The 71,542-nt window shown below is 44.7% G+C and overlaps 1 protein-coding gene across 1 annotated transcript; it reads left to right on the forward strand.

Moving 5' to 3' along the window:
• Nucleotides 1-27,632: 27,632 nt before the first annotated feature.
• Nucleotides 27,633-60,029, forward strand: AMOT (angiomotin; the record flags this gene model as incomplete). The annotated part of the gene is made up of 11 exons (XM_082004285.1): nucleotides 27,633-28,504; nucleotides 34,939-35,392; nucleotides 37,235-37,379; nucleotides 38,773-38,865; nucleotides 41,555-41,700; nucleotides 52,364-52,513; nucleotides 54,313-54,503; nucleotides 56,772-56,894; nucleotides 57,578-57,810; nucleotides 58,671-58,895; nucleotides 59,929-60,029. The coding sequence occupies 11 exons, from the start codon at nucleotides 27,633-27,635 to the stop codon at nucleotides 60,027-60,029; spliced, it is 2,733 nt and encodes a 910-aa protein (XP_081860411.1).
• Between the last annotated feature and the right edge of the window lie 11,513 nt (nucleotides 60,030-71,542).

The following is a 71,542-nucleotide window of genomic DNA, read 5'->3' on the forward strand; positions in this document are numbered from 1 at the left end:
CGCCGCTGCCCTCACGCAGACACCTTCTTTCCCCGGGCGAGGTGGGCGGGTGTGGGGCAGTTGCGTGGCTCACCCACAAACCCCGGGACCACGTCCAGTACTGGGGGGTCGCCAGGCTCCCCCGGTGGTCTCGGGGAGGTCTCCTCACGGGCAGGCGTTGAGGACAAGGCTGTGAGGACTTGCCACGGGGACTGTTCGGTGTGTGTCGTGGGGACAGAGGAGTCAGCGCGAAGGGAAGAGCAAGCCGTCCTGTCCCTTCCTGTGTCCATTTTCAAGCCTAAGGAATGCAACGGGATGTTTTGCTACCTGCAGTTCTGCAGAGGAGGTCCAGGGCCTCTGGCCTTGCCACAGCTGCGAGAGATGGTGCCCGCTATGCCCTCCTTTTCCCTCCGGAGCCCCTGTCCCCACCAGCCCCCAACATGCACAGGAGCTGATCCCCTTCTGCCCAAACTCTGAATTAAGCAGAAGTCGCTCCAAATCCTGATGCTTTGATCTGCGAGAGAACAAAATGCCAGTTTATGGGTGATGACCCCCACAGAGTTAAAAGCTTTGGGTTTGCATCCTTGCCTGCTAGAGAGTGGGGATCCCACCAGCCCCTTTGAGGCTCTGGGTTTTGCCATCCCTGCTACTACGTCATGGTTTGCCCTCAGGTTGAAAGATTATGCCTTTCATTAGCAGACTGATTCAGGTAGGTCCATAAATACTCTACCGTGAGATGGTCAAAGCAGAGGCACAAATCTTGTCTGTCTCAATTCCAGGATACTTTTTGAGGAAGGTGAGGGCTGGAAGGCCAAATCTTTACTGTGGAGGAGCTGCGGCAGACACGGGAACTTGGGTGACCTTAAACACCCGTTGCGTTTGCTTGATGCTGTAAATAGCCAAGAACTGACTGAATTGCCAGCCTACGGTAGGATAGCCCAGCACTTCCACAGTGTAGGCTCCTGCTCTTCTGACTTCTCACGACATTTGAGCCTGGGCTCTGGCCCTTGGCACCCTCGCCTGAAATATCCCATCGTGAGATGCATAAAGAAAAATCCCTGTGCAATTTTCAGGTTAAAATTTTCAGGGTGTCACCTCTGATAAATGATCCTCAATTCAGCCCTAATGCAGTATAAAATAGCAAATTCCACTTTGGTCCACTTTTAATTTTTATTCCACTTCTTAATGATAATTTTTCATTAAGCATCTAATCCTGTTGTAGCATTTCTCATCAGTAAGGCTCAAGGTGCTTTACAAAAGAGGTGAAAATATGATTATTCCAATTATACTTAAGGCTTAGGTTTTGGGTAGCTTCTGCAGCTAATATAGGTTGTAAATAATTAAGAGTATAATCTAATTAAAAGAAATCCCCAGTTGTAAACCAAATTGCCACACTGACTTCAAAGGCACGTCCTTGTAACCTAATCTTCCTGATCAGAATGGTATTCCATTAACCTGCAAATCTTCACTCTCCTGACCTGTCTGCCCCCACAGCAGGTACTTCCACGTGCCTGTGCAGGACCCAAGGGAGTGAGAGGGTCAGGGAGTTTCAGTGACCAAAAGCAGCCTGGAGAGTGTTCTCCTGTTAGTCTTGTTGTTTGAGTAAAGGTCTTGTGTTTGGAGGCATAGCAAAATGTACAGCCTGAACTGAGCAAGGTTAGGCAGAAGACTAATTTAGTTTTTTACCAGAAATAGTTATTGGCAATTAGAAACAGTGTTCAAACTGGAGTCCAGAAGATACAAAGAAGGTTGTGGCCTGGATCCAGTTCATACATGACCTAAATAGAATTCTGACCCTGAAACTTCCTCTGAACGCCTTGTCAAATTTCATCAAAGTTGGACATGAACTTTCATGTTTGGGAGTTTAGGCTCTAGATTGCTAGTGCTAAACTGCATCTGTGTATCCTGACACCTGCATGTTCCCACTGGGAGCTGACTATCTCAGGACCGCTGTTTAGCTACATAATTCAGCAGTAGGGCTACGTGGATGAAATCCTTGTTCTCATTCCAAATACCTGCTCTCACATATTACTTATTCTGTGGGAATGTTTTGGCTCCGATTTGTGGTTACGCAGTGCTCAGCAATGACCTAATTGCAACGTTCTCATTAGGGAGAGAAATTTCAGAGTTTGGCTTTATAATTTACCTTCTCAGTAAGTAAATCATTGCTCCGTAACACCATCTACCATCAGTAGTGTCACTTTAGCCCAATGTTTTATGAGGGAACATAAGGCTGATGAAGGCACTTTGAAGCTTGTGTATCTACAGCAGCTTCTCACACTTTACCGTTGTAATGTCTAACCTAGCTTAGAGCAAGTGTAGACCATCTTGTCAACAAAAACGCCTGAATCTGCTGACCTATAGCAGCTTTCTTACCACTAAAGAAACTGCACCTGTGTTAGTTTGGTGCCGGGTAATTTCCTTGAAAGCTGGCGATATATGAGCTGCTACAAATAAAGCTGAAAAAGGCCAGACTGCCTTTCTGACTGTCTTGTGATGAGGCTTAATCTTGGCCAGGGAATGCTGGTGTAATTTTCAAATGTAACTCAAAGTGATGTTGATTGCAAGTTAAATTAAAATGAGTCCCTAAGTCCCTTAGGGTCTTGGAGAGACCTGTATCTTGATCTATCTGTGCCATAACTTCTTCATTTGTATTGTGTTAAACTGTAATTCAGTCTCATATGCTGGAAGCTTTGACTAGTAAGGCATGACTGGAGCTCCGAGTAATGCTGGCGGTACTGGAAATGTACTACAAATGACAGAAGGGAACCTACAGAAATAAGGAAGCAGGGAGTGCAGACATTTTGAGCAGCAGAAAGAGGGAGGGTGAGAACAGAAGAAAGAGGGAGGGTGAGAACAGAAGAAAGGGGGGAGAGACAAAGGAAGAGAAAATATAAAAGAAAAAGCAGGAAGAAAACTAAAGCACCACCATTGTAGGTGACAGTCAGTGTGATGTGGGTGAGGCTTTGCAGTTGCACCAAGTTTCCCTAAGAACATTATCATATGCCAGTTATGGGAGGGAGGAGAAGGGAAGAGGGCTCCTGGAGAAGTGCATATCCACACAATGAAGCCTTTGGTTTCTTCCCTTGCACATTTGTAGAGCACTCACGTCTTTCCCTTACCCCAGGAGACATTCCCATTTCCTTTCATTTACCAGTGTTTGGAAGGCGGAAGGAGATGAGGCACCGTTGGGTTCCCTTATTAACTTAATCAGTGGGAAGCCCTACATAAATCATCGAATTTCGTCTTGATAGAAGGAGATATTTGTACAGTGAAGTCAAACAGAAGATTGAGGTTCCTGCACAGGGAGGCTTTGACGCTGTTCCAGTCCTGTGCCTGTGACTCTTTAACGCGTGCTTTTCTTTGAAGTCTGAAGCTTAGGAGTCTGCATTAATGATCAAGGGACAGAGCTGAATACGGAATTTGTATGGTATGAAGGTAAAGGTGTGGGTATGAATGTGGGAAGGGAGTATTTAGGAGCAGTCTGGCATGTATAGTTAATAATATTTAAAAAAACCAATCATGTTAATTTCCTATAGTTACTCAAGTCCTCAAGGCTTTTAGCATCTTCTCATTCCTTGTAGATCAGTGATCGCTTCCTAGGTCCTGTCATGTCCGAAATATTAACTTCCTTGAAAAGTAGAAAACTTCAGGTTTGAAACCTTTTGTCCTTTTCTACAAGAGGAAACTTGCTCTGATCCCTTAAGCAGAAATCTCTGTTCCTCATGCAGTGTTTTGGAGCGCTGTGCTTGGCACTTGGCTGTCACTCTGTCCTACTCAGCCAAGTGTCGGTGATCCCTGAATGCTTAAAAGTTCTTTGGGACACTGCGGATATGAAGCTCTTCTGAAGTTGAGATTTGTCAGGAGCAGAATGCATTAGAACAATTATTTCCAATTTTGACTTACGGCTATGTTAAAACTCAGTTATTTTTACCTCTGTGTGTGTTCCTTTTAGGGCTCTTAGCTGTTTCTCTAATTCAGGAGCTGTTCTTCCCATTTTTTTACCTCAAAAGTAAAATAGTCAAAGTAAAACGCTGTGTATCTTGCTACACTTAATATACAGATATCTACTGACTGAAACAGTGAAATAGACCCTGGGTTTCAATTTCCCATCCGCTAGTTTAACTCATTTTCCCAGAACTTGACCCAAATTGCTGTTCTTTCTTGACTGAGCAGCAAATCAGTTCCCGTCTAAGCCCCACGATTACCGAAATTCAGATTTTTCTGAAGAAGCAACAGTTAGATTTTCAAGACTCTGCTTATATGTAGAGACCTTATGAAGCAGATCCTAAGGCGGTATTTAAGTCCTACCAGATATGGAGCCGCTTTCAAAATACTGGCCCTAGGCACCGGGGGATTTGCAGTCTTGCTCTGGATGTCTCCCATATGATGGAGGGGTATAGACCTACCTATAGACCCAGGGCTTTGGGAGCACTGGGCCCTCACTGGTATCGCTCACGCACCCATGTCATTTAATTCAGCCACGGCTACATGCTCCACCTGATATGAGGGTCGACCATGCTCCTGAAGTGGAAAAACTGGAGACCCCAGGCCTCTCCCTGTGAATGACTGGGACCCCTTTCTTCAACCTAATGTTGCTGCTGTAAACTGACTCTCCTCAGCATCCCAAAGACTTTGAAGCCGTCCTCATTAACAGGTTGCTGAGTGCCTTGCAGCCACTGGAAGGGAGGGATGGCAGGTCCAGTCCCAGCAGCACAGAGCTTGGCAGCCATTCTCTGGTAATGGCTTTACTCTCACTCAAATTGATAAAGCTGCATTATGAAGTCTCGAGTACTTTTTTTTTTTTAAACACTGGATTTATTTCTGTATTTAATACCATAATGTAAATGAGTATTTTTGAAAGTGTTTGAGGGCTTTGGGTCAGATATGTCATATAAAGCTCTGATCCAAAGTCCACTGTAGCCCAGCAGAAAAAACCCATCTCTGACATTGTTCTCCCTTTTTTCCCTTAGGGAATTAAAAAGACAAATTATTTTAAGCAGTTCAACATGTACTGAGCTTTAGTTCGTTAGCTAAGAAAGAGCATAATGTCTTTCCAGGACTATGTTCAAAACTAAAGAACAAAAAGCTACCTTGAAAAATGGCCATTGGGAAGCAGACTGGCAAAAGCCAAGAAACTTGAGCCCTTTGCTAATGAATACTCTGTCCTTAACTCACATTGTCTCTTTTGTTTCCCACACTTCCATGAGCTGCACATGGATTCAATTTGCTGGTCTTTAACCCTTCTTACTGATGCCTGATCCGTGCGTAGTTTGGAAACTGGGACAGCTGTCACTTAGGTACTTGGCTTTGTTTTGTTTTGTGTGGGGTTTTTTTTTTTTTTGCTCCTGATCTGTTTGTCCCTGTGCAGTCTCTGGCTCAGATGCGGTAAAGTAAATCCACGAGGGGTGTGGACAAGGCTTGGGTGCATGCTGGGGAGAGAGTGTCTGAGCTTTTCCAGCTTCCTGGCAAAGGGTGGAACAGAGACAGGGCTGGAAGCAGGTTTGCTTTGATTAAAACACAGTAGCTTTTCCACTGCGACTACTGTAGGGGAAGATGTTGGTGCTATACTAGGGCTTTTTGAAGAAGAGCTGTTTTTCTTGGCATAGCTCTAAAACTGGTGGAAGGTCAGGGTGGAGCCGAGGGATTTGGCATCATGGGAACTTCTCACACTGGCTTGTCGTTGTGCTGCAGCACTGCAGAAGTGCTTTCTGCAGAGAGAAGCATTAAACATCAGATGTTTATTTGCGACAGTGGAATTTATTCCAGTGAGTGATGATGGCCAATAGTAAATACACGTCTTAGTCATGACACTATTGTTTCCAAAAACATAAGTAGCTCCTAGAGTTGCTGTTTTCTAAATTGATAGGGATCTAATTAATCACCCATTTAAAACAAAAATGGCATTCCATATCAAAACCAAAAGCATTTTCAATTCCTCATTTTCCCTCTAGATAACTACTGAACAAAGATCACCAGCAGAGAGTGCTGGTGCTCTTCCAGAATGTGGCAGCAGCTTCTGAAGCTGATTGTAAAATCTAATCGGACTTTGTTCCATACTTCTATTTTTAGTTTTTCATTTCTGTGAAAATGAAATGTTAATCAATTACCTATAACTTGATATCTTGCTGTCTCTAATTATCAATCTTCTTGTAGCTTACTGCAGGAGAAAGATTGCTTTTAGGAGCACAACTATGTGCTCAGAAAAATTGCCACTTGCTGAAGCAATTATTTAACAGAATTTCATATATTTTGTTCCAATTCATGTGACCTTTTTTGTACATAACATTATTTCTGCTCTCATTTCTCTTCTTTAATTTCATGTTCAAAATAATCTGTTTACTATTCAGTACAGCTTCTATGTAGTGGGGGAAGATAGCCCTGCTCCCACAATTAGTAAAGCTCTAGCATCTATGTGGTGCTAAACAATGTGGTCTCATTGTTTCACTGAGACCATGCTTTTAACCTTCCCAGGCAATGGAAAGTTGCTTCCAGCCAAAGATTACTTTTGGTTGGATCTCTTTCATTTCTCAGCTCTGAGTCTGATTCTGACATCAATATTAAAAATGTGTTGCAAAAGATTTAAATCAAAAAGCACCCCCTCTCCCCCGTCCCCATCTTATTTATCACTACAGTTGCATCATTGTAAGTCCTGGAGACTTTGAAGAGGTTAGGCTTTTGGGGTTCGAATCAGCCATGGTTTTCCTCTCAATCTTTATGGTCATTGAAATATCAGGATGATCAAATCTGTGTTTTTGCTGCAGAACCTGCTGTAGATCTTGTGCTCTTGTGATTTCATACATTCTTTAGTCATCGAGAGCAAACAAAGACTGTGAAGTGCAGGGCCTCTGTGCCTCACTCTTACAGTTCACTCTGATCCAAATCCATTGAAAGCTGAGAGGGTCTTTAAATTAATTTTGGCAGATTTTGAAGAGACATCTTTTTTTAAAGAGGCGTGAGAACCAAGAGTGCAGAGAAACAAGGGACATGGTCAACTTTCGTACATCAAGGTTGTTAACATACAATAGACATCAGTTAAAGGCTTACAGGTCCTTCTTTGGGAGAAGAATGCTGTGTTGTAAGGAAATCCCTTTGTCCACAATAACCCTGCTGTCCTTACTTTGCCAAAACTACATTCAAGTCTAGAGGACTGGAGTGTGAATGCGTTTAGAGCGAAGCTGAAACATTTAATTTGTTTTTCCATAGTTGGCAGTTGGTCATCACTCTTCTGGTTACACAGCTTTCTTCCGAAATGCTGCATAAAAAGGGGCCAAGGTTCAACAGTTAGAATAATTCTCTTTACAGGTGGTACCTGATCAATCACCTCATGGGTGACACATCACTGCTGACCTCTATATTGCATTTCACTGCAGTAAGCTGTTTCTTTTCTCGCCCTCCCCTTTCTTCACCCAAGGAATCACACTGAACTTGAGTTACACTCCAGTAGAGGTACCATCCAGACTGACTTTTAAAAATCTTCACAGGCAGTAGCATACAAAACCTTAGACGAGCAGGAGCCACGTTGCAGTGTAAATCACAATATAGACAGAACATGAAGTTGGCTATGCAAAAGCCTCTGTAGCAATTACCTCCATCCCAGAAGTTATGTGGTCATTAAAGTTTTATTATATAGAATTGGTAGAATAACAAACTTGTGTAGAAAGACACAACAATTACGTAGCCAAGGACAGAGGAATACATAGTGTATAACTATTCTTGGTCTTGTGTTTTGAAAAGTAGAATTCTTCTAGCCATTCTGTGCATGTAATTTCTGGTGTTGCTGGTCTATGAATACCAGTCGTTACCATCTGTTGGTAAATGGTAACTGATTTTTACACATAATCCATGCCTTGGTCTCATGTCAGTCAGATTGATTTTGTTTCTCTTCAGAAATCATAGCTGGTCTCCAGCCATACCCAATGGCAGGACGTGAGGGAACCTTTCAGGGTTTGTTAACAGCTCGGGGCTGGATATAGCAGCAACATCAAATCCTCTAACCACAGCCTAAAAATGGCCATGACCACCCTGAAGGCCCTGTGTGCTGTCCAGCCTGCTGGTAAAATGGCAGCAAAGGCTGCAATGCTGTAGTGGGGCTGTACATCCAGGTTCACCAAACGTGCGGGCAGCAAGGCAGGTCCTGCGGCCTGTGACTCTCAGAGGCTCTACAAGTCTAGACTGAACTCACACATTTCTTGTGATTCTTACGCAGTTTTGAAATCTTCTAATCTTTTTTTTTATCTGTATCCCCTAATGTATTTGCTCATTTACTTCCTTTTCTTCAATAAATACATCTGTCAAACTATTGGGCTTCTATGGCAAGAAAGATAATCTCCCTTACCAGAATTACCTATTCCTTGCTCCTGCTTACCTAGTAACTTGGCCTCATCTCCTCTTCTTAGTCTTTGTTACTGTTGCTTGCATTACTGTTTGTTTATGGTAGGGCCGTTATTTCACCCAACAGCGTACCTACAGATTAGAGAAAGAGCCCCCAGCTGTGGTGGTGGTGGTGGGATGTACTGTCTGGCCCCAAGAGCTAAATGGCACTTCTGAGCACTGTTAAGAGTTTATTTTTATGTGCAAGAAGAAAAGCGCTGTTAAACTGGCCCGAGATCAGAGATCCATGGAAATTAATTTGCACCCCTCTCAGCTGCACTGAATGGACGCAGGACTGAGCGGTGATTTCTCTCTGTACATGAGGGATAATATCAGCAGCTTCCTGAGCTCCAGCTGCTGTGGACAAAGGACGGCACAGTTACAGCGATTCCTGGAGGGAGGAACTTGTAAGATGGAGGAATTTTAAAGAATGTGAAGGACAACCTCTTAAAAAATTGTAGGTGGAGCAATTCCAGATCATCCAAACGCTTCGTAAGCCTGAGATTTATTTTCCTACTTTGAACTAGTTGCTGTTGTGGCCTTTATCTTTTGTGCTTTTTAACACATCTATTGTGACCTTTGTACGATTGCATAAATTGGCCCGAGTACGCTGGAACAGTTATTAGGAACCCCTTTCGTGTGTTGTTTCCTGAATTCCCACATTGTGGCGTGATGTGTGTATGGAAACTGCTCGCTTCCTCCACTGGCAGCCGTTCAGATGTGTGCTGCAGCTCCTGAGGACTGGGCTGGGCGGGGAGCTGGGTGAAGGGAGGATGCAGGGGGAGACTATTTTAAGGAAGAGAATGTGGATTTCATGCATCTTTGTTCTTTTCCAGTTCCGATAAAGCTGCTATCTCCAATTGTGTGGGTTAAACATGAAACATGAGCAGTGCTAGCGCTCTGTAGAATAAACAGCGGCAGATGAGTTGAGGTTAATATGCCTTGGGCAAGGCTAGCTGCTTTTCAGTGTCTGCATTAAGCAATATTTTTACTTTCCTGATGACTCTACCTTCTCTCTTTACTCCCCACTATTTTCTTTTAGCATGTGGGAGGGAAACAGGATGTGTGATTGAAGAATAGTTTGTAACTCTAACTTGCTGTAGCTATGTATTTTCCCTACCGTTCCACCCCACAGCATCTAGCAAATATGTGCTTCATTAGCTTGCTCTGCATTGTCTCTTTTTTTTTAATTACGTTTGCAAACTGTAAGGTTAGGGGATGTTGATGATCTGTTTACATGTGTTTCTACATTTGTTCCACTGAATGAATGTCATTTACAAGGGGAAAAAAAAAGATGTTTATATATGCTGCATTTGGGATTTCTGAAATTTGACTTCCTGAATTTTTTTCCAGATCTTTCTTTTCAATATTAAGAGTTGGGAATGTTCGAAAGGATTTGTTTGCTTAGAGCAATTAAAAGGTAAATGGCTGAATCATGTTATGTCTTCTCACACGAAGTGCCCTAATGAACTCCAGTAGGCCAAGTTTCACAGTGCCAGAATTTGACATGTGGCCAGTTTTTGCACATTTAGTACTTTTGGAAACTGGTGTCATCTTACGGCCAAACCGTACCTAACTGGGACTACTTAACGGGCTTAATATTTGCATGGTCAGGCCTTAGTGTATTAAGTCAGCTGTGGACACACCGTGACAGCTTCTCTCACTTTTTGTTTTGCTCTTTCTTGAAATGACAAGCTGGTGAACGTGAGTCGGGAGACAAGCAGAAGCTGTCACTTGGAGTTCACGGACAGGAGTGACCTCACAGGGGGAGGATTTGAGTGCATTGTATGCAAAAGCCAGAGGAGGAGGTGAATTGTGAGAAAGGCAAGGTACCATTGTTTGTACACAAATATGCAGGGATTGAAGGGCCGGTCTGTTATCTCGGGCCTTGTTTAGACTGGGGATTTGCCCTGATTACAGGCATCAGGCTAGGAGCAGTTGAAGTTGCTTACCCCATTTCAGAACAAGAGCTTTGCCTCTCTGATACAGAGGTTGGTACCACTGTGGAGATGACTGTGTTATTGCCATTACCAAGGGCTGTTAGATCTTCCAAAACAGGGAGACCGACTTAAACCTCTCTTTCTTTTGTCAGCATTTTATGATCCTTTCACTGTCCTCCTTTGAAAGGTGGTGAGTTCATGCTTTTCTTTAAGAGGTTGTGTTACACGTTTAAAGCCAAACTATTTTTTAAGTTGAAATTCTACAGTGTGATTCCAGGCGCTAAAGCCTTCAGCAAAAACCATCTCTGAATGCGGCTGCCATCTTTTATCATGCGGTGAAATGATGAAACACAGCAAAGTCATGGTTGCATTTGGGGAAAACACTGAAGTCTTTTTCCATCTCCTCTTTCCACACCAGCCATTAGATGTGGCAGAGTAGCAGAGGTCTGTGGATGTTTACTGTTATGATAGACTGAGCCTTGGAAGGCTACGTGATGCATATTTTTGTTTTAAGCAGAACATTATATGCAGGGAACTCCTTTAATGTCCTGCTTATATGCAGTCAGTCACAATCAGTTCCTGCCACGCTTTCAATTATGTTCAGCATCTGGCCAGCAAAAAGTGGGTGTGTTGTCCATTGGTGTAAGCCCGTTTAACTCCGCTGGCCGACTGGAATGGCTTTGAGACCTCGGGCTAGCTCCTGCCAACGCCTCCGCAGGTGGCCGAGCGACTGGTCCCAGGGGGTCCCTGTAGCCCCTCTGTGCCGCGCTGCGGGCTGCTTGCCGGGCTGAGCGGGCCCAAACGCGCACTCGCACGTTCACGGGTAAGGCGGCCGCAGCTCCTCGGCGCTTGGCGGCCAGGCAGCACGGCGGGGCGCGCTCCCCGCCGGAGCCCTGCCTGCCGCCGGGAGCTCCGCCGCTTCCCAGGGCCGCCCGGAGCTCGCTCCTGCGGGCCGGCGGCAGCGGCTCTGCGAAGGCGCCGGCTCCGGCGGGGCGCGGCCAGCGCCGCTCTCCCGGGGCGGGAGCGGCTTCCACGCCGCCGCCCCGCACACAATAGCGGCGGGGGCAGCCCCGCGGCGGGGCGGGGCGGGGGCGGTCCCCGGGCGGGGCCGGCGGGCCGCTTCCTGCCCGCCCTGGCGGAGCGCCGGCCCGCGGGGCGTCCGCGCCGCAGAGCGAGGCGGAAGGAGGCGGAGGAGGGAGCGGCGCTGCCCGGCCCGGCCCTGCCCCGCCGCCCTGTGCGCGCCGGCGTGAGCCCGCTGCCGCGGGGAGCGTGTGCCGGGGGCCGCTGCCGCCCCAGCCCCGCGTCCGGCCCTGCGGCTCCTCCGTGCTCGCCTCGCCCCGCTGCGCACAGGTAACCGCGGAGAAGGCGGCGCGGAGCGGAGCAGCCTCCCCCCCCTTCCCTGGCCGCGATGCTGCGGGCCGCCCTTCCCTGCCGGGACCGTAGGCGCTGCCGCCGCTGACAGCGGAGCCTGCCCCGGACCACCTCCGCCGGGACGCGGACCCCTTCTTTTTGTTCATCCTGCCGCTATCCTGTGGTCCCGCTATCCTTCCGAGGACTGCGGGCGGGTCCTGTCTGCCCGTATTGGATTTTTTTCCCCGTCTGTCTTGATTGCCTGTCTGAGAGTATATTTATTTTTAATAAAAGAAAAAAAGTGGAGCCACAAATCCAGTTGATACCACCTTCCCCTCTCTCTGGAGTCCGGTTTATTTCTGCAGTTAAAAAAGTTTACTACCCCCCCTCCAGATTTATTGACACTGAGGATGAAGAAGAATTTGCAAGTGAAAGCGCCTTGAAATACAACATCTTTTAGAGAGAGCTCTGCAGTTCGCCTGTTAAGTCTCGAATTCCACCCTTTGGCCCTGCTGAATCCACTGTTTTGCCCTTTACTCTCTGGGGTAAAAAACCAAACAACAACAAAAACCCGAGGGGAAAAAAAATACCTTTGGCAGCAGGGAAGCTTTGTGTGACTGACCCAACGAGCTACAAGTGTCCAGTTTCTGAAAAGAAGAAAACTCTTTTGTCTTCAGCAGATCAGTAGGTAAGAGACGTGCTCATGGCGCAAGGGACTCAGCATTCATTCTTGCAGCCTAAACCTGGGAGTTAGACTGGCTATCTTCTCTGTTGGCTTTTGCCCATCACTTCTCTCTCCTCTAAAGATTGCTCTTCATCTTGCAAAATTGTTGCAAAAAAAAAAACCAAACCCACTCCTCCACCCATTTCATCACTGTCAGTAAATAGCCAAAATTAATAGCGATGTACTTGTGTGTAATTGGATAAAGTAAAATTCTGTGGAAGTCACCGAAGTGGGTTTGTGTTGGGCTGTGTTTGAAAGCAGCCGCGTTTCTTGTGCTCTATTCTTCTGAGAAAATAATCGCAGTCATTGTGCTTGTAATCCACGTGTCAGGATTGTCTTTGCTCGTCATGCTTCAGAGAAGCATGTATGTGCATTTACGTATGCACGTGTGCAAACAGGGCTTCCACAATCAGTTGAGATTTCTTGTTTCACACTGGAATTTGTTTTACCTTAAGTGCTTTACTACTGTGTCACAAGGTGCAAAAGTGTTGAAACCATCATTAACACACCTTAACAGATTATTGAACATGGCTAGGAACATGCTTGGCACTGTACAGAGTGAGTATGAGGATATGTTTTCTTTGTTTTGAGATTTTTTTAAAAGTAAGACTGAAAATGCAGCAGGGACATGTGCACATAATAACTGGATGGAGGCCCAGTCTCTGTGCAGGGAAACATATTTTGTAGCATACTCCTTTCTCTAGGGGCCAAGTGCTGAATGTGTGCTGTTCTACAAGTGATAATACCGCTGTGAATCTCTAATTTTCCTTCTCCCCCAGCTCTGTACCCACATACCCACTTCCCACGGCCAGTTTCATTGCTACCAGTCTTTTGTGCAAGGGAAGGACCTGTGGAATTTGGTGTGGCTGGTAGCAGGACTCCTCTTTGCAGGCAGGATTATATCGTTCCCTGTGGAAACGCGTAGCATCCCCCAGCAGGAGGATCTGGCTGTTTGTGTGGTGAAACCAGCCTTGACATCATGCTCTTCCCCACTGCGTGGGTTTTTCCTGTAGATGATACAGGAAACGCTAAATTCTGTTGTGGTCCTTGTTCATCTTTTTTTTTTTTTTTCCCTCCTCTTTTTTTTTTTTTTTTTTTTCCCCTTCATCTCCTCTGGAGGGATTTTGGCAGGGAGGGCAGAGTGGAAAAGGTGTCCCATTCCTCCCGTAAAGGGAGGGCAGCAAGTCAGCATGTTCTGAGCTGATGGACCCTAGGAGAACTGAGGGCACCTCAGTCTCTGTGGAGGTGTGACAGCCAGCGAGGGGACTGGCCAGGAGCCTGACCAGGATCCATCTCGGGGGAGAGGACGTGGCGCAGGTTTTCACTGCTGTCTCACTTTTTTCTGCTACCCTTGACTCTTTCTGGGGACTGAGCCTTTCTGCCAAATCAAGGTGGGCACACAAGAATCATCTTCTCAGGCTTGTCCTACACCCTTGTGCTGCTCCTGTGCAAGTGATGGGCCGCATCGCGTTGGTTTTTCAGGGCTGATATAAAAACATGAACCCAACCATCAAGACCGTGACCCTGTTAAATCTTTGGGTCAGATTTTCACCAGGGTTACCTCAGTGACTGCTCTTCTAGAATTAGGGTCATGAGCTGACCCTGGAAAAATTTGTCCCATAGTTGAAGTTGCGGGTTCATCTGGGGCACTTGGTCTCCCTCTCTTTTTCTCCAGGAAACTTATTTGCAACTTAACCCCTGTCCTTAAAACGTTCCTGGGAGCCACAAACACAACACAGAATGATTTGTTTCTGCTCTAGCGCTTTCTTGAGGAGGGGGTAGGATTTCCAGGAACGGGGAAAGGAGTGCCTGGTCTTCCCCCAAGCTCATTGTCGTTCTGATTCTGGAGATGTTTTGCAGGCAGCACTGCCTGTCCTGGGGAGGAGGCTGGAGGCTTTAGAAAGGAAGATGGGCAGTGTGGAGTCGGCAGAATGGGCCGTACAGTGGGACATGGGATTGCAGCGGCGCTGGCCCCTCGTAGTTTTGGTATTGTTTGGCATGACACAGATTTACATTGTGATGGCTGGTTAATACACTGGTAGCATGGTTCATCATTCTGCCTATTTACGGTGACACGTGACATCAGGTTGTGCCATAAATGTGGAAGAATCAAAGCATTGCTCTTTCTTGAAGTATGCTTGAGCGACTTTGGGCTAATGTATGCTTTGTAGCACCGAATGCCACAGCTGGGCCACAAGGGTTTTCATATGCCCGTAATACAAATGTATAAAAATTCTCTGTAGTCTGTAATACAGCTCAAGGGGCAGCTGATTTAGACATGCTTGAGTGTTAAGGTCAGGAGATCACATTCCATAGGTTGCTAGATGAAAGTGCTTGAAGAGGGTATAGCATAAATATTTGATTCATATAGAAGGGATTGGTGCAAATCCTTTTGTCCCTTCTCCAAAGATGTTCTGTAGGGAAAGCACCATTAGGAGAAAAAAAAAAAAAAACACCAAACAACAGAAAACTTGTAACTTCTTTGTGCAAGAGGAAGCAGGATGGTAACATAGTGTGTTATTGTGGAATTCCACTAAAGTTCTTCTTATGGGATACACCATCTTCAAGAACAGCTAGGAGAACTGAAGTTTTAAATGTAAAATGACTCATAATGCATGGGCTCCTGAAGTTGGGTTTAACATTGTATGCAAACATTGCCAGCTGGTGGGGATCTTTCTGGATAAATAAGAACTGTATTTGTACAAGAAGGCTTGAATGATGTATTTCAGATGCATTCTGATTAGCATAAGCCATTCACTTTGCGAAAGAATAGCAAGAATCCTAGAAGTGTAGATAATTTAATAGTTCTCTTGTTCTCTTTATCCTGTCTTTCATCAGCAGACTGACCAATCTTTTTGTTTATTTAGAAATAAGGTTACATTGCTCTACTGCCACGTTTTCCAAACCATGACAGTGAAACTGAGAATTTGCAACCCACAAGTTCTCAAAACATAAACGCTTCTGCTTCTTCTGTCCTTTTCTTTTGTTTCCAGTTGAGTGTAATGTGAGTTTTTTTCTTTTTTTTTTTTTTTTCTTTTTGGGGCGGGGAGTGGTTGGCTTTTTTGATGGAACAACTTGCACCACTTAACTCTGTATAGCACCCAGCACAATGATGTGTTGGTCCATAGCTAGGGCTCACTGTTAATATAGTGAATGAAGAGCTGAAGAAAAATTTCAGCTTGTTAAAGGCTTTATTTTCTTAATGTGGAGCAAAATCTGATGTAGGTTTATGTTGCTGCTGGATTAATGTATATCTAGAGATAAGTCTTTAATTCTAGAATTATCAACGGTCCAAGTATATGGTAACATATAAATACTTCTAGCTGTGAATAAATTTATCTGTTCATACCTCTCATGGGGCAGAACTCCATTTTGCAGTTCTTGTTTCATTCCTACTGACACCTTTTAAAGAGCTGCAGAAGTGTAACCTGATGGAAAGACAAAGCTTAATATAAGAAAGTTCTTTCATGTTAAGAGTTTGTATTAAACTAAGATCTAGCTCCAAACACCTGTAAATTATGAGATTCTCCATTCAGTGTAGAATATGGTGTGTGTTAGCTTCTGTTCTGAATTAAAAAGAAAACTATGGCCTTGTTCTTGGCAAAAGGTTCTTGGATTATTAGATGTTCCCACTTTGAGGTGAAGTGTAAATGCTTGTAGAATAAAGTAAGATGCCTGTTTTCCCCCGTCTAGCTGGTGTTGCACATTCCCATATTTCAAGGTAATTTCAGACACTCACTTTTGAAGACGTCTTCTCAAAGGTTTCCTAATTGAAACAGCCTTATGGATTATTTTTTTTCTCCTTGCTAATGTGGACGGTATAGTGGGAGTGGAATGTCCTCGGTTGCCAATGTTTGCTGCTAGGTATCCCCCTTCCATGGAGACCAAATGTTTATAATAGTGTGAGAACAGCCATTCTTGGTGATTGGCAATAAGGTTGAAGGCTCTCTTTCTCCTCTTCTATCCACTGAAATACAAGAGAGGACTTGGATCTCTTGGTTCTTCATAGAAGTGTTCCAAATTGCCTATTGCTGAGGTTATAAACTTTCAGGAAGCACTAGAGGATTTGTCAAAATGATTTAGTCCATTGTGTTGAATCTGGGCAACAACTGATTTCTCTAAGCTCATTTTCTGCTTTCAGGAGCTCTTTGCTTGTCTTACTTTCTGATGAGTAGTTACTTTGTAGGTTAGACTTTCATCTACCTCTTTTGCCTGATCTTCTCTCTGTATGTGCCCCATATACAGCATCATCATACTGTAGGCTTTAAATCGTCATCTTTATGAAAGAAGAGGCACACAGCTGCCCTGTGAGTCCAGTTTGGCTGCAGGAGCTTCTCAGTTAAACACTTTTAGACAGGAGACAGTGTATTCCTAAACAGCTCTGGAACACAGTGCCGGCCACGGGAGGAATTGCCTACTGCAGCCTCCACACTACGGCCGTACCTTCAGCTTTTGCAAAAGTACTTGGTTCATGCTTTGAACAGATTTGATGCTGAAATTGTATCCATGTGAAAATACTGTACTGTATGGAGAACTCTGAAGTCAGCAAATATCCACATCTTGCACATTACTTGGCTCTCCAGAGTAGCCTTGAAATGTAATCTTTAGGACAGAAAAAAAATCTCAACAACTTTGGGGAATACTAATGTAAAGGGGCTCCTAGGAGAAATTAATTTTTAAATATGCAATATAATATTTGTCTTACTTGCCTCCTAGGCCTGTAAGTGAAAGGATTTTTTCAGGGTTGATGAAATTTGTGTTTACCTAGACACTTGGATGTAATTTTTTAAGTATGTTTGAAACTTACCTGTGCATAATCGGCTGTTCAGGGCAAACCAGACATTTGATGTCAGCGGGAGATTGGTGAATGAGGAATGAATAGGTAAATGGATAGGAATAGGTGAATGAATAGCAATGGAAAAGAAAAAGTGAACAAAACAGAAAAGCTGAGAACAAAATAAAAAGGCCTGTGGAAACAGAGTTCTGAAAGCCTTAAAATCACATCTTGGTAGAGAGTGGTTATGTGAGGTGCTTAGCTTTAAGTGAAGGAAGAATGTGTAGTGGAGTCTCCTGTAGCGGTGGGGATCACGAGTTGCGGTCATCCTTCATGATGGTTGTTCGATGCGTCATGCTTTGTTGTGAGCAGCTCCCGTATTGCTAGCTGAGCGCTGGAAAAGTGAGTGCTCTCTCCTGTTTCTAATAGCTGAATCGTCTCATATTTTACTGGCACGCAGTCTGCATTCTTGGTCCGGCAGAAGGGCTCAGAGATAAATACTGCCATTCATACTTGTTGCTTTTTTACTTTCTCATCCTCTCTCAGAATGACTGTTGTCTAGTTTGGTTGTGTCTGAGCCTAAAATAACCTTCTATTTTTTAAATACTAAATGTTTGGAGAGGTGTTTGATCATTTTCCTTGATAACTACTGTTGGACTGTGTAAGGTTCATCGCTATTGATTAGAATATAGAACCAAGACTTTGTTTAAATCATAAAAACGTTCACTGAACTAATAAAATTGGTTTTTAAAGGCCTTGCTATTATTTGTATTAGCAAAGCACTTACAGTGTCTAATTGTAGACCAAGATGTTGTTAAGCAGTTCTCTTATATGAATGTCTATGAATTAGGCCAATTTAAGGTTTTGTTTAATGAATTAATTAGCATTTGTGAGACCTTGTCTAAGAGTTGTATCACAGTAATGTTTGTTTGCTTTAAAATGCTTTGTGTCTCTACACAACTTGTTTTTTAGAAGAATTACTTAATCTCTTAGGATTATTTACTGTAACCCTCAAGGAAAGTAATTCCACATTTCAGTGACTTTGTTCACTTCAGGGTTTGGTGGACTTTTCCTGCTGTTCTAATTTGAGTGGTTTTGTGTCCAGCTGAAACAAATTGCATTGCTTCATACTAGGGGTAGCCCGTCTCGTTGTGGAGCTTGGGAAGAATAGGGTGGGAAAACATATCTTCCTAGTTTTCCCATTGTCTTTTTGAAAAGAAACAAAGCTGAAATGTCCTCCATATTTCTGGAGACACGGAACATAAAACCAGTGTAAGATAGCCTGCGGAGGTGGACAAGGAACTGGTAATCTGTAGTTTACCGAAATCATCACAACTGGATGCTGATACTCGTGTTAGGTAAAAACAAATTCGAAACACTTTTTCGCTGCAAAATGATAAAGGTTGAAGAGACTGAGAGCACTTATGTGGTCTAGTCCACCCTTCCTTTGGGTAAGATCAGGGGACCGTAGGGAGCAGGCAGAAAAAGACACTCCAAAGTTACATGAAAAAAACCAGCTTTTGCTGTTGCCGAGTCAGGATCCAGTGTGGAGCTCTCAGATCTTGTTTAAAAAAAGAAAAAGCAATAAAAAAATCCTAGCACCCATGGGAGAAGAGTGGATTTACCATCAGGAAAAAGACCAGTGTACTTCTGATTTAGGGAACTAGGGATGGCAAGAGAAGATTCGTATGGGAGGCCGCGGGCCCATCCCAAACTGCCTGGGTGGCATTTTGAAGGGCTGTTTCTGTGGAGCAATCGCAAAGGCCGAAATGGAGACCAGGGCCCGGGATGGTGCTCGTGGGAGGCAGACGGCTCCAAGGGAGCACCACAGCTGTGTGTTGCCTTGCGAGACCCAGGATAGCAGGTTTTCCAGCCCGAGCGAGGCCCTCGCAGTCACATCCCTTCCCTTCCTCAGGCCGTGGCGAGCTCGACGCATTCCCTGCTGCCGGCACTGCTGGCACCGAGTACGGCTCTGAACGAGGGCTGGGGCACGGTTAATTATTTTGGATTTGTGCTTAAGGAGCAACGTGTTACCTGTGGTTTCTGCGCGTTCAGTGAAGTTCATTTTAGCACATCTCGCTGCTTAAGTGGCATAAAATCGTGGTGCGTTATTACTCTCTGCACCATCAAAACACGAACATGCAGATTCCCTTCATTAGGGGAATATTGTGTAGCTCTAACTTTTTGTTTCTGCAGGGATACCTTGCAGGAGTATCTTCTGCAGCTGTAGAAAATACTCAGAAAGTTCCCCTGCCTTCTGCTTGCACAAGTTCTGGGGTGCCTACATCCTCGATCAAAACCATTTAGGCAGGTTCTACGCTTAAAATTTTTGCTGCTCCAGTTATTATGGAGAATCTTTCTAGTAGTGATGATGTTTATATTAGCAAGGAAGAAGTTTTGCTGGTAGGGCGTACACAAGGTTTCCTAAGTAATATACCTAAAAACAATTATTTCCTAGTGTAACTGCATCTGCTTTAGAGTGGTTGCTGGAATAGTTGCATTGAAAGAAGTCGGTTCCCCGAGTGACATAGTTGTGGCAACAAAAACATAAACGTAGGCCAGGACGTAGCCAACCAACACTGCGCTAAAACGAACGTAGGAATATCTTCCTCCCAGTGTGGTGGTGAGGATTAATTAATCATCTTACAGGTAATTAAAGGTTTTTACAAGGTGCACATGAAAAACCCAGGTGGTTATGATAAAAGTGGTTTTGGTGGTGTTCTTTTATAATGTCCTCGCTTTCTAAAAATTTGGTGGTCTGGATCTTCTGTCGGGTTTTACTTTTGGAAAAAAAACCCAACAGATCCGTCTTTTTAACCCATGCTACCTACTGAGACCACAAAATGGGCTTGCTTCATGATACTGGGTTGTCCTAGTACAGCATTAGGTTTGTTCCCTTCCTGAGCCACAGCATCTCAGAACGAGCATTGCCAGCTCTGTTAGGCAGACTGACAACTGGTGTTAAGTTTATTTTAACTGTTTCTTTTTATAAAGAATGGAGGAAAAAAAAAAAAGCAGGCCTTTTGAAAAAAGGAGGGCCCATGCCTGCTTGCTTTCTGTAGTCTGTGACTAGTCCCGTTAAATTCTGTAAAACTGTTTTGTGAAATAAGAAGAGCTCCTCCATATGGGGACTTAAAATAGTTTAAATTGTGGTAACGCTAGAAAAAGCCAGAAATATTCCATGCTAAAGTTAGGCCATAGTGATTGTTTTCTTCTCTACACCCTTCTCCACCTGCGGTTTTTATTTGTGTCAACTTATGATACAGATTTTCGGGATGTCACAACTGATACATGAGGAAAAACTACCTTAAGGTAGCATAAAAGGGATATATCTGTTTGGGGGGGGGTGTTTTCATTGTTTTCAGGACTTAAGCTTTTAGGTTTGAATTTTGACTTTATTTTTAATGTAGATGGTGATTCTAATCTTTTTTTTATCTCACCAGCAATTAAAACAGCCTGATCCTATCGGTAGGGACAAATGATGCACTGTCAACGTTTTGCTCCCTTCTGATAATGCACATGAAACTGGTTTGCGTGTTTGAAGATTACATTTTACTCTCACATGGTTTTCATTATCTGAGAGCCCGGAGGAGAGGCCTGGACTAAATCAGTGAAGGAATGGAGAAACCACACAATGCAATGAAAATGGTGCTGAGGCATACTTGGGATAGTTGTGGGACAGGGGCTGCTGACGACAGAAGCAGGGCGCTGCCTGAGTGCTAGCAGCAGCAAGAAGTGGAGCATTCTTAAAAGACAAAACAAAACTTGATGTTGAATTAAAATTGTGGCTCGGGTTTACAACAATTCCCCAGTTCTACAAGGATAATTGCTGGAAATACGTGAAGTTCGAAGCAGATGAATCTTGCTCGGTATGTGCTGGGAGGCAGCCCTCTGAAAGGAGACCTGATGTGACTAAACCTGTGTAAGCTTGATCTGTTTTTTTCAAGAAGACATCTAAAAGGTGAGGTTTTGGCCTTTATGAAGTTAGTAGCAGAGCTCCCGCTGCCTGTGCTGGAATTAGTGTTTCATTAAATATGCAGAAATTGCAGTACATGCCCCTCAAGGGTTGTGTCTCTGCAGATGTGTGAGTAGTGCTTGGTAGTGCTGCATAATAGTTTAACTGAATGGTGTGATGTATTCATGTAGAAATATTCCCAATAAAAACAGCTGGATGAATATACCTAGACTGGTTTTGCTATTAGACCAGTATATTCAGAATAAATCCTCCTGCCCCTCTGACTTTTGAAACTTTATGGAGAAACTTGAAATTCCATGGCATTCTTATCAAAATGCTTAAAAGCCATGAAACATTCCTATTTATACCAGGCTCTGTAAGTGTTTATTCTTCTCTTTTTTCTTTTTTTTTTTCCTTTGTAATATAAAACCTAAATTATGTTGGTGAAGATTATAGGTACTTCCCTGTGGAGAAATTGATACTTTATAGTGAGGGAGCAGTAATTCAAAGGTCAAGTAAGGTCTTTTCAGTTTTTTCCTTAGAGGTGTTATTTAGAGGGGGTCTTCCTATGTTGATATCTTGACTGACTTACCTGAAGCCAGACCAAGCGACTTGCTGCTTTTTCTTCAGGCCTGACAGGCTTTCTTGTGCTGCTCTGTGCCCATATCCCAATACCATGAGCATTTGAGGAGAATGATTAGTGGCTCTCGGCAAGGCAGTCTAGTCCTTGCTGAAGGTGGACTCGGTTTGGCCCAGAGAGCTGTTAGAACCATGATCAATCTTCAGGTGTTCTGGTGGCCTCTCGCTATTAATTGCCTGATGATCTAATATAATGGGTATGCGTATTATTTGTACCCCTCCGGGTGACATTGTTCTTGTTTTTAGTTAAAAGAAGGAAGTTTTTCTTGTTTGCCCAGTGACTCTGGCCTTCTGGTATGAAGATGAGTAATGCTGGCACTGCTCCATGCACCTGCTCAGTGCCACCCTCCGAGATCACCTGAGCTGCAGTCAGCAGATCTAGGCAAGCAGGGATGGGATGGTTGAATGAAAGCTGGGAAGTGTTTATGGTTGGAGTCTAAAACCCACTTTTGGTTAGGAGCAGGTGCTAAAACACTATCACGACTCTGGGATTCGTTGTGTGCTGCCTTGCAGGTTTGGGTGTTGGCGCCAGACGTTGGGAACCTTTATTCTCGAGGACCATCCTAGTGTGTATTCTCTCCCTTCCTCCTCCTTGGGTAGGGCTGAAATGAAACGAAGAGCATTCAGTGATAACCTGCACTATTCATTAAATAATTTTGGACCTCACCCTTGTGAGTCTGGTGCTCCTAGCCACTTCAAAGTGAGTGTGTGTGCAGAATAGCCGTGTTTCCAGTGGTCTTATAGACACTCATGTTAAGTGAATTTTACAGGATCTGGCAATCAGCCTGCTGGGTTTTGCGTAGGCCATGTAGCAAAGGCATATTTCTATTAAACAGTGGGTGACTCAGCATGTGAGCCCGTTTCTGCAATTGCCCGGGGACTTCACCGCCAGTCCTTTCTATGCCATCTCTGTTTTGTGTTCCCCTCTTCTATTACAGTGTGCAGGTATGTCTGAAGATAACTCTGCACCTAAAAAAACAACCTAAAACTTCATCTAACTGATAGCATCCCATCACCTGTTGCCACCCAGGATAAGCAGTATCACATGCACGTTTTTTAAGAACACCACAGAATTACTTAGCAGAAGTTACTCCTTGAGTTTGAAGTCTGTCACTGGGTTGTTTTGTGTATGAGTGACACAAAATTTAGTAGTAAAACTGAAAGTGCTTAACTGTACTCCAGCCCTTTTGAGGTGGTGAACCTGTTCCCATCCCACCTGATGCGTAAGCTAATTAGCTTCTTGGCTAAGCAGTAATTCTGGGCAAGTATGTACAGGCTGTCCTCACAGGGACTCTTGCATTCCTCTTAGTTTCACAAGCTAAAGAAAGATGCTTCTCTTCGCTTGTGAGGTTATTATTGCTCCATGCAGGTTAATTGAGCTGTAGCATTATAGCCACTCATCAAACAGTGGTGAGTAGCTCACTTGTCTAAGCTTGTTTATTTTTATAATGCTGAAAAATATTTGCATGCTGTACAGAAATTTGCTGCTTTGGTTCCTTACAGCCAGGCAGTATTATCATTTTAAATTCTTTCTTCCTCACGAGGGACTGGCAAGGTTCCTGTGCCTAATTACATGATGTTTAAGACAGAAGCCTCAGTTACTGAGTTTTTACACAATGCCCTGCAAACATGGGTCTTTTCTTCCTTAAATAGTACCTATGCTACCTCCCCTTTTATGCCCATTCTTGATCTCAGCATGGTTACGTGCAGTTCAATTTGCAATTCCTGTGTTCTACCGGTTCTGGACTCTGATGTTTCGCTCAAGAACATACAGATATAAAGTTACCATGAATAATTTCAGACTAGAAGTTAGAATAAGGGAGTAAGGTGATAGAGCTACGATGCTCAGGAACAAACTGCAAAATCAGTTCAGCCTCGGAAATCTATTTCACAGTGGTTCCTTGGAACAGAACTGGTCTAAAAACTGAATTTTCCACTTGAAAAGCAAGGTGTTTCTAGGCTTTGTGGTTATGAGTGCACTATCCAATCCATAAGCCAGTACAGAGTTGCTGGTAATCAGAATTCAGCCCTATCCATCTCAATAGATTTAGGCTAAAGCCCCAAATATGTCTGTTCAAAATGCCTACAGAACCTATTCCAATTTCCTTCCAGTTCTATCATAACAACTTTTCCAGTGCACCTCACTAATTTCCATCTTTGGCACACCGAAAACTGAAATTGCTGGGAGAGCCTAACACAAGTATAATTTGGTGTCCAAATAAATAACACATGGGCTTCAGTACCAACTGTACTGTTCAATTTTGTGTTTCATTACATAAAAAAGTTAACTCGCTGGTTGTGCCGTGAGTTTCCAGCTCGCTCAGAAAGCAGATTCCAGGAATGCTGCCACCCAAGTTAGTTGCACAAGATTTTCTTTGTTAATTAAAAATAATGGGATGAAACTGGAAAAAATACGCTTAATGCTAACAGTTGGTATTTAAAGAAAGTGGATTTGTTGGCCAGACTATCTTCATATTGTATCTCAGTCACCTTTGGTTTGGATTTCCAGGCTGATTCCTAGTTTACATCCACCTTAAAATTAGTAGTATTCAGTTCCAGTAAATGCTTTCAGTGTGAACTGTGCTCTCCATCAGATCAGCAGAATAAGCTTGTGTTGCTGTGAAGTTAAACTCTGTGTGTGAAATGGTCACATACAGAATTACTTCCTTGAACGTTTGAAGGAGTTAAACATGCACAGATTGAATTTGTCTGTTGAGAAATTCTTTAAGGCAGAGAGGCAAGCTGGGTTGTATCTTTGTATTAAAAAAAATAACACACACACACCCCCCTTAGATTTTTCCAGTTGAGACAAAAGAAATCTTTGGCAGCATCATATTGCATAATAAAAGCCTTTTTATGCTCTAATAAAAAGGGTTGCTTAGGGCAACTTTGTTTAAAGAAAAAAAGAGAAAAAAGAAGAGTCAGTGATGATACTGGTATGAGGGGGACAAGGAATCCTTAACTTCTGTTGTGCAACACTGGGAAAAGAGGCTAGAAATTGCTCTAGTTATCTGCTATCTTAATGCCTGGTTTAAAGGTTCTTTACTGCATATTTGCTGGCAGCTGTTTTCAATATATCCCTCTGGAGCTAAGTCACCGGTTAAGAATTTGACATTAGATGTTTTTTTCAACCACCATCTTGAAGTACCATACCACACAACACAGCCTTGTTCCCCAGTTAGATATTGTTCATGTGCCTTGAAATTGCTGTTGACACCTCAAGTATTTAACTTGCAGATCTGAGATAATTTTTGTTGGGTGTGGATGTGTGCCATAATAAGACAGAGACAGAAGTATCCATGTCTGCATTCCTTCACTACATCTGTTCACTTTATTTTTTGCAACATTCCAGGAAATTAAGTTAAATTATACATCTCAATGAATATTTTTAATTTCACTGGTTCTGTTTGAATCGCATGCCCTTGAAGTATAAGCACACTGAGCGCACAAGTATGTTCCACTTTTTTTGCATCGTTTGCCTTTTTTTATTTAGGACACCTTCAGTAGTAGGTTTAACTGCTTCTTGAATAACATGCCTAAATACACATTTTTCTGTGTTCTCCTGATTCTCCCCTCAATGGTTAAAGTTACTTTAGTACTTTATATTCTGAAAGGGAAAAGTAATGTAATTAAAGAATGTTTTGGGAGTTAGCGCTGTGCTCTGCAACATATTTCTGGCATGTATTTCATCAGTGTCCTTTTATTCCCCAGTCTGTAAAATAAAGCTAATATTCGTATACTTATCATTCTCACAGTAATTTCTGAGGCATAATTTGTTGAAGTTTATAAAGCATTTAACCATATCACCTTTCATCAAAGGATTTCTGCTGATACAGTTTGAAATACGCAGCACCACTGGAAAAGGAGCCATAAGCACAGAGTATCATCATCATCTGCGCTGCAGCTTTCATTCTTAGCAAAAAATGAAACAATGGAGTTAAAGAATTAGCGGGTTTTAATCACTGTTTCACTTGGAGGCACAGATGGGACAGAGCATTACTTGGCTACATTTAATTTTGGAGCAGAAATTGTCATGATTAAAGCAGCAGCTGGAGTAGATTGCTAGGGACCAAGGGGGGGGTCATTCATCCTAAAGGGATTGAAATGGTTGGGCTCTGGGAGAAAACAAGAAGCTGCAAAAGAGAAATCTGAAATATGGGCCAAGGTTTATTATTTCTAGGGTCTCATCTACTGATTGAAATTATGTTTTCCATGCTTTCCTCAGAATTATTTTGGAAGCGAGGAGAGTATCAAGTGAACTGGCCTACTGAAGAGGAGACGGAAGCCATCTCTGAGTGGAGATTTTGGACTCGCAGGAGGAAGTCTGTGTGTGTCCCCACATGTGCCAGAACTGCTCCTCCTTACCAAGGAAGTCAAAGTGAAGGAAATAGGTATGTGCCACTACAAACAGGATTTCAGAAGAATCATGTTGCAGTCCCGTCAACAGGGCCTGAATTCCTCGTTTGGTGAGGCAGCCTGGAATGAGGTGGATTTTAACTTTCCCTTCCTTAACTTTTGCAGAAGGGTTCTGTCTGCCTGATGCATCCAGGCCTTGCCTTACAGGGGTAGACTCCTGTGGTAGGCTGGCCTGAGGGAGAAAACTGGGTGGTTGTGGAGACACAGAGCAAAGCAGAGCCTTCAGGTCTCCTGACTCCTGCAGTCCATCCCTGGTTCTGCCACGGAACAAGCTGTTGGGAGCAAGTTACCTCTTGCTAGGGGACAATGTTATACAGAAAAAAAGCGGTCAAAATAAAGTGCTAGAATACCAGTGTGCGTTCTGCTGTCAGGGCAGAGCCACAGCTTAGCCAACAGGTAAAGCATACGCTCTATTCTGAACTGTTCCAGCTCAAATGTAGCTCTGCTCTTAGTTAAATGTCTCAAAGGTACCATTAATTTTGGGTATTTCAACTCATGCAAGGCCAATGGGCTTGAGTTTGCATGACGAATTCCTGACTCCTCTGGGAGACTGAGTGAGGTGTAATCACTGTTGGTCACTGACTTAATCTGTACTTAGGATGTGCTTGACATTGGCTCTTTGTGTTTCTCTCATGGGTACACAGTGTTTTTTCCTGCCACTCGGAGGTCTTTTTCTGTTCCTTAGATCAGACAACTCTTTTTTTCCCCCTCTTGCATTTGCATGCATTCAGCTGACGATATTTAGATGTGTGAGGATTTGGTTGCCTTTGTATAGCAAGAAGTTAGAGAGTCCTCACTTGCACCAGTACATAGTGTTTTCTGCAGCAGGGAGACTGGGTGCTGATCTCACTCTGGGTGTTTCATAACTCCTAAAAACCTGCTGGCTAACAAGGTATTCATTAATTGCTTTAAGCGATCTAAGCTAAGAGATTTCTTTACTACCTTTGAACCATATACTATCTCAATGTCTCAATGGGCCTCTCTTTTCCCGCCCCCCCCCCCCCCCCCCCTAAAACTGACAAATGCTGATTTCATCCTTTAATCCTTGTCTGCCTGGAAATATGGGAAGCTTATTTCACTGTTGGTAGCCCTAAGTGTAAAGCAAACAGGTCTTAGGCATTTTTACCACCATCCTGTGAATTGTAGGTCTCCTTTCTGCCTGAAAGCAGCCTTGCTGTCTGAGGTATCTGGCATGCATCCCTATAGCTTGCAGTCGATTGATATTCCTATAAATTTGCAAGTCACCTTTCATCACCTTTCCATGCTTTGCCCCCTGGCATGCAAGTCCTTCTTAGGTCAAGGGCCTTAATGACCCCCATTGTTATGGGAACCTTTGGTAATCTAACCTGCTTTTTTTCTGTATTTCAAGCCATTGCACTTAAATGTCTCTTGCTTGATCCACTCAGGCGCTAATAACCGTGTCTCCTTTCCTTAGGTCAAGGGCAGCTTTTACATTCCACCCAAAAGGCACCACAGTTTGAGATGAGGAATTCAGAAGAGCAAGCAGCTACGACAGTTTTACAGCGCCTGCTGCAGGAGCAGCTCAGATACGGAAACCCAAATGACAACCGTAACCTTCTTGCCTTACACCAGCAAGCCACAGGAAATGCCCCCCCTTTCAACAGCACCGGGAGTCCAGCATCTCAGAACGAAGGGCTGAGCTCCCAGGACCACCAGCTTGTGACTCATGCTGCCCGTCAGGAGCCCCAGGGCCAGGAGATACAGGTGGACAATAGCATCATGGAGAAGCAGCTCTCCCCGCGACTTCAGAACAGCGAGGATCTCCCGACCTATGAGGAAGCCAAAGTCCAGTCACAGTATTTCAGGGGCCAGCCGCATGCTAGCGTCGGGGCAGCATTTTATGTAACGGGGGTCACCAACCAAAAGATGAGGACTGAAGGGCGGCCCACGGTTCAGCGGGTGAGCCCAGGGAAGGTCCACCAGGATGAAGGACTTAAGGACCTCAAGCAAGGGCACGTCCGCTCCTTGAGCGAGAGGCTGATGCAGCTCTCCTTGGCCACCAGCGGTGTCAAGGCCCACGCACCTGTCACGAGCGCGCCGCTCTCCCCCCTCTCTCCGCTTTCTCCTCAGCAGTCCAGCGACCCTTATAAAAATTCTGGCTCCAGCGAGTTCTACAAGAACTCAGTGCAGCCCCCTTCCCAGCCCAACATGAAAGGAATGGAGCAGCGGGGTCCTCCTCCAGAGTACCCTTACAAAAATGTGTCCACCCCGTCTATGAACTGCAAACCTCAGGACTCGGGACATTTCTATAGTGATCATCGCATGAGCCAGCAGGGAAGATCTGATGGGCCTATGATGAGGTATCAACATCCCCCTGAGTATGGGTCAGTCAGGTAAGCAAGATCTTAAAACAAACTCCATGACAGCCACGTAAGGAAAGACAGTGTAAAACTCGGTCCATTGCCCTCACTCCTGAGGGAGCTTTTGTTTCAGCAAAGATCCCACCTTTATTATGTGAGATGACATATTGTGTTCAGCTACAGACTGTGTCTGGAAGAACTGTAACCCCTTTCAGCAGCTTACCTAGAGAGGCCTGACTCTTCTTAAAAAAAAAAAACAAAACCCACAAATTGAAAAAAAAAAAAAAAAAAACCAAAATCCCAAAACAAGCCCGCTTGATTTTTATGGCATGGGGAAGTTTAATGCTGAGGCTCCAGAGTCTTACAAAAGGTTTGCTACAAAAGCCAAAGTCATGGTGTGATTCGCTGTAGAAACTTGCAGTTACTTATGGGAAGACTTAAGCTGTTCTTTAATTACATCTGCCAAGACAAAAGATTTTTTTAGGTTTAAACTGCATCTAAATGCTATGTAGGAAAGGAGAAAGTGAATGAAAGCAATAATGGTGCAGGTAACAGAAATCACCTGAGCTTCCTCTAGAGTTTTTCAAATTTTATTTTCAGTGGACCAGAGTGTAGGAGTGGAAAATGGAGCGTGCTTTGTGCCTCTTCCCAGACTTGCTTGTTTAGCTTTCGCTAATTTTCCTTGCATCATTTGAAATCTCAGCCTGTTCTGGTTTCCTCTAGATAAGGAACTAGATTTTGGCTTGAGCCAAACTCTGATGTCCGTGTGGGTGAAGATGAAGTTTTATTCAGGTGGGCTAAAAATTCACCTTTACTTTACCTCTTTCCTTACCATCTCATCTCTGTCTAAGACCAGGTGGGATTTGGTATAACGATTTTGGCCTCATTCTGAAGCTGAAAGGGTAATACGAAGGAGCAACAGGAGGGTGTTGCTACCTCAGTAAATGGTGAGGTCTCTGTGTGTTTGTGTTTGCACATACTGTGTTGTGTTTCAAGGGGAGTGTGAAGAAGAAACCGATCTGTATTTGGGAACAGAGTCTGAGCTTTGGGGAATTCGAGTCTGCTCAGAACCTTCCTAGTCCTATGAGGAGCTATTTTCAGAGTTTGGCCACCATTGTTTGTGATCTGAAATGACTTCAGCAGCATACAAGCCTGATGAAAAGGCCCTTTGATCTGGCTAAATAAATAATAAAGAGGCCAGGAAAAGGGGAAGTAAAGGGTTTAGGGGGGGTAATGATTGTAGAAGCTCATTGCAAATGTTTTTGAAAATTCAAAAGCCTCAAATCTCTGTGCACATAGGAAAGGGAAACAGATCCTTAATCGTTACGCTGCATCAGAAATACTCATAATATTATATATAGTGAATCTGAGACGTAGCCTGCTTGCTGTTTAAGGGAGAGGTATTTGAAAACACGCCAACAGTCAGCTCCTCTAGACAGGGTGATTTTTGTCTGTATTGGATGGATCCTGGCTGCTTTGAAAGAACACGGGGAGGGGAAGGGGGGGAAGGAGAAAGGTTCAGCTGGCAAGGTTTCCAGTAGGGGAAGCAACTGAAATTTGTCTTCAAAGCATTGGGAATCTAATGAGGTTACTTTTTAACCTAAATAGCTGCAAAGAGAAGAGGTTTCCTTTGCAAGCAAATGCTGAAGCAGTAGAACAATTGCAAGACTAATCCATAAATTACAGAGCAGCGGAGCAAAGGAAGGGAGCGAGTCCTCTATTCCCCTCCCTCTCCCACATACTTTAAGAGAAACTGTCATTTAGACAAGAAACCTTCTGTGTTACTAAAGGTGCAGCTGGGTAATGGTGTGAGGATTTTAAAGGCATAAAACTCTCAGGAGCGCGTTGGCCTCGCACCAGGCAGTGCAAACGAGTGTCTTTGCAGCCTCGCTGGAGTGATAAAGTATTTTCAGAGACTCCAGTTTTCCTGCGCTGCAGCTCAGTGTTTATCGGGATTAATTTGGATTGGTAAATGTGTGCATTTTTTGAACTGTGTGTCAAGGAAACAAAGCCCCTTCTTTCTGCTCCTGAAGCCACACCCTTTTCTGCGGGTTTTTCCCCTCATTGTTCGGGGGAATTTGAGGGTGACCTAACGATGCGGTTAAATAAAACTCGTTGAGCAAGATAAACATTGGGGAATTCACAGCATTCTCATGCTTCACCCTCCCCAGTCTGGGAAAGGAATGGGCTGTGTGGTAAGTTTAAACCAGTCTGCAAACAGTTTGCCTCACCTGCTCTTGGGCGGTGTAAGTTTGGGAACACGTATATGTTTGTAATGATGTTGGTTTAATGTAAATACTGGGCATGCCAGAGGCATCTGTGCTGTTATTTGGAAATTTTAAAGACAGTTCAGAAGAGGGCTGGCTGCATGTGAAACTCCAAAATCCTATTCTTTCCCTAATATCTCAACTGCACTTTAGCGTTGGTGATGAAAACAAACCTTCAGGTCTAAGAGGAGAAGACGGGTGCCTTGGGCTCAGCGTGCAGTGGGGTAGCAACATCTCCTGTGGCAGAGTGGCAAGAGACGGGGGAGAAGGGGCTCGTGTTGGTACAGTTTTGGGTGCAGAGGAAGCTCGCTGTCTCTTTGGTTCAAGCACCGTCCCCTGTTCAGAGCCCAAATGACTGAGCTCTTGCTGTGGTGATTAATCCCATTGACTTCACAGAACCTTTTTGAGAAGGAGACCTGCAGAATTTGTCCCATAATTAGTAAATCGCTTCTGTGCACTGCGTTCCCCTGAGCAGCATCAAAGTGGGGGATAATCAGGTATGACTAGGAAGCAGAAGAAAAACGCACGTTTGATTTCAGCCGTCTAATCAAGCGGAGTCTGCTCCCTCCTGCAGGCAGTGTTTCCCGGTTTGTGCAGCAGGGCCGGGGAAGAGGGGGGAACTCTATCTGCTTAGACACCAACCAGGCAGGAGAAGCTGGGGAGGCAGAAAAAATTTTAACGAGCCAGAGACCTTTCCTGATCTCTTCATTCTTCTGCCCTCCCCACTTTGTTGCTCTACCCGCAGATCTTCTGCGTGACTTGATGTTTGCAATCCTGGCAGCCTCGGGACTCCTGATGGCTAGGTTTGCTTGCAGAGCTGCCCTTACTGCATATCTCTGTCTTCATGACTTAAAAGCTAATGTGACCCTTGTAGTTGCAGAACCATAAATCCAGGTTTGTACTTGGCCCGCGTGGTGTGTTTCTCTGATACGCGCCAGGGACTCTAAGGGAAGCAGAGATCCTTGCGTGATACAGTCTTCAAAATGAAGTGGCCCTTAAAGTTATGCTTTCAAACTTAAACACTTGTGTGAATTATTACTCTGAGTCTTTTTTCCGGCATTTGGAGTTTTCAGGTCTTTATGACACTGAGGCAAATGAAAGGACATTGCATAATTTTGTTTTCCACGTATTTTGAGAGTCTTTCTGCATTTTTGCATGAAGTGGTTAGTTCAGATGTAATTTTGATTCCTACTGCAGGGTTACCTGAGGGTAACCCAATAGTGATTTGTACCTTAAAATCTTGCAGTCTGGCTTAAAAATCTTGAAAAGTCCGGTTGTGTTCATTTACCTTTCTGGATCTCTCAGTCTAAAATTGGTTTACCAGAGAAATAAATTCCACAGTTCTCATGTTAATCTGAGGGATCTCCAAGCCAAGTATTTTGAACCCACAAAATATATATATATAAATATTTTATAGGACAAAATTGAAAGTAGTGGGGATGCTAAAAAGTTCTTTGAACGTGTATGTAAAAGTTTGCATGCAAAATCTTAAAAGCTCTCATTGTCACTGTGAGGTTACTAGGGTTTAATTTTTTATTTTTTTAAAGATAGGATGTGTTACCCTAGTTGCGTTATCTCACTTTGCTGGGAATGTAAACGCATTTGTGACATGTTGGAAGCTCTAATGCTGTTGGTAATGCAACAGAACTAGAGGCTCCCAGCTCTCATGTTTTAGCTTGAACCCACAAGACTGGTATAATTTCAAGATTATGAGAGGCTTCGGATGTGAGTGCCAAGATGCTGGAAATCCTGGAAATGTATCTTGTTTAGAAATAGTCATCCATGATTTCCTAGAGTTGTTCTTTACAATAGGCTTAAAAAAAAGTCATTACTAGGCATGTCAGTACAAAGACTGTCCCTTCAGAATTTAGCTGCTGCTGTTGTTTTTCTGTGGCCATCTTTGTGTCCCTTTCATTAGTGCTCAGGTCCTCCAGAAATGGCAAGATTCTGCCCATGCGTCTCTGATGGCACAATAATGAGATGCTTTTAGTCAAATAGCTCAAATTGTTAACATGGGCATCTAAATAGTCCTCATTAGGGTTATAATATTAACACACTGAGACCAGTGGAGTCAGTCAGAGTAACTGCTTCAGGTTGTTTTCAGACTGACAGTATTTTGTAGGTTCAAAATTTGGAAAGGTGTTTTTTTTGCATCTGTGAGGCAGACTGGCAATGTATCTCTTTTGATCTAACCTCTGTAGGTCATCGTAGATTAGATGTCACAGCAAGGTCATTCCCTAATTGACTACAACATCAAAAGAGAGGTGCGTGACATTAGATAAAGAATAAGCTCAAGGAGACAAGTGGTTTCTGAAGATGCAAAGTTTTAACTCTGCGCATAACTGGGTGAGCTAAGAAAGGAGCTAGAAACCACCTGAGATAATCCAGACGACCTTGAGCATGTCACGTGACAGTTTTGCCTCATTCTTCATTATGAGAACCGGCCAATAAAGGTAATGAAATAAATGGATAAGTAGAGCTGACCTCCCAGGAGGGGAAGAACCAAATTTGCTGCTACTAAACTGAACATTCCTGAGGAAATTAATTGCACATCTCTCTTCTGCCTGACCCCTGAGATCCTCACGCTGCATATGATCATTTCGGGGGAAATACAGCTCCTGAAATGATGTTGCTGGCAGGGACCACAGTCACCTGAGTGTGAAAGAGAGCAGTAATTGTTTTTTCCTGAGTGACAAAGGCTAGATATGTTTTCCCCATTAAAGAATTTGAGCATCAACCTGGATGCATGAAATTGAAATAGCGAACCCTGCGCTGGGCTGAGAGTGTACGAGCTCCTACACGCGCTGCCAGCCAGATGTGAGTAATGCAGACGTTTCCTTTTTGGACGGCTATGAAGAGTCGATGCGTTCTTTCTGCGGAGAACAGGAAGGATGATGATGAGTGTTTGCACATCGGCTGAGAAGCCCGTTTTGTAACCCTTTAGTTCTCAGTTCAGCTTCATGCTTGCTGTTGCCAGTTGACGTACCACTAATGCTCCTGGTGTGGTGGGAGAGGTATGCTGCGGGCTGTCTTGTACATCCAGCACCCCTACCACACTCAGCAGAGGAAGCGCATAGGGTCCTTCCTGTGAACGCAGACAGCCAGGGGCGTATTCTGTGGCAGCTATGGCCAGGTGGAACAACAGTATGTGCTTTTCCAGCTGCAGGGTTGAACTTCATCCCAAAGGCTGGGAAGTTTTATCGGAAGGAGTGTTTCACAACACGTTGGACTGCCGGGCTGGGTCTGCACCGGGCTGAGGTCTGTGCTTAAGAAGAGACTGGCTGCAGCATGGAGAGGGAGTGACTTCAGCTGTTAGAATAAAGAACATCCAGAGATGCTAAAGGTTGAATGTCTTTGGAGGAGGAAGCAAAACCTGCCTCCTGAGGTCATCCAAGCACGATAAATCCACACAATCTTCTAAGAGGGATTTCTTACTTGGCTAATGCAGCAGAAGTTGAGCTGGGGATCTCCAGCGCCTGGGAAGTATGAGCTGGTGTAGCTTGGAGTTAGTTCTGTGATAGACTCAAGCATGTTCTAGGTTGCTAGATCTGTCTTTGGTGTCCTATAGAGGTTATTGTTAGGAGCAGTAAACATCCCTACTGCATAGGGCTGGGGGTGGTTCCGAATCAAAAGGCTGCTTCTGATTCTTCGGTTGGTTTTCACATCCTTTGACTGTCTCATCTGACCAGGCTGCAGCTTGTTGGTTGATGTTTCAGAAAGCTTGAATCAGTGGTGCTGGCATAGTAGCATAGAGCTTAGCCAATCCCCATCACTCTGCATCCTGAATTGCAGAAGAAAATGCATTGTTTTCTCCATGAGAGATGGCATATTTCAGGACAGAACAAAGCAGCCCATTCTTAACAGTCCTCAGCTTAGCTGTCTTACCCACAAGGTGTGGAGAAAAGTTATAAAAATAATTTCGGTCAGTAGTCGTTGATGGAGTTTCTCTTAGTGTTTCTGTACAAAATAGACTCAAGAGGAAAGATCTTCATGCACTTAGAATATGTTTTCTGATAATGTTTTAGTTTTGAAGCATTTTTTCAAAAGAGACTTATAAAAATGAGGAAGACCTCACATATGAGTCTTTTGTGTGTGAAGACCTGTGCAAAGGAGCTACACAGGTCATCCCACACCTTGTCACTGGGTTTGTGCACCATCTTCTGCATGACTTTGATGGAGCTTCTGCTCTCTGTTTTCCAGGCAGAACCCCGATGTGCAGCTGCAGTTACAACAGAGACCACCTCACCACCACAGTCCAACTTCTTCCTTGACATCCCTGGGATCTTTGACTTTGCTTCAGTCTCCGCCACCATCCAGGCTGTCCCCTTCCCAGCATCAGCAACCTCTGACTCCAAGCCAGGGAGACCCTGGTGTTCTGCCACGGACCCAGCAGCCATTCTTGTCAAACCAAGTCCATCAGGGAGATTTGTACCGGCTATGCCAGCCCTTCCTAGGCCCGCAGCAGCAGCAAGGCGATTCCTATTCAGTAATGTCCCGGGCTCAGCAGATACCTTCCCCATATCAGCAGATGCAAGTAGATCCTTTTGCCATAGTTTCCAGAGCCCAGCAGATGGTGGAAATCCTGTCCGAAGAGAACCGGTCTCTACGACAGGAGCTGGATGGGTGTTATGAGAAGGTAGCCCGGCTGCAGAAGGTGGGTGTTTTTGGATATCAGGCACTCTCCTGTGTCTGGTATCGTCCATAATTCAATCATCTAATCTGCAACTGTTACATTCCTTGCTTAAGGGATTGATTATCTACTTTAGAGTCTTTTATATGCAGATTGATTAGTCTGTATCCTGTCCCTTTGGGCAGCAGCTTAACTTTGTCAGAAGATAGAATCAAAGCCTTCAGTTTTATTCTAACAGCTTATTGACCATGCTCAAAAGAGCATCCTTATCAACTGTCTGGAAGAAGCTGACTGCTTGGCTTGCTTGGTTAAATTAAAGCTAGTGTTCTTATGTCCAGGATAGCAGCAGGCTTCTTTTTCCCATCAGTCTAAAAGACTTCAGAGGCTGCAGGAAGGGCCTGTTTGGAATGACATGAGACCATAGTCACTCAAGGACACAACAGGGGACATTGCTCTAAAACTGGTTGGCAGGAGAGTGTGCCCGACGAGTACTGCTGCTATGGCTACATTAAAGACATTTGGACTGCAGGACTAAAACTAACACTTCTTTTGTCACTCCCTCAGCACCAGACAACTTTCATGAAAACTTAGTATCTTGTTTTGGATTGAGCTATTTGCCACGTTGGCTTTATGAAAGAGGTAGACTAAGTGATTCTAAAACATTTTAAAAAAATATCCCAGTGAGACCCATCGTTAACGTGCATGTGTAGAGTATTTTTATTGCAGCCTCATAGACATAACTTCTTGGTGACCAATGGTTTAATGTTGTGCAGAAGGTCAGCTTTGCTTTTGCCTTGCAGCTGTGAAAAGGCTGATACCACTTGCAATTTAGGACTTTGTGGGCCTTGCTGTGCACTTTGCACGGAGCAGTTTCTAGGGCCATAAAAATGTGTGTCTGCTTATAACACTTGTTTGAGTTCAGGTGACCAGTGTGGGTTTCCACCCTCATTATTCCCTATGTTACCTCTTTCCAGGGACATGTGTTCATTTTGTTGGATTTTTTTTTTTTTTTTTTTGGAAGGTTCCTGGCCAGGAAATGTTTTAGAGAAATGTTTGACAGCTTCCTGATAATAAAAGAAGGATAAAAATGCACTCCTTCCACCCCCCTGTTGATTACTTGCTGTAGACAGTGCTGATGGGGTTTGCTGTTACGTGGATCCATACTTCCACAGCAGTGCAAAACCATGCCTAGTAAGGAGAGGTAGAAGTGAATCTCCTTCTGCTCTGGGTGATCAGAGAAGCTTTACACTGAAGGCTAGAAGGAAGGATAAAACATATTTTACTGCAAATGTTTCCCTCCGCCCATCTAGTAAATTGAATATTTAAAAGCACAACTAAGTTGTAGAAGTGTAAACATTGAACATCAGGAGGTTTTATTGTGAATTTTGGACCATAACAATTACAGATCTGCTGAGTTCATCAGTAATGCAGGACTGCTGCTAGCATTTTTTTTAGCATAGTTTTGTCTGCCTTTCTTGTTTTATTTTACTTACTCAACTTGATATTGCATTAGCTATTTATATAAACACTTTTTGCCCAAATTAACAGTAATGCCAAACTGCCCCAGTCTTAGGGGAAAAAAAAAGATTACATTTGCACTTCTTCATTTTTCTATATGTATGCTCTGATCATATTGGGGAAACAGAGCTAGAGCTTGGAAGGAGAGTCCAGATCTTCGTTTCAGCCAGTGGTATTCTTTATACAGAAGGATCCATCACAGACCTGAGACTGTTATTTTACTTAATGTATAGGTGTAGGTTCTTTCAATAAAGAAAATTTGAGAGAAAGTAATCTCCCTTCTGAGACTGACTGAAAAGAATTGTTAGTGATAAAATAGTTAAGTGCTTATTTTCACTCCCACTGCAGCTGGAAACAGAGATTCAGCAAGTTTCAGAGGCGTACAAAAACCTGGAAAAGTCATCCTCTAAGCGGGATGCCCTGGAAAAGGCCATGAGAAACAAGCTGGAAGGAGAAATTCGTAGGCTTCATGATTTCAACAGGGATCTAAGAGGTGAATGAAGTAAAACTTGTGTTCTTCAATGTTGTTGTTTTTTTTATTGTTGTACTTACTTGGCAGGACAGTGTTTTGCTGCAGAATTCACTGTGTCTGTTGACACAGCTGGAATATGACAGGGTACTCAGGTATGTTCAGTAGTCTGAGATTTTAAGCGCTTGCTGGGAGTATGGAAAAGACAGGTTAGGAGAGTGCTGTAGTCTCTCATTTCCAGCCTGTTTCTCATTGAGAAGAAACATGTGATAAGCTGAATACCATAAACCAGATGCAAGCCTGGAATTCTCTCTTATATCCTAGACGCAATTTGTACAATTTGTTCAGTTTATACAAATGGAAAGACGTTTTGCTGACTGCCTAATCCCACACCAGGCATGTTCACTTTATTTCCTGTCCAGTGACCCTTTTGCGCTGACATACAAACTGCAGACTGTCTGTTCTTCCTGAAGGTCTTGTCATTCCTTATCAATGTAGGCATCTGGCTTTTTGGATCTCCCTTCCTTTTCCAGAGTGAGATGTTATTAGTGTCTGGCTCTTGCTAAGAGGCTGAGGCAGTACAACAGCTGGCAGTGGAGAGTGATGTTGAATGGTATTTGACCTTGTCGTGGGTAAAAGTTTAAGCATTAGTTTGAAAGGTGAAAAACATCTGCAGTTTGAGGTGTTTAAAGGTGCACAATCAGTCTTTTAAACAGTAAGTTTAATTTTTTTTTATGAAAGCCTTCTGATTGTCCTACATGTCATCTGCTCTCACTGCCCCATGTCTCTTACTAAGACTGTGTTCCCAGAAATTGTTTTGCATCCAAGCAGTAAGGCCGTACAGTGCCCAGTGCTATTGAGAAGGACAGTACACAAAGGCCTGCCTTAAGTAATCTTATTTATAATAAAACACAGCATAAACATTTCATTCTTATTTTCATAGACTGATACAAATTTCTAACAGCCTGCAGCAGCAGAACTGTTAAGCTCTCCTTAGGGTTTTACACTTTTCCCTAAAGTCAGGTAATTGGACAACAATGATTTAATCTTCTAACTATTAAGATTTAGCGGAGAATTATAAGGGAATCTTTTAATTGCATGGTAAGATTTATTTGGGTAGAAAAAATAAGGTGTCTTAATGTTTGTAAAAATAGAAAAAATAAACTTGTTATGTGTTACAATTGGCTAAAGTAATTTCTTTGGAACTTTATTTAACCTGTTTTGTCTCATTGAGAATATTTTCCCAAGGACATAACTAGAAACATTTCAGAAGTGAGTGACAGCTTTTTACTTTTGGCTGTGTATAATTAGGAGATCTGTTCCCCTTGCTTACATTAGAAGTGTCCTGAGCAGATGTGACTTAACGCTTGAAAGTTTTAAATTATTTAGTGTTCCTTTTCTTGAAAAAATTTTGCAGACCGTATGGAGACAGCCAACAAGCAGCTTGCGGAGAAGGAATTTGAGGGGTCTGAAGACAATCGGAAAACCATCTCTCAACTCTTTGCACAAAGTGAGTTACGCAATCATTATGGGTCAGTAGAAATGCTCTGGCCATCTTGGGAAGAGTAACGATGCAGCAGGTTAGCATAGTTCAGATCTGTCAATTTTCAGCCAGGACAGAAGTCAGGGCAGTGACAGTCCAAAACTGGCAGTGGAGAAAGGAGGAGGCATTCAAGAACTCCTTCTCTGTCAGTATGTAAAGTCCGTCTGATGGCATTTCTTAGAGATTTTGGAGGAAATGTAGTTTGCAGTTAAACTGTAAAATTAGTGTTTACCCCATAATGTACAGGACATTTTGCCCACCTATTTTGCCCCCTGAAAGCTTTGGAATTAAACCTTTCCAGGCTGACAAGAGCCCTGGCATGAGTTGAGGCCATTGGGACTGGAACCTGGTAGGTCTTCTATCTCCCTCTTCTTTAATTTGCCACTGCCCTATCCAGTTCAGCAAAAATAAAGGGGATGAACATTGCCTGCAGTATTCTGGGCTGGGTAAGGGTCATGAATTCTGTCCACAGCAGTGGATTTATCACAAGGCAAACCAAAATGACAGATGTGAAATACTGCTTTTCCTTTGTACTGAAATGTCTTGAGGCCAACGGCAGCGAGCCAACTTTTCTCTCGTCCCATAGTGTACTCCACCCTTCTGACAATGCTCACTTTTCTCCAATTCTTATATAAAAAGGTAATGCAATAAAATTGCAAAATAGAGTTTTTCTGTGGTGTAACATGCACTGCTTATACTCTGACAAATGCTGGTGTCCCTCTCTTGTGTTGTCTTTAGCTTATTCTTTGTGGCTTACGTTGCAAGCAGATGGCTGTCAGGGTGTGATTCAAAACTCCTGGTGGTAGTGGGAAGTCTATGAGTTTAGTCTCTCATTGAAACCGGTTGGGTGGACTCTGAGGTTCATGGGTTCACCCAGAGAGGTGCGAAGGTCAAAGCTGTGAGGCCTCACATTCAATTTCTCCTTTTGGATGAGCATGGAAACCATAGTGCTACATTTAATTGGTCCCAGCATTTCTAGGGGTGCTGTAGGCACTTGTCAAGCGAAGCAGTACTCATTTGGGGAAAAGTCTGGAGCAAAACCTCCAAAAGCCTCACTGCAAGGACTTACAGATTACTGAACAGACTGCTGGCACTGATTGATACCTGCTGGAGTAATGCCACCCTGTCTCATCTCTGCCCATTTTCTGCAATTCATTTTAGCATGCTGACACTGTCAGCAGCTCATTTCTTGGGTGGAGGAGAAAGACTGGCATGGGAGAGATGGGGAAAAGAATAGGCAGGTGGTGACATTAGCCTTTGTCCTTGTGTCTTATGTCACAGGCTGGCTCTGAGGTGCAGTCAGGGTTTGCTCTGCAGAGTTCTGGGCGCTGTTGGCAGACAGGTTTGTTTTGCAACCTGTGTGTGGGCTGCATTGATTCCCCAGCAGAAGGGAATCTTTAGCTACTCTGTGTTGCTAAAGCTTTGCTCCTGGCTCTCTGCTGGCAGAAGAAAGGGAATAATTGTGGTCCTGTAAATATAGTTATGCACATGCTTGCACAAATGGGCCTGTGTGCTCTATATGCAGTCTGTCCTAACACCCAGGATCTAGTTCCTGTTTTTCAAGCCTTCCACTCCTTGTCCTCATTCCTTTGTCGTGGGATATTGGTTTCTGGAATGCAGTTTCTCTGGTGTCATCAGTGCTGGGTGTAGATCACTCCAGGGAGTATTCTGTGGTTATGTATGCAGCAAGTGTGTTAATGTTATCATTGTAGCTGGTTGGCTTGAACTGGGAATGACAACATACACAGAGGACATAGCTCTGTGTTGTGGCTTTGCTTTACACCCCTGTGTGATAATTCCTCCAGTCCCCAATTATTTTATCCTATTTATTTTTTTATGAAGGCAGTTGCTCTGTTCCTAAAACACGCAGCATAGCAGCTACCACTAGATCCAGCTCTTTCTGGACAGCAGCAGCAAAGGACCAGCTGCTGTGCTTGGGGTGGCTTTAAAAAGCATCAGACATGAATGCGCAGTGCTGGGCAAAAGGCTTTCTTGAACTGCAGGTCTGATTTGAGCAGTGACAGAGCAGATACATGTGCCTCAGTTCTGGCCCAGGGGTTTGTTTTGGAGGGCAGTAGAGGAAGACTGAGGAGTTCTCATTGCTCACTTGTTTTCTGACTCCTCTGATGGTACTGCCAGCAAAGTGGGACAACTGGGTGTTACTTCAAGAAGGAGGACAGCTGCCCCAGGCAGAACAGCTTTACCTGTTTGTGGGGTCAGTGTGGAAAAAAAAGGAGCACAAGTTTTTCAGGCACAGAAGTCTGCCATCTCCTCTTCCCAGCCTGGAATATTAAAATTACCCAGTTTGTTTTCCACCCCTGAAAGCTCAGAGGTAAAGAGGTGCCAAGTTTCACTAATCATCTGCATAATCAGAGCAAATTACCTAACTGTACTGAGTGATGCACCTTCTATTCCTTCTTGCTAGCATTGTGGCACGTTGTTGCTTGAAGGTACCATGCTTGTTTTTCAGGGTTACAAGTCCTTCTCTTCCTTGAAAGCCATGCACTTTTTTTTTTCCCCCTTAGCACTAGATTTGCATTCTCTCTCTTGTGAGAAGCTCCGGTATAATCTTTCCTTCACCTCTAACGTGAAAGACTCCTGAAAGCCGGGTAGGGACAAGTGCTGTCCATTGATAACTCTCACTTTGTTTTGATAGACAAAGAAACACAGCGGGAAAAAGAAAAACTGGAAATAGAACTGGCTGCTGCACGCTCCACCAATGAGGACCAACGAAGACACATCGAGATCAGAGACCAGGCCTTGAACAATGCTCAGGCTAAGGTGGTGAAACTGGAGGAGGAGGTAAGGATGCTGGGAGAGAGAAATTAGGGTAGCCTGTGTTCCAGTAAAAGCGTCTGTGAGAATGAGTTTGTCTCGTGCAAATTATAAGGAAATCTGCTTGCTCCAAAGCTGTTTATATCAGCTTAGCTTTGTGTTGGTTAGCTAAACCACTGAACTGTGCACAGATAGGCCACAAATCTGTATTTCCTTGGAAGTGCTTTCGTCTAAGCAGCCATGTTTCATTTTCTTTTTGTTTCAACTGATAAAAGTGGGCTGGAACTGAAATCCCAGCCCTGGCAGCCTCCTGAACTTGGCAGCAATTCGGATCTGGATGGACTTTTAACTAATATCAAATGAATGCAGCTTGTCCCCTTGCCAGGTGTTCCGCTTACACCAGGTTATCGTGGTACACAGCACAGATCACTGTATGTGCCCAGCATTCATAATAAGCTGGGCATGACCCTGGTTGTTTTCTGTCCCTTTCCTTCCAAGAGGGGATAATGCATCTGAGCTGGTTAGCTGGGCAGCTTTCACAGCAGTTTCTTTTGTAGCATTGTCCCTGCCACTCGCACATGGCTCTCACCTCACTGCCCTTCTGCGTCATAGTGTCCGTCCTCTTTCCTCCCGCCTACTCCTTTCCTTTCAATGGCTCCATTTCCCAATCCCAGCCTCTGCTTCCTTTCCTCCTACTCTTCCTCCATAGAGAGCCTCTGAAGGAAATCTCATGACCAAGCACACTTCCTCCACTGCAGATTTGTTCTCTCCTTGAATTCTGCCATCTTCCTGCCTCCTAGCACTCACCATCACCCTCAATTGAACGCTGTGCCTATATCCACCTGCATCTTGCTGTCTTCAGAGACATTCTTCAAACCCTCCCCTTGTCTGCTTCTACTTCTTTCTCTGTTCAAGATCCCATTGTGCCAAGAGAGGAGGAATGATCAAATACAAAGTGAATATTCTCCTATCTTGTCTTGCCTGCCTTCCTCCTCTCCCAGGTACAGAGGTTAACTGCCTTCTTAATTTTAGCCTGCTGTTCTCTAAGCTCTGCATTTGCTTCAGTAGCCCTTCACCTGAACCTTCCTGTGTTTGTTTCCCTGATGTCTTTAATTTTTGCTCCCTGCAGTACCCTTCTTTTACTCTCTTCAGCTTCTTGGAAGCACTCTCTTAATCTCTCCCCTCCTGGATCTGCTCTGCTCGTTCAGGATGCTGTTGCAGGGTTACCTGCCATCATACCTTATTAGCCTTTCTCCCCAGTGCTCTACCTCGCTTTCCTTTCTTCCACATCAAATTCGGGCAGTTTCTCTTTGCTTTCCAGGCCCCTCATTGTTTACCCAGCCCTATTTCTCTCCTCCCCTTGTTGCCGAAAGGATGTCTTCTACCTTTGTCCTTCTCAAATTCCAGCCACCCCTTCCTTTCCACCCCAAACAAGCACTTCTGTGCTTTCTTCCAGACTGTCCTCACCTTCACTGCAAACACTGGCAAGGCTGCTTTGCAGCATCCCTTGCTGTGATGCTCACAACATGGTTGGCAGGGGCTAGGCCACAGAGCCTACTGCCGTTCATGCTCACCCAGAGGCTGTCGACGTGGCCAGCCCTGTGCGTGTGTTTCTGCCTGTTGTCTTCAGTCCCAGACTCAGGCTGTGAGCTTTCAGGGCAGGGAGCTTTCATTTGTACAGCACTTAGCATCGCCAGGCTGCGACCGTCACCGGGGAACCAGGTTCTGTGCAACACAAATTATAATAATAAAAAAAGAAGAGTCCGAGGAATGCTTAAATGTCACTGGCCACTTTCAGACTTGCACACAGTTGACAAGTCCATTGATTTCACTAAAATTGCGGCATCTCCTGGCAAGGCTGACTTGCACCTTTGTTGCCCAGGGGGACAGGGAGCATTAGGTTATAGAGTAATTTAAACATGACATGATTCTCTTCGGCTCTAAAACTATTCTGTTGTTTGATCCTGCAATGTATTAGAGCTCTGTGGCTTTCGTTCAGATTTCAGCATCTTACTACACTAAAATTCTGATGTGTGACTGACTTAAGTATCCAGGACATCCTTGTGGCTTCCCTGGAACTGTTCACATGCTTGGAGTCAACGTGCATAGAGGGGCTGTGGTCAGCTGGGTCCAGCACGCACAGCACTTGGCTAGGTTGAACCTCTGTGCAGGCACTGATACTGGCTCCCTCTCAGTAAAGTTCAAGCCTTTAGGCGTAATAGTAATTGTATGTTTTCTTTTCAAAAGACCTCTCTCGTTTTACTAAAGAATTGGGTTCAGTGCTGTTGCAGAGCATTTCTTTCTGCCTAGGTAGAAGAGTAAAATAGGTAAGTAACTCTGGGCTAGATTGCACGATAACTTAAAAAAACCACGTATGCTGATCTAGAGGGAGATGCCCTGCACGAGGGCCTGCGGTCATTTGCATCCAACCTTTGCTCGAATCCCAGGGTGCGCAGGAAGTGCCACCCTTCCTGCTCTAGATAAATATGGAAGCGTCTCGGTGAGGGAGCAGGAATTAACTCTGCTTTTTCCTAGAGGTGAGGGGGAATAAGGGGAAACAGAAGGACTGAAGAATCACTTTTGCAGGTTTCCCAAATCGCTTCTTAATGAAATACTTAGGATTATAAGGCATTTGTTGCCTCATTAGTATTAAATTGTAGGAACTTCTCAAATCCCCAAGCTGTTTGGTAACTTTCCGAAAGACGGCCAAGCAAGCCGTTCAGTGCTCAGGGCACCATTTAGAAGAGACTGTAAATGTCAGCCTGAGTTAGTGACATTCAGTGACCAAGATATATGACGAATAATTTGTCAATTATTTCTTTTATTCCTGCCAGCTTCATCTGAGTTACTAGTCCTTGTAATTGTCAGGAATTTCCAAACTAGCCCTGCAGAAGAGGGTGGAGTTTCTTACGCTAAGGTTTGGCAGCCACTCTGGCTCAGGGCCTGAGGGGGGTGTGCATATTTCAGTTGTTGCATCCTGTAATGTAAGTTTTTGGCTTTATTTTTTTTTCCCCTTCCGTTTTGACTTCCTATTAAGCAGAGTTACCCTGCCTTATATGCACCAGATCCTGTATAAAAAGAACATTTCCGTTCTAATGAGAGCTATAAGCCATATATCACTATAGCTGAATTTAAATATTGTGTTGGCATTGGAACTTCCACATTCTTTTTAAAATCCTTTGCCTGAATTGCCAGTTTGGACAAAGCCACCCATCTGTAAAATGTAGATATTTGTCTACTCATAGGAAGCTTTGAGAATTTATATATGTATTGGATTTTAGCATCCAAGTTAGAAGGAAGGAAAAGATAAAGGGAAGCTAAATGTGGGGGAGAAAGGAATGATCTCGGAGATACAGAAGTATAGTGTGAAGCAGTTGGAAACAAAAGTAGGCATTCATAGAATACTTTCCCTGGTGTGTTAGCAGGGGTGAAATGACTCTTCAAATTTAGAACAAGCTGCCATTAAAGTTTTTGATAGAGTGGAGTTTATTTCTGGAAAGTGCTAAAAAGGGTGACTGATCATGAGCATTTAAAACAAGCTTAAATATGCCTGTGAACAGAATTCCTCAGTATCTATCTGTTTTATATGTAATATTTAAACTTTACTACTTCTCTACATAAAGATACCCAGTTATGAACCCCTATTTTCACTTCACCATTTTCATTCTTCCCTTTAGTAGATGTTCCATAGTCATGCATAAGTCAGCAGCTTATTAAAATTGTTTCTAGTGAAGTATTAGTCTGTGTTTTTTAAAATCAAAACTTCAGATAGTTTTCGTTACATGCAAAAAATTTGAGATAAATTGAATATATTTGCGGTAAAATGCATGTTGGCTTAAAAACTTATATCACAGTCAGAAATGGTTAGTGATGATGATATTTGCAGATAAAGCAATTAAAAAAATCTCATTTTGGAGCATGGATTGCCATGATGCTCTCAAAGATGTAAACATTTGGATGGCTGCGATGTGCAGCAGGTTTGTAGCTGGTAGATGGTCACAGATGGCTCGTATGTGTAAGCTTTTAAAATAGCCACGTTACCATTATTTAACCAACATCTGCTAGCCTTGAGAGCTACCTTGAGAGCCTTCAGCAAATATAGCAGATGGTTAAACTTCGCTTTGCTCTGGGCCAGTGGCAGAATTGCTGGGTTTACAGAAAGGACCATCCTGACCATCCTGAGACTTAATTGTGAGTCCTTACCAGGCTTGTAATATTGCAGGAGGGAGCTTGATGCTAAATACTTTATCTAACCACAACTGCTGGATGTAGAGGGTACAATTGCTACTCTTTTTACACTTTAAAAAAAAAAAAAAAAAGGAATTTCCAGAACTTTTCTTGAACTTGGTCATTTCTGCTTACCCTGGTTAATTCCTACCATGGAAGACCACACTTCAACTTAAAAAAAGTTTGTGGGTTTTTTTATAGTAGTGTAACTTGTAGTCCTTTGCTCCACCACCTTACAAGCCACTGTTTTAATGAGTGCCTTAAGCAGACAGCTTTGAAAAATAGTGACTACCACGGAGAAGATAAAAATACCTGTTCTTTGCCATCCTCATGCACACACCTTGCGATGGAAGGAGAAGCCAGACACCCTCTCGAATGGGTGCAGACTGGGGCTGGGGGAAGGGAAGGAGTTTGAATGGAATATATTTTCTAAAAGTGGCTTGTATTTAGAAGCCATAAGATCTTTCAGCCATAAGAATTCAACATAAACCAGATATCAGAGCTAAGATATTATATTCATTTCCCACTCAGCTATTGTGGAGAGAAATAGTGCACTATTTCTGATAACACTGAGGGTTCTGTCTGTGGAGAAATGTAGAAACCTTCATTTCCAAATGACATCTATTGTACTTTATGTGCTGTGTCTGGGATGCTTTCAGAACAGAGCTCTGGCTTGTGAGGAAGAGACCCAAAGGAGAGTTTGTGTGCTTGAAGGCTGGTCTGTTTTTTTTCCAGTCACTTTTCTGGGTCTATAAAAAAATATTCCTAGTCTCCACAGCTTTGTCTCACTTAAATGCTTAGACTCTTGGAGCTACATAACTACTTCTTTCAGGACAGAGTTGCTTTTAAAGGGGACGCTTTTTGGATGGCTTATCATTCATGGATGGGTAGGGTGGAGAGGAGGGAAAACTCCCTCTCTTCCCTGTAAATAGTATGTGTGTGTGTCTTTAATAACCTGCATTCTTGTAAAAATGCAGCACTGGCTTTTTATTGCCGTGTCGCTACCTCTCATATTCTGCCTGTTAGTAATTTTCCAGAGGTGGCTTTGAGAGTTATAACTTATTTTAACACAAACAAATGGAGAGACGACATTATGACATTCCCATGCAACAAACACTATTCCCTAGCAAGAGGATAGTGTTACCAAATTGCTTCAGCATGAGTTCTTGCTGAGGGCAGTGGCGCCTTATTGGGCCTGAATTCAAACAAACTGAGGGTTCAAAGGCATCCTAGAGGAATATATTCCAACTGCAAGAGGGAGAGGTGGTGTAAACGTGCTTGCTGTCTTTTTTTTTTTTTTTTTTACTACATTTCTGCCATAGCAGGCAAATTCTTGTGGGGAAACACGTTTTCAGCTGCATCTGAATGGATTCAGCTTTAGGATAAACCCAGAATGTAATGAAAACACCCTGAATATATTAAAGAAAGGACTTTGAAGACATCAGAAATAGTGGGTGGGAGACAAGCAGATGCTGACGAGTGTTACCAATTTGCTGAAATAGGAGCTGTCCAAGATGAAGAGGGTAATGGCTGGGTTTGTCAAAATGCCTGGGAGGGTTTCTGAATCATTGCTGGCTGCGCAGGAAGTCTTCTCTTCTTCCCCAGAAAAATTCTTTGCTGAGTAACGCATCTGGAAGCGATGAATCTCTTTACAAAAGAAGATCCTTCCTTCCCCCTCACCTGCAATGTCCAGGACTGCGTTTCTCCTGCAGAGGCAGCGCCAGTCCCAAGGATGTTGCTGCCTCTACCTCCCTTGCTTCTCTAGTGACTTGACAGGGAAAATTCCTCGTTCCTGTATCCCCCTACTCCCTGTGCCGCGTGCATGAAACCTCCATGCCCTCTTTAGAGCCTTTCTTCTGCAAGGACCTGGGATCCCTGAAAGAGATCGCATGGTTTGTCAAAGCCTACATCAAATGAAGGAACAGGATTTGTTTGGCTTTTAGAATGTTAATCCCCTTTCTGCTGGGCAGTTCTAGTAATAATCAAATGTCCCTATTTCTGACGGGAATGCTTTGTCCTTGGCCATTCATTTTTTTGACCGTGCAAACGCTCTGTGTAGCAGAGAAGGCTGCAGGTTGCCGGCTGCCAGGCATTACGTTGTTTTTGGAAGTCTTTTCTCCTGCGAAACGGTTCTGATGACTAGTTTCAGTTTTCTAGGTTTAGTGAACTTGTTTAATCATCTCATCCCTGTATGTTTAGAGTGGTTGATTCATTTTCCATTGCTGGAAGCCCTGCAGTTCAGGGATATCGGTGTGCAGAAATTTTCAGGCAGTAAATCTTTCTGGCTAGCTTGGAAACAGATTGCTCTTCAGGTCAGCCAGACTCTTGTGAGCCTCTGAATCCCAAGCGTATCCTGCTTCTCCCAGCTGGCTCTCAACTGCAGAAAGCAATCTTGACAAGGGATAGAGGAAATAAAATGAGGACAGAAGTACTTGATCAGGAGGCCAGGGAACCTGTCAGGGGTATTCCCTGCATCGATTCGCACTTTTGTGTACTAGATTTCTGCAGAGTCCCAAGCCATTCCTTGCCTTCTTTATTTTTCTTGTCCTCAGTCCTGTTGCAGAATTTATGTAAACATCGTAGTAGATGTGAACTGGAGAACGGCTGCTCTTGTTTACAATGTGTTAAATAGAAAATCTTGTTGATAGAGTTAAAGGCTGACCTCTGATACTTGGTTAGGACGTTTTCCAAAGCAGTCAGGGATTGACCTGGAGAAGATAGGCACATGATTGAAGTTGTGCCATGTGCTGTAGGAAATGCTGGGAAGGGATGCAGTCTTGCTGAAGTGCTCTGCTGTGCTTCCAGACATGCACTGAGGTTATTTGAGATCTTACCGTCTTAAAGAGGTGTTATAATAAAGATATTATTACGAGTAAAATGCTCTGCGTTTTCAGAGCACCCTTCAAGGCAAAACAGTTACAATACATTATGTGAGCATGAGCTTGCTTCTTAGTTAAATGCAGTACCATCAAAAGGAAAATTACTATCTTGTCAAATTTATTTAAAATTATATACCGAAGGGCGTGACTGCATCCTTGTAAAGCTTCAGGAATGAGCTCTTATCTAGAGCACGTGTTCACTGCAAGGCCTGTTGCAAAGGAGAGAATTCCAGCCTCCTTTGATGCCATCTCCCCTGTGGTAGATGTTACTGTGGCCCTTGGCACTGAGCAGCCAGTTTGGGTTCTTTGCTGGAAGAGAGAGGGTGGGGAATCCATGGCAAATGACCAAGAACAAGCCTCAGCACGCTGCCTTTTTTTCTTCCTCCCATCTCACTTAGGTCTGCAGCACCTTGGCAATACTCAGGAAACTCTGTTTCCAATTCCTGTCTTAGGAAAACACGATCATACTTTCAATTTATGGTACTGAAATCCCTCTGTGCTTGGAAGAATTATTCCTGATCCTCTTTACATTGAGAGGACAGATCAAGTCAGAAAGATTTAAAAAAAAATTAATAAAAATTAGACTTCGCTACTACCACTCCTGGAGAGTCCTGGTTCACAGAAGGATAAATCGTTCCTCACAAATACGTGCAGTAGCAGAGATGGCAGAGCTGGAAATGAATGACACTGCCAGAATATGCAGTGGGCCGACTGAGTGCTGCGAGTGCATGAAATGAAACAATCTCATATATAAAGAATAATTGTCTCAAAAGACACGTTAGGAAAGCTGAGTTGTCTGGAGCATATACATGCCTTTAAAACTTACTGAACATCCGTCTTCCAAAAACCTGAAAATTATTTGAGGGATCCCTGAATTAATTCTGGTTTTAAGCCATTAAAAAAAAAAAACAAAACACACACACAAACCCCAAATTTTCTAACATTCCTAATTCTTCCTCATGCTGGAAGATGAAGTGTATTTTGTGAAGGGGAAAAAAAAAAGTTGTCTTTGTGAAAAGCCACTGAACGAGCCGTGCCTGTACTTTAGGTCTGGTGCATGAGTTAGGCATGTGCAGGCAGTGCTGGTGAGTTGGGCAACAGCTTGTGTTGCAACGTTTCACCTGCAGGTTTGGCTGATGGGAGCACTTTCAAAGTGAACGTTTCAGTGGAATTTCTGTGTCCTAATTCTTTTTTGGCTGGGCTCTTGGTATTCTTTGAATGCGAGCCAAAACGTTAATCTACACATACGCAGGTTTGTTAATTATGAAACTAGTAAAATGTTGTCGGTGGCTGCCTTTTGCAAGGAGAATTTTACCTGTGTGCTAAAAACCTTCTCAGAAATTTAAATGCTTTGTGGTAGGTAATTAGAGACCAAATGTCTGTCCTTCCTTCCTTAATTTTTTTTTTACAGGAGAGTTGGGGAGGAGAGATGATTTTCAAGAGATTATTATTCAGCTCAGTGCACCAAGGTCAGGTTGGATGGGGCTCTGAGTGACCTGATCTAGTTGAAGATGTCCCTGCTCACTGCAGGGGGGTTAGACTAGACGACCTTTAAAGGTTCCTTCCAACCCAAACCCTTCTGTGAATCTGTGATTCTATGATATTTCACTGTTAGCGAGTTTATTAGGTTGTTCCTTATTCTGGTCCAGGTCAGTAAGCTCATATGCAAAACCAAGATACTGGTTGCTCTCCATTTCTAGATTCTGCTGCTGACTCATAGTTTATAATTTTTGGCTAGTTACTGCTATGAGCTGCTGTTAATCTAAGTGTAAAACTAGTGCATTAGTATACACTTTATTGGAGTCTGAGAAAGCTTAAATCGGTGTTACTAAGACTTATGATCTGGAATAAAAAGATCTATGAAGTATAACATTTTTATTGATTTTCCGCAGAGCAGCAGTGGAATATTAAGTTGCTTTAAAATGTTCCTGTCCCTCCCATTCCAAACAAGCTTGAAATCTTGAGCAATCAAAGAATAAAAATACCTTTCTACTGTACATGCACTGGTGGAAAGGCCTTCGGCTGGATTACTCACTATTTATTGTAACTTTTATTATAAAATACTTGTTTGGGGAAAATCCTCTAGGGCAGCAACATTCATGCTGTGAGATCAGATGCCTGCTGACTTCATGAAGAGAAGAAAAGGATACTATGTCTGGTATTAATAGCGTTTGGAGATTTTTCTCTCTCTGCTATTCACATTGCAGTCTCTGGATTGCCTCAAGGAACAGGAGTGTGAAAAGGGAAAATTTTGAAGAAACACATGATAAGACCTTTTTGGAAGGAAGGTGCGATGTAAGAACGGCTCACATTGTTCAGATCAAAGCCCAGCACGCCTAGTGTCCCGTCTCTGCCGAAACTCCGAGCAGATTCCTAGGGAGCACTATCAGAACAGGGCCAACAGACAGCGATACTTTCCCAGAATACTTTCCGCTTCCAAGAAGCACTTCCTGAGCCAAAAGTGGTGTCTTTTGTCTTTAATATCCCTCAGTGGATTTTTCTTCCATGAAGCTGTAGAGTAGCTCTTTGAACTCACATAAGGGAGTCTTGTGTTTTGCATTGTGGTGCTTCTCTAGACTTTGGCTCTGACTGTTGGGAAAAGTTGCCTTCTTCCTGCTATTTTTGTATTGCAGGGTTTATGACGATCATAGCTAAAAACACAGTGCCCCAGATTTGCCACAGAAGGCCAGTTAAGAGTGATTTTTAGTCCTTTCCGTAACAGAAGATTATGTCCCTAGGTGTGCAGTATTCTATATGTCAGAATAGAGCTGGGCCCCGGGTGTGTTTTAGTCTTTTTTTTTTAATTCATATTTTAGTTCGGTTTTATTCCGCCTGAACTGCGGATTAACCTTGCTAAGACAGTTACTGGGCGTCTCAGCATGGCAGCTTTCATTGCTTATCGTGAGGCAGGATAGCAGCTTGGCTTGCAGGATGAACGATGGAGGAGGATGGAAGGGCAGGGCCAAGGAGCGGAGCAGGACCTCTCAGGTCACGCTGGGCCAAGATGAATGTCCAGTCTGCCAGGATAAACCTGGCTGCAGTGTGGAGAGAGCACAGGCCACGTCTAGGGTATGCTTCGATACCGTTACGGGATTGGAATAGGATCCTGCAAGTTTTGATTCGGTTTCTGCTTAACGTCGTAAAAACACTGCCAGCAGCTTTCGCTGTTGCACTGAAAAGTCTTCCCAACTTGTGGACCAGCTCTAAATACTCTTTTTGCTACGGTTGCCTTGGTAACGTGTCAAGTCACTTACCCACTCTCTATTTGGAACCCAGATGCCCTTTCTAGCCCGTCGCTGCTCTCAATCATTTGCAACAGTAATTACCTCGGTTTCCCCATCATTACCGTGGGGTCGCTGAGGACAAAAGGAACCCACGTACCAAGCAGGAAAGTGGCGATGGGGAAGAGCAGTAACACTCCGAGTGTCGCGTCCGGAGTGGGAGCCCGAGGCACCCTGACAGCAGTCGTCTGGACGCGTCCTTCCCGGCTGGCGCGTCTGCGCTCTGCAGCCTGTACAGAGCCAGAAGTTATCTCACATGTTCTCGTTATTTAACTTGTGTTGCATTTTCTTCCTTTGTTTCAGCTCAAAAAGAAGCAGGTCTACGTTGAGAAGGTGGAGAAGATGCAGCAGGCCTTGGTTCAGCTGCAGGCAGCGTGTGAGAAACGGGAACAGCTAGAACATAGGCTGCGGACCCGGCTGGAGAGAGAACTGGAATCTCTCCGGATGCAGCAGGTACCCGCTGTTTCCCTGTGCCACGCTAGGTTTCTTGTAGGATTGTACGCTATAGCCTACACCACACATAAAAGAAGGGCAGTGTTTATTTCCATCTTGTAAAATTAACAATTTTTTCTTTTGGTAGCTGGAATCCGGGGTTTGCTGGCCATTGTACTGTTTTTACTTGATTTAATTCTTCCATTCTACCCAGAAAATTTAGAGAAGAGATATCTCTTTAGATATCTTTAGATATCTTTAGATAGGGGATCCATCACGTAACAAGATTCAGACATAGCCATATAGCTAGATGGTGTTCTGTCTTTAAGTAACTGGGTTTATTTACTTTTAAATTATTTCAAACATCTTGTTGACAGTTTATAAAAAATTCATTAACAACTGGCCTGAAAAGAGGCCCTTCAAAAAACTTTTGCATTTAAAAAAAAACCCCAAACAAAACCAAACCAGCAAAACCAATTCTGTACATGCAGTTGATGGAAACAAATGGGAGCTTCACATAGAGTATATTCTTACGATTGGAACGTGAGCCTTTTTCAGTTAAAAGAATGAATGAGAAGTAGATTATGCAGCGGTGTTATGAATTGGATGTGAAGTTTCAGTGTTATTTCAACCTATGTCAAACACAGGTGAACTGTCAGGTTTGTAAATTCTACTAGAAATAGAATGCAGGCCTGTGTTCTAAATCGCGTTTAGTTGCAGGTTATGTTTATCCCCCAACTTCCACCTCCGCATAGGAGCGGATATTTAAATCTTAAACCAATACAAAAATACTTGTTAGTAGGAGTTACAGGAACTTGATAAACTTTTCTGTGCCACCTTTGGAAGATGAGGTACTCTGAACTCCACAGTTTTTGACATTGAGCCTGAATCAGCACAAAAAAATAGCTTTCTTGTCATGGTTAAGAATTCTAGGCTGTACATAAAAATAAAAAAAAATAGTTTAAAAGAAAAGAAATTGGGCTATTTTAAGTCAAATATCCTGCAAATCACAGGTAAGACTTCCATATAAAACTATGCGTTTTATCCATTGAACTATTAGCTCAGCAAATCTCTACTCTTTCTTGTTTTGAAAAGGAACGGCCTGTCTTCCAAATCTTGCTTTAGGACTGAATTATTTTTGATCCCCAGCTACTTAATCCACTTAATCCACACTGATAATATCAATTTAATAACCAAATCCTTTCAAAATATTTTGGATGTATTTTTTTAAAGGCATGATAACTCTTTTGTATACTTGTTAGTGTTTTGCTGGAACAGTGTTGGAAGTAAGTGTGTGTTACTTTAGGTATTATGGATGGGCTGTAGACATCAGACCTGAATAGCATGATCTAGCTCTCGGATGCACATGTGGGGCTTTGCACAGGGAAAAAGGCTTTAGGAGGAGTACTTTCCAGCTCTGGAATGGCACCAGGAAGCACTCCAGCATGGGTGCTGTGAGTTAAGCTGTGTTTCCTGGGAGCAGTGCTTGATGTTTTACGACTTCTGACCTTCATCGTTTGGAAAATAAAAGGAGCCTTTGCTGCATTATGTGAGCTTGTTTCCCGGTTTCGACAGAGTGAGGCTGAACTGCCCCTGCAGATGTTTCAGGTTCAGCTCTAAAGGAGACCGTTACCATCACCTAGTCTGGCCAACATGGCATAGGCCACCACATTTCACTCTGGGAGGGTTCTTGCATCAAGCCAGTGCTGCTTTGGACCAGCCTCTGTCCTTCAGACAAAAAGCAGACAAACCAATCCTGAGTCTTACAGATGCATCCTGAAACTTCTTTTTTTTTTTTTTTTTTTCCTTTTGGAAATCAGCGTCAGGGTACATCTCAGGCTGCCAATGTCTCGGAGTACAACGCCACGGCACTTATGGAACTCCTGCGCGAGAAGGAAGAAAGGATTCTTGCTTTGGAAGCTGACATGACCAAGTGGGAACAGAAATACCTGGAGGAGAGTGTCATGAGACAATTTGCTTTGGATGCAGCTGCAACTGTGGCTGCTCAGAGGTAAATGAGACTTTTCATAGTACAGGGATTATTTTCTTTTTCCAGTTGAACGTCATATTTCCCACCAAGGAATGTTGTCATACCATCCTCCTATGATACTTTGCCTTGTGGTCTGAACGGCTTCTCAGAATTCAGCGTGCAAGTGGAGTTGGCTGCTTTTCCTGAGAGCTGTGCAACTGCCAACAATCGGAAACTTTTTTCCAGGAGAAGATTCCTCCGCATGCAGGAGCCATTTTCCAGACTAGAATTGTTCTGAGCCATTCCTAGAAGCTGTTGATTCAAAAATAGGTCTATGAGAAGGGTTTGGGGTTTTTATGTTTTTTAAACAGGAATCAGTCCTCGCTGAAGTCATGTGAGATGAGGTAAGCTTGGTGATTCACATCATTCACCCTGAATGGCTTACTTGTTCTCCAGAATGTTTTTGCAAATTACTTTGTGGTATTGTCCTTAACATAGTTACTAACCAGAAACATCTACTAGGAAATTTGGCTGAAAACATTCCACTGTGTATAGAGAGCACTGCTTGTGCAGGTGGGAAGGGAAGGGTGTCTGAAATTTGGTAACAAGCTCACATTCCAAGACAACTGTACAGAAACACTTAGTATGGCTCTAAATAGGCCCAAATGCTTCAGCTAGTTGGTAAACAAGAGCTGTTACTGGAGTGAAACTCTTTAGCGTTACATATTGCTTACATATAATTTCATTGCTCCCTAGTCTCTGGTTCTTGACGGCAGATTTTATTTTAGATTGTTTCATGAACCAGATTCAAATAGGGATGTTATCACAATCGACTTCCTAGCTCGTAAGATCGTACTAGAATTACAGGGGTAAAGTTGCAGATCCGCTGTGTTAGCATTTAAAGACTTATCTTATCTTGCTCCAGAAGCCAGCTGTTATTTTAGGATATTGATGCTTCTTGTGCACCGTTTTCCACCTCCCCAGAGATTCTCTAAAGGCTCTGGCTACTGCTTGTCCTTAGAGGCCATGTTATATTTTCAGCGTGCGCTGATAAGTAGGGGTCTGGTCTATTGTTTATCATGGAACGAGAGGGGCTGTGTTCAGGTTTTGTTAAATGAACAAGAATGCCTTCCAGTCAGGAAAGAGCCAACCTTCTGTTTTTCCATTTCCTTCCAGCTGCTTCTCCCCTAAAAGAGAGTATTCCATTAGTGTCAATACTTCTGCGAGTTTATATGTGATTGGCACCTATAGCCTCTCCTTCAAAAGTATAGGCTGTAAGGGATTCCGCTAATTTCAGCGGCAACCTCATCTACACTTGCACAAATTTCTTTCCCTTTTCTTTGGAAGTGGAAAATAGCATCCCTTAGGAAGTTGAGGTTGCAGGAAGGATGCTTTACAGCACAGGCAGGAATCTGGGTCAGGTTAGGTTTCTTTGACGAATGACCTTGTTATGCCGTTCACATTGGTGCTTTGCCATTCCTGATCTGAACTTTAGCAGAGTTAAAGGTACATTTACCAGACAGTTCTTGGACCTGCTGGGTCTGAGAGGACAGATTTCTTATTACAATGAATTGGAGCTCTTAGTAACTCCTATTTTTTTGATGTGTTTGGTTTTTTCCTAATTATTTTAATGCTTAGCTATGTCAGTAACATGCTTTTAATGTTATGAGTCATACAGTGATACAGAGCATAGCACAGTGACTTTGTTGTGACTGAAGAGCAACAAGCAGAATGAAATACTCATCATGTTTTGGTTAGTGGACTGAACAGCTATCACAGTGTTAACATCAGGCACTATATGGAATCAGTCTAAAACTGTTTACAGCCCACTCCAAGTTTTTTGGACCAAGCTGCTTAGGATTGCTTAAGAAACTTCCATGCCTAGTTCCCTTTGGTGCTCGGATTCCCCATATGATACTGTTGGAAGGGGACGGGAAAAAGCTTTACAACTGAAGCGAAGTTTGCGCTGTTTCAGCTGAAGAAAAGGGCCTAATGTTCTATACCATCCTTCCCCCTCCCCATGTCCTTGGATTTGCCTCACCTATCAGTTTGCAATAGTACAGTGAATCAGTTAGGTTATAGACTGGCCCGAGATGGACAGCGTGTTGACTGTTGTTGTAATGACTTGCATATTTTGGTAATCCTTCTTTCATTAGGACTGGGAGTTCGATTTTTGGAAGACACTGAGCCAGCCTAAACTCAAAAAAAGTGGATATTCTTGTTTGTTACTTTTGAGCAATTATTTTGTGCTGCTAGGAGGAAAGCAGCAAACTTAGCTGGTTCTTCATCTGCTCTGCTGCTTGTTCTCAGGGACACGACAGTGATCAGCCACTCGCCTAATCCTAGCTATGACACCTCGCTGGAAGCTCGCATTCAGAAGGAAGAGGAAGAGATCCTGCTTGCCAACAGGAGGTGTCTTGACATGGAGGGAAGGTAAAATGCAGTTTGGTCCTATCTGATTTCTTTTTAGGACAGGGATTTTAAATTAATTGTGTGGGTAGACGCCTCAGAACCAGAAATTCTTGTGTATTCACCAATAACAATGATGTAGGATGCCAGACACTCATTTGGCCAAGGAAGTATCTACATAGCAATCCAAAACCTGTCTTGATACTGAGGGCTAGTGCAAAAAAGTCTGGTCTTAGATTTTTTGCATCTAGCTTGTTCCTCTTCTCTCTTCAGGGCATCTTCATCAGACTCCAGGCTCCAGCCACCTCTTAACAGTCTCACAACTGTTTTTTCCCTGGGGTTAGGTCCAGTGCAGACTCCCCAAAGTGTGTTAATCCTCTTCTTTCTGTTGGTCTCATATTCTGCCCATAACCCTCAGCTTTGTCTCAAAGCCCCTTCCATGACTATTTAGAGCAGCTGCCAGTAGCCAAAGGTGAGTGGGTATTTCAGTGCCGCTCTGTCATGCATGTGTACAGGAAGCCTCATGCGTGATCTGCTCTGGTGGGCCAGTGAGCAGCCAGTGTTTGGGGCAGTGAGCTCACTGGCATCCTCTCTCTGCCTCCCCAAATGCCTAAGGGAGTCCTAGTCATGGCCATGGGGGCACTGAGGCCTCAGTCCAAGGAGACAGGAGTACACGTACATTGTTCTTCTTTGTACTTCTCAAAAAGGATTAAGACTCTGCATGCTCAGATCATTGAGAAGGATGCCATGATCAAAGTCCTGCAGCAGCGCTCCCGGAAGGAGCCTGGTAAGACAGACCAGCTCTCCTCAATGAGACCCGCCAAGTCGCTGATGTCCATTTCGAACGCGGGCTCGGGCTTGCTGTCCCACTCGTCAACACTGAGCAGCACTCCCATCCTGGAAGAGAAGAGGGAGGACAAGAGCTGGAAAGGCAGCCTAGGTAATTTTTTAAATAAGTGACAATTCAGATATGCGAGTCGCTGCTTAGAGGGGAAGCAGGAGCAGCAGGGGGAAGAAGGTGTGTCGCAGAGACAGATCAGCTGGCCTAGCGTGCAGTAAAGCTGACTGCAGGCGAGATGGGACACATTTGGAACAACTGCTTGTTTTAATCACTTTTGGGAAATAGTGACTTCTGATGTCCAGGCTCTGTCATTAAAATATGTAAGTCTTTACTCCCAGTTTGGTACCTGACCTTGCGGATATTTGGGATGTAGTTTTCAGAGTTCCCAAGCGCTTGCTTTCAGCTGGGTTGTTACAAGCTGTCTGAAGGTGTAAAGTCTCCTTGAATAGGAGCAGAGATACCAATCACGATTGCTATCCTGTAGTGCTGTGCCTGCACTAACATGACTTTTGTCTAGAATGGCTCAACACTATTGTTCAGAGAAGAGGAGCTGTAACAAAGCAAATCATAGATTTTTTTACTCTTTTTCCTGCGGGCAAGTTAGGCCCAAAGGCCATCCCTATGAGACTAAAAGACCCTGAAATGTAAATAAGAATCTGTTGCAGCTGATTTCAGGGTGTGCAGATCTACCCTGTCGTAGATGGGCCACTGCTTGGAGGCGGGGAAGTAAGGTGTTAGTGCCCAGTTGCGTACCCTTGCGTGCAGCAACACGAGGGTGCTGCTGTTCTTCAGATACTTCAGCACCCAGTGGTGAGAAGTGCTATAGAAAGGTAAATTAGTGCTGTCTGCTGGAGCACAGAGCGCTTTCCAGATCCTAGAGCAAGTGCTACAGAGGGGTGCAGAGCTGATACCAGTTAGTTTTCTGGGATTCTGAAGTGTCCTTCCCTTTTTCCACAAAGGTGTTCTGCTGGGAACAGAATATCGCTCTGAATCCATTCCTTCCACCCCCTCTCCTGTCCTCCCTTCCACACCGTTGCTGTCAGCCCACTCGAAAACAGGCAGCAGGGACTGCAGCACCCAGACCGACCGGGGCAACGAACAAAGCAAAGCTGCACCTTCCACTGCAGCTCCCACACCAGGACGACTCCCCGGTACCAACCTGGCCTACGGTGCAGACAAAACAGGTAACACAGCTCGGCTGCCCTCCCAGAGGGGCCCCTGCCGCTGACTCGCCGTCAGTTCTGCTCTGTGGGGCAGGCCCTGCCGTCCCTTTTTCCGTTCAGGAAAACTGGGTTTAGTTTCTGTGAGGACAGATGGGTTTCAGAGGCAGGCAATGTTCTGAGGGGCCTTAAGCGCTCTGAAGGAAAAAAAGCTCTGGGAGTGGTAGCATAAGCATGGACGCACTGGGCAGAGAGGTATAGCGAGATTTAAGAGTTGGGGCAGGTATATGCAAATCCCAGCATAGTCTCTGAATTAGTGTCCACGCTGAAGTAAATCACGAGTAGCGTGCGGGGTTTAAACAGCGTATGAAAATAGGCTGTGGAAGCTGGACATTCTAGCAGGTATGCAAAGCCAGGTGGACTTGGATAAGGGGGAGGGAAAAGAAGGAAAGGTAACTATCGTGATAAAGCCATCTCATTATTGTACCGTCCCAGATGCGGGACCAACCTCAGCATTGGCACAAGTAGATGCAGTTGATGGTGACTGTCACAGAAGCTGAATTTGCTTCCCACAGAGCCCCGAGCTGGCAAGAGCTGCTCATTTTCCAGCCCGCTCTGCCAAATCAATGCAGATTACACAACCTCGCCTCTTCTACTTACAGACACATTACAATTATGTTGTTCTTCATGGAAGAGTGAATTTGGCTGGTCTGCTGTGCATCTTGCCCATGCTATGCTATTTAATGGGTATAGAGGGAGACAGGGGAACAGGTTTTGTGGTGAAAGTCTACACCGACTACATTGGTTCAAATGCAGTCACTCCAGTTTTATATGCCATTGTGTATCAGTGGGAGATACCCAAAGGGAATTTGATAAAATACCTCTATTTGTCTGGCTACATACACGAAGAATTGAATTTCTAAAAATGAAGTAAGGAGTCATCAGCTGTCTTTTAACCAGTGATAGAAGATGACTTAAAATGTTAACGTCATTTTTCTAACCTCATTCAAGTTACAGCTTTGACTGTCTGTCTCTCTTGTTTTTCCTCATCATGTAGATGGGCCACTCTTCCACTCCAGCACTCTTGAAAGAAAGGCCCCTGTTCAGACCATGGGGCAGGACCTCCCAGATGGAGAGATGGTAGAATACCTCATCTGAAAGGCTGTACCAGGATCTGAGCTGGGATACAGTAGCAAGAAATTTTTAAAAGACATTTTTATTGGGAAAAAATTGTAGTACCTGAGTAATAAAAGAACACTTAGCTGTTTGCTCTTGTATATTATGTCTCAAAAGTATGGACAGGCTAATTTATAATTTGTTCTAAATTATAAAAAACCCATAACACTTGTTCTTTGAAAGTTTCCCCCTTTATTTTTTAAATACTCGATCTGGTAACATCTGGAGAAAAAACAACTTAGGTGCACTACATCTAATATTTCATTTCAGTATTTTCAAAGTCTCTTAAACAGAAGTACCTGCTCCCACAGCTGTTGATTAAATGTCTAGCTTGAAGGCAGTAAGGTGGGCATAATGGCCTCATAATGATCAGGACCGGGGACGTAGTTGTGAGCATCGCTTCATGCTTTCAGAATACAAGTATTCTGAGAAGCTCTTATAAATTTGAGCTCTGATCAAGGGAGATTTTTCTTTACATTTTTCTCCTTACACTCAGTGTAAGAACTCAAAATAGGTGTTTCACATTCATAGGCTGGAAAGATTTCCTTTTTCAGTGTGGTAACAGTCTTTTTTTAGCTTCTCAAATTGTGTTATTTCTTTATTAAAAAAAATGACTCCGGTGATTAATGTCGCATTTCATATTTTTAGTTTCATTGAAAGATTTGCCACACTTCTATACTTAAGTACTTTTTCAATAATTTATACAGTGGATAGTAAATAATATATTGCATTCATGTTTTACATAAATTAAAAAAGGAGAGTTTACAGGCTCAGTCCTGATCTGTTAGATCAGATTTCTGCCATCGTAATTCCATTGGCTTTAGTGGAACTACTCCAAATTTACCATAGTGCAAGTGGCAAGCCGTGTTGCTTTTCAGTGTTAGCAACTTCATCTACTGCATCTGTGGCGATCTTTTTCCATAGCAGATTTTTCTGTATTTCAGATGCCCTTCTACTTTGTATGTCCCTCCTTCTTGGATACTAGATTCTTTTTCATATAGCAAAGCCTCAGAGGTAGAGCTTTAAAGAGGAGCTCTGTGTAAAGGTTCAGATGGCAAGTTCTCTCCTTCCAAAATTTTTTTTTTTTTTCTTCATCTAACTGGAGAGCACAGCTTAAAGAAAGTCCCAGAGGCATTACAGAAGAAAGTTACATGTTGTAAGTCATCAGGTTCACTTTCAGATTTTTGGGAACAAGCACAGATCCAGCAATGCTTTGGTTGCAGATGCTATAAGGAGATATTAAGACCAACAGAAGTAAATGAGTATTTTTTGTTACTGTCTTTGCATTTTATTAAAACACTTCAATATTAATTTCTGTTAAAAACTACTTTTTTTTTTTTACTTGAATGTTAAAATATTTAACTAGCCAGTGATCACACGTTGGGAACCTGGCTAGTCTCAGCTTTCTGTGCAGCATTGGAGTAGTCAGATTTTCATTTCAGAAATAAGGAAAATCAGCAATTAATCATCGAACAGTTAGTGAATGTCCTCAATTCCTACTTAGCTGACACTACTGATACAGTGTCCAATTGAACCGGCCTTACCAGATGAACAGCTATGACATGAATTTCACTATGGAGGGTTGGGAGGTGAAAGGAGATGCCTTCTGTTTGCTGCATGGGTGACTTAGCGGTGCCTAAAGATCAGCTGTGGGTTGGATTCTGTTTGTCTTCTAGTGATAATCACTTAAAAACCAAGGAAAACACTTCCCAGGTTTTCTACTCGTTAGTGTTCTTCAGGCTATATTCCTGGACCCACAGAAGTTAGAAGTGGCAGAAGGCACATGGTAAGCTGTGAACTAAGACTAAGTAGCCTGGCTTTACCAGTGACTGCTCTAGCAGGCAGCACAAAATCCCTTCCATCACCACTGCTTTAAGGCACTTCAGAGCTGCACTTTAAGGCTTTGGCTGTCTCTGCCAGATGGAACATCATCTTTCTGGACAGTGCAGTAGACCTTCCCTAAGTGTATTCTAATAATCTGTCTGAATTACTTCTCCACCCTTCTCTGGACAAACCGTTCACAGCCTCTTCGTTGTCATGCCCAAGAATGTTTCACCTTTTTTTTCTCTTGGCTTAATTCCATCCCATTACATGAAGTAATGCCCACTCTGGATGATTTGAAGTGATATCTCTTCCTCCTCCACAGTTGTTGAAAACACAGGAGAAGCTTTTCTCATTAGCTGAAGGTGTCCATCTTGCTGCCATTTCAGCATAATTTTCTATATTATATTTTGTGGTTTGAGCTTCGAATGAACGATAAGGGAGATCAGATGCCACTGAGTGTCAGTGTGAGAGAGGGGGAGAGATGTTTGAGTGCTTTTCTGTTCTTTTAAAGTCGGGAAAAATTATATTCCATCTTTACAAGTACTTCCCAGCAGTAGGAAAGAAGTTTTGCAACCGTAGGGATCTAGATAAACAGTTCCAACTTGCTTGAGTCACATTAATTCTAAACCATCTAGGTTAATTTGTATCCTTTGCAGATAAAATCTATTTTAGAAAACTGATTTTCCCCAATCGATACTGGCTGTTCAGCTGGTCTAGGTAAAAATACTTTGTTTATCCTCCTTACAGCTCATGGTTTTCAAACTGAATGCCTCTGTAGTCTGTTTTTACAAAGAAAAAAGGACATAATAGCTTTCTGTGAATAAAGTATGGGTTAGGGACAGAAACAGTCTCCTCCAAAAATGGAAGCCAGGTGGTCTCTGACGCTCCAAGCCATCCGGGTTGCAGGAGCCTTAGCAGTTCTGTGCCTGTGGAAGTAAATTTGGAAGAAGATGATGCAGTTTTGCATTGTTTAGGTCAGGTTCTTTGCCCTATTTTGTAGTTTTGATTTCTTCCAAAAGCAAAACCCCCAAAACTTTTGACATGGAAGTTTGAAGTCATCTTCCTGTGCCGACAAACTAGGAGCCATCAGGAATGCATTCTTTCCCTCGAGCTTCCTCAGAGCCATCCTGACGTGAATGTAAGAGAGTTGCTTGCTTTGAGGAAGATGTGTATTATAGTCTTCAGTTTCTCTGTACAGATTTTTATTTTGTTTTTAAACAGAAACTGCTTTAAGGAGACAAACTGCACACCTAGTTCCTTTTCCTTCTGTAGAGCTTATTTCTAGTAGAAAGTGATTTTTAACACGATTGCAATGACCTTCTTCGCAAACCAAAATTTTAGACTAAGAGTTTTTCTTAAACTTGGGTATTAGAAGCAGAATTGTAGCTTTTATAAAGAAAGCCACATATTCTTCTTTGTAGAGCAAAACAAGAAAATCAAATTTAGTTATTTTTCCTCTTTCCTTTCACTGCTATACTGAATGGCCAAACTCACAAGTCCTTCCCTTGGGCAGTTCCTTTGGGATTTGACAGCTCAGGGAGCTGCCTGAGATCTAGAGGCTTTTGTTCCCATCTGGCCCAACGTCATTATTGACTTCAAATAGCTCCTACCTGGCAACTCTGGTGGGGTCTAGAGCAGCAGTTTTCTGTCTGTGCCCTGAGGACTCACGGGGGTCTGTGAGTTGCTCCTCAGGAGGCTGAGGTCAGCAAGGGCTGTCGGGGCTGAAATTCTTTACGTGTTGTCTCTGCCTCTGTCGTCAAGTTCGTAGAGGGGCTGAAAACTGGCATGAGCTGTGCTTCGTTTTTCCGAGGCTGCCTGAGTGAGGGGACTTGCAGAGTTTCAGGCCAGAACCGTTTCCAAGGACACCTCCTGCTCCAGGAGCCCACACCGATGACCAGCGGTGCGTGAGACGCGCGACCGCCGCACGCACGACACTCCTACGGTGAATCCCCACCGCCATGGCCAGACGATGGGCTTTTGCCATGGCTTACGAAATGGTGGCAACACAAACCCGGCGCAGTCAGGACAAGCGAAACCCCGGGGGTAATTTGGCTTTCTCTCCCTCCCCACGAGGGCTGGCACAGGTTAGCCCGGGATTCACGGTGCTGCTTCACGCCGCGGCCGACGGTTTTGCTGCGTGGCAGAGGTCGGGGGGCGGTGGGCTGTGTGTGGGGGTCTCTTTTCATGTATTTGTATAGGAACTCTTTTTTTTAAAAGCTAGCGTTTTTATGTCTAGAACGTAAAAGGACATTGTAAAATGTAATTGTACTGTATTTATGAAGAAAATACATTTCTTTTCAAAAAGATCTTATTCTAAGTTGGTTTTAGAGTCTGACTTCCAACAAAATCACCTCTTAGGCTTTCAGAAGCATTGAAACCCGTGCGCTTCGCACTGTGCTCTCCGACTACACCACTAGGGCCGTGCTAAACTATTGAGATTTAAGAAAAAGGCGACCCTCTGCCCTCCGAACTCGAGCAGAACCCGCGTGGCTCTGAAGTATTTGAACGCTTGATTTCATTCAGTGTGGGCTGTGCTCGGCATCAGACGTGGAGACGCTGAAAGAACTGGCGGGCGGTCTGGGGCTGCGGCTTCCCTTGCCGGAGGCCAGGCGTGGAAGCTACGCTGCCCCAGAAATGAAATCGAAAATCGCCTTTGAATGAAAAAAAAAAAATCAAAAATCACCTTTTGCTTTGACTGTGGAGCAGGGCTCATCCCTGCCCTGTCCTCTAGGGCTCTTCCCTTTGCAGAGGAGGAGCTTTGGGGGGCAAATGGCTTCCACCCGGTTTCCCTTTCGGCAGGGTTGTGGTCTAAAAGGCGAGAAACGAGTGACCGGGTAGCTGCTGCTCTTCAGGATCCAAAACGGCGAAGCGTAAGTGAAAGTAGTAAAAGTTTGCCATTTCACAACCTTAGAAAACGTGTCAAGAGAATGATCTTTTCTGCATAAATCTATACTGAAGTGAATCGTGGATTATTTTTTCCTCTTTATTTAAACCATCAGGTTTATTTTGTAATTTGTGACTGAGCTGTTTTGTAGTTCAGCTGTTAAAACAGCCCTAAAGTCTTTGAAGATTATGGCAGCTTTAATTCTAGGAAAGAAAACAAAAAAGTAAGTGTAAATAGGCACTAAGAGATCTGGTAAATGTCTATCGTTACATTTGTAGTTAGCTATAAAAATATTTTGTGTGTTTTTAAAGAATGGATCCTGTTTTCAGTTTTTTCCCACTGATTTGCTTGTTTTGCGGTAAATTTTCTTAGTATGAAACACCTATCGATTACAAAACGAAACCAGTCTTCACTTTATCTAGCGCTCGCTGCTGCTTGGCCTCCGTCTTCAGGTTTTCAACTCCTAATTGGAGATTTTGCAGGATAAAATAATTCTTTGTTCCAGTCTCTTCCCTTAAGCATCACTGTTTTAGTTTTTCCCTCCGACCGGTCCGGCAGCTGCACACAAGCCTGCACGCTTGCACACCCTTTTAACAATCAGATTAACAACGCTCGCTTACCGTAACGTCGGGCTGCGGTGACAGCGCCGGACATCACGCCTGTGACAGCTGGACCCGTTTTCAGATGTCTAAGGGTACCCACAGCACGTGGGTAACCTGCAGTCGGGCGCGCGCGTTCCACGTCGGTCTTCAACGGGCCGGTGTGCTTTTTGTTCATGTATTCTTGGTTGGTTCGTATATTTTGCGTTTTGTTGCCTCCAATTTATCTTTCCTTCTGCCTCGTGCTGTCGGGGGGAAGGAGCTGGGACTACCGGGCAGCGGTGGAAAGGGGTCAGCCTTGATGCGTTGTCCCCGTTGACTTTCGAAGCTGAGCTTGACGCAGTTGTAGCCTCCCCTGGTTGCCAGTGCTGTAATAAATAGCAGCCCGGCAAATCCGGGGGCCAGGGGTCGGTTCAGCACATACGTCCCCTCCGCCTTCAGGCCTTTTGATGTTGTTTCTATAAATCTCTCTGGCACGCCGGAGTAGAAACAAGATGACAAAAAACAAAACAAAACAAAACAAAAAAACCCCCCAGCCAGACACAAAGGAAAAAAAAACCCAACCGGCTACAGACGCTTGCTAATGGCTGGTTTATTTAACAAAACAACTGTGGCCCATCTGCGAACGGGTGCGAGCAGAGTGTCGGGACGTTTCGCAACGCCCCCGGTAGCATGACGAGCCGCTGGAGCGAAGCGCCCGCCGCGGCCCCGCGGGGAGCGGCGAGGATTCGGGTCCGGCCGCTCCCAGGGGTGCGGGAAGGCGGGTGGTGGATACGGCACGCTCCCCAGCGTCGCGCTACCGGATGCGTCGTTTTATTGTAAAGCATTGGCCATCATTGCTTTTAAATACCTGCAAAGAAAAGCAAAATTGCATAATAACGCAGGACCTGTCCAGAGGCAGCTCTCTGCCTCCCCTTCAGAATTGGAGCGTTCTTGTATGTTCTGGAACATTTCTCTGAAGTTTGTAAGGAAGAGTAAAATAAGGCGGCAGCAAAAGACCGGCCTCGTAACGGCGCCTTTAAAGTGATACTTAGATTGAGCGACGTGTTTGAATGAGATAATCCTCACTTTGTATTTTTGGAGGTAAACTTCAGAGGAAAATTTTCATTGATTCTTTGCCAAGAGGAGTCTAACCTTTAACATATAAGGCCTTTATAGATAGATAGATAGATAGATACACGTACCTATAAATGCATACAACGCATGAAAGCTGGTAATTTTGAGAACTTCATTGGACAAGATGAAACTTTCTTTTCCTCCCTAGTCATTGTTTTTAAACATAAAAGGTCAGTTTTGGAACTGCATTATTTCCTTTACCTTTCTCTTTTCTATTGTTGCATTTTAGAACTAGAAAACAGTAAGAAACCCGCCTGCCTGCAGCATTTCAGTATTTTGGGGGTGTCTTAGTTGCTTTTTCCTCACCGATGGGCCGAATCACGAGAGGACAGGACAGGGATTTGCCTCCTGCCGAAGGGGGATGTGGAGACAGGGCTATCGTGGCTCTTCACGTGCTGAGCATGGCCCAGGCTTCATCCTCGCTGAGCTGCGGTGCCCAGAGCAAGTCGCTTAGCAGCACGCAGCCTTTTCCTCATTAGGTTTCAGTGTTAACAGGGCTCACCCAGGCCACTTTTTTGCTCTGCTTCGGGCCTCGTGCAGCATCACTGCAAGCACCCAGCGCAGGCTCTGGGACTGGAGTGCTCATTTGTTCCTCGTTTTGAAAGGCGTCGCGCGGCTCCCAGTAGCTCCTGAGCTGTGTTTCGGCGTGCCGCCCGGCCGCCCCGGTGCCGCCCGGCCGCCCCGGTGCCGCCCGCAGCAGAAGGAGGAAGAAACCACAAGCGTTTTTGTCCTGGAGCCAACCAGCAGCAAAGGGGCAACCTCCGGCGCGGGCTGGGCGGCCGCTGGCAGCCGGCACCCTGCGTGCTCCGGGAGCGCATCCTCTGGGAAGGCCTGTGGAGATGCGGTAGGTCAGCTGGGGGGTTTTGGCCGGATAAACTTTCACTTTCATCCAACATCTCCCCATCCCTTTGCCTTCCCCGCACGAAGCTGAGAGCAGCCCGGACCCTTTCTGGACCCGGGGAGGAAAGCAGTTTCCGCCCCGCCGCGCATCCCGTCTCCCCGGCTGGGACAGCCGGGAGGGCACCAGGGGCTTAGAAAAAGGAGAAAACGGGAGGATTGGGAATAGCTTGATTAGAAACAGTTTTCTCCTTTAACGCTCTGCGATTACTTTGAGATCGGTAGAATTATTAGTATTATTAATCACTGAGTTTCCAGAGAACTGGGGTTAATAGTGCCGTAATTGGGCCATGCCGTACAGCAGTAATCGCCAAGCGCCAGCCGGCAGCTAATTAAGTCTTCCAGCCCTTCTCTCCAGGCAGATCCTATTTCTTCTAAGCCTGCGTCCGGGTGACTTGGCTGCGGAGGGCGCGCAGCCAGGGAAGGCGCGCCGGCGGCGGCGGATCGGCAAGGCCGAGGCTTTCAAGGACGCTGCCCGCATTTCCAACCGCCACGACCGCGCCTCGGGCCGCTTGCCTTCGGGCGGCTTCGGCGCGCGCCGCGAGGCGGGCAAGGAGAGCTGCTTGTCTGCGTGAGGTCCTCCAGCTGGAGCTGGGCCAAGGTGCTGGCCTTCTGGTCCGGAATGGGCTGGGAGAAAGCCTTCCTGTCCCAGCGTCGTCGCTTATTGAGGTTGTCATCGCTCTACCCGCAGGGACCGAAAGGGGATTTAGATAGTCAAGTATTGCCACGCTCTGGCGAGGAAGGTAAAAAGGCACCTTTCGGTAGTCGGGAGTGAAGCACAGGGGGTCGCAGGACGCTGAATCCCAGCCCTTTATTTTGAAGAGTTCCTTCTGGATTTGATGACCCTCAGCAAGTCTCTCGGCAGTAGAGGAGAGCCTCAGCTTCAGCCCCTTGCTAACAAACCGTACCCTCACCTGCCGCCGATGCCGCAGCCTGCGATGGAAGACGTTGGGAAAAATTTCTTTACGGAGAGAGTGGTCAAGCATTGGCACAGGCTGCCCAGGGAGGTGGTGGAGTCACCATCACTGGAGGCGTCCAAAAAACGTGTGGACATGGCACTTCAGGACATGGTTTAGGGGGCTTGACGGTGTTGGGTTGATGGTTGGACTTGATGATCTTGAAGGCCTTTTCCAACCATAATGACTCTGCGATTGTGTGTGATTCGGTGATCTCACGGGGTGTTTCAGAGTCAAGAACCGAACGAAAAGATGAAGAATAGAAGAAAGCAGGTATATTCACAAGTCCGGCGCTCAGACTCCGGCGTCACGGCCAGCTCGGGCTTAAGCTGAGGGGTGAACGCTCGCAGAGCCCGGACGCGAAAGGCTGGCGCGGCAGGAGCTCAGGACCACCGTTTCAGCACCCTCCGGAGCAGCTTGTCTAACCCTGGTCTGCTCAACCACGCGTGAGACGCCCCTTTCCCCCGCAGCCTGCTTTGCAGACCCCCCACCCACCCACCCCTCCTGCCGGGACCCCCTGGTTTCTAAACCCGCGGTGCCTCCCTCTTGCCAGCTGCAGGGAACAAGCCCTTCCCAGCAGGTCCGTCCCCTCGCGGCCCCGGCACTGGGTGGGATTCCGTCCCCGCTGAGCCCCCAGCCCCAAGCCCTCGCTGCCCCGGCAGCTTCCGCCTTGCCGCGGGCTCTCCCGGCTGCCGCGGGCTCGTGCTGCCTGCCGCAAGCAGCACCTGCCTTCGCTCCCCGCTAGGAATTTTTACACGTTGATGCCAGGGTGTTTCCAGAAAATTGAGAACACGTGGAAAATCTTTGCATCCTGACTCTAGAAGGAAATAACGACCGCAGCGTAATTAGTGCCAACTGCAAATTACCCACGAGTGGAAAATGAGGGGGTTAAGGCTGACTAAGTAAGCAATACAAATTAAAGATGCCGCCGTTGCCCTGTGTTACAAATAAAACTCAGGTTTAACCTGGAGACTGAGAACAGTTTTAGGTCGCTTGCGCAGACGCGGTGGGGTAGCGTCTGCTCGCCCCCGCGTACAGCCCCAAATGAATGCTACGGTTACAAACCCGGAATCCAAATTTAGCCCATCCCGCAGCCTATTAAGGTAAAGAAACCGAAATTTCTGTAACATCTCAAACGCCCGGCGTGGCGAGGATAAGCAGCCGTGCCGCCGCCGCTCGCGCGCGGCAGGTCGGTGGTTTAACCCTCAAGCGCTGCTGGACGAGTCTTCGAAAAAGGCAGCCCAGGCCTGGGTGGGAACAAAAGCCCTTTGTGGAGGGGCTGAGCAAACCGGGCTTGAACCGACCGCGCTTCACGCTTATTCCTTCTAAACCGGGGGTGCCGGGCGCCGGGGCTGCCTGCGCAAGGCATTGCCGGCAAGAGGACGCGCTGCCGTGCTCCTCCTTGCAGCGGCACGAAGCGCTGCTCAGCCCGGGGCCGGCGCGTCCCGTGGGCGTTAGCCGGCTTTCAGGCAGCGGCCCAGCAAAAAAAGCACATCTTCCCGTGCCCGGCCTGGCGGGGAGAGCGGGCCCAGCCGCGACAGGACACCCCGAGGGTCCCCCCCGGCCGCGGCGCTGCGGCGGCTGTGCCGGAGGCAGCGCCGGAGACGCCCGTCTGCGCCTGCTGTGCCTTCCTCTCTCTTTTTTTTTAATGCGAAGGAAGGGAGAAATGAAACCATATGTTCGGGGAGGTCAGGGACAGATTCCAGGAAAGTTTTGCTCTGGGTTAACGTTAAACGTTTCGCCGGCGCTTTGTCTCTGTGTGTGTGCGCGCGCGTCTCTGGTCTTCATTTTAAGCGAGCCAGCGTAGTTATCCCGCAGCGCTGAGAGTAAATAAACCCCCAACCAAGCATTTGAGCAGCTTCCACGGCTAAATTCATCCTCCCTTTTTTTCCCCCCCCTCTTTGCACAGGGGTCATCGGGAAAAGAAAGCAATGTTTACCTTTGAGGCGCAGAGCTGTGCTGAAACTGCCTTCGTTTTTTTAATTATGGCGGGTTTTAAGCCCAATCCCAAACTTCACTGCAGAGCTCAAGCTCCTGTTGTAAAATTTCCTAAAGGGGTTTCTGGCTAATTCAGAGCATCGTTACCGGGGGCCGTCTGATCTCCTGTCATTATTTCTGTACGGAGGTATTCCTCCGGCTTCGCATCATTTCTGCTCCTCCTCTGAACCTCCCCCTGCCCTTTCCTCCAGCTTTGCTCTACTTCTAAAAATGACAGAATTTCCAATTTTTCAGCTTTCCATGTCGGGTTTCCCCCGCAAGCCACGGGCTCCTCTCCCACCCGCCGCTTTCCACCGGCACCTCTGCTTCGCCCGGCCTGGGACGGGTCCCCATGTCCCTCCGGACAGAGGCGACAGCGACGCAACCTCATCTTGGCGCCGGGGACGTGCACCTTCCCTGCCTCCAAGGGACGGGGCGGCATCGCCGGTGCGAGGCGGCTGGCACCCCGCTGCAGACGGGCCACTTGCTCTCGGCCTTCGGCGTGGCGTAGAACGGGCGCTGCGCGGCGGTGCGGGTTCTCGAGCGGTCGTCGTGCCGCAGCGCGGCGAGAAGGCGCTGGGAAGGGCTGAGTTCCTCGGAGTCGGGGCCGTGAACACACCGCAGCGACGCCGGACGCACGGGAGCTGCGACAGGAGGCTTTGGTGAGCCCTGTGTATCTTTTTAGAATCATTAAGGCTGGAAAAGACCCTTGAGATCATCAAGTCCAACCGTCAACCCAACACCCCCATGCCCACTAAACCGTGTCCCGAAGTGCCATGTCCACACTTTTTTTGAATGCCTCCAGTGACGGTGACCCCACCACCTCCCTGGGCAGCCTGTGCCAGTGCTTGACCACTCTCTCCGTAAAGACGTTTCTCCTCATCTCCAGTCTAAACCTCCCCTGGCACAGCTTGAGGCCATCCCCTCTCGTCCTTTCTTCCACTTCCCACCACTTCCCCTGTATTTCAGTTGTGACAAACTGGAGGCCGTTTGCATTTCTGGCCGGTTTACGGCACCAGAAGAACCCCACCCCCGGCACAGCCCTGCCCTCGGCGCAGGCCAGCACCCATGGGTGCTGTTTCTGCCCTTGCTGGGGACAGCGGCTGTAGAAGCGCGGACTTGCAGCTCTTTGTGTGTCGTTGGGTCAGCGCCTTCGAAGCAAGCGCTTCGCTGCTCCGAGGCAAGGCACCCGCTGGAGCCGGCGTTTGGGATTTTGGAAAGCAGCGTTTATTCCGAACAGGA

This window comes from Phaethon aethereus (assembly GCF_964289735.1).
Source record: "Phaethon aethereus genome assembly, chromosome: 10".
Classification (NCBI taxonomy): domain Eukaryota; kingdom Metazoa; phylum Chordata; class Aves; order Phaethontiformes; family Phaethontidae; genus Phaethon; species Phaethon aethereus.